Genomic DNA, 60469 nt, shown 5'->3' with positions numbered 1-60469 from the left:
TGATGGCTACACAGAGGCCGGCCAGTTCTGGGAGGGAGTCATATGACGTCGTCCCAGAACGTGCTCTCCTGCGCGCCCCCGGCGATCTCCGTGATCGCTGTGTCCTACGGACATAGCTGATCACATGATGTGGTAAAAAGGCAAATCACAGCGGCCTTTTACCACGTGATTAGCCATGTCCAATGACACGCTGATCACCAGGAAATGCAATTGCCGGTTCACGGCTGCACTTTCCTCACGCCGTCAGAGCGTGAGGAAACTACTGGCGAGAACCGGCAGTTGTCAGAGCAGGGATCGGCGCCAATCAGGGCACGGATGATCAGTGCCGTGATGATCGGTGCCCAGCAGTGCCACCCACCTGTGCCCACCTGTGCCGCCCAGCAGTGCTACCAGTCAGTGCCCAGCGGCTGTGCCAGTCAGTGCCACCTATCCGTGACACCTCATTAGTGCTGCCTAATCAACGCACATTAGTGGAGAAAAATTACCTGTTTGAAAAATTTATAATAGAAACAAAAAATTTTTTTAATTTTTTGCACTTTTTTTGTTTATAGCGCAAAGTAAAACCCCCAGCAGCGATTAAATACCACCAAAAGAAAGCTCTATTTGTGAGAAAAAAACTATAAAAATTTCATATGGGTACAATCTTGCATGACAGTCAAAGTGCGACAGCGCTGAAAGCTGAAAACTGGCCTGGTAAAGAAGGGGGTATAAGTGCCCGGTAGGCAAGTGGTTAAACAGAAAGGGTGCACTTTCAAGAGGGCTGGAAAGATTTTTTTTTTTGTTAAATAGATATTAGCAGCTCATAGAATAGGTGTAAGCTGAAAAAGGTAACCCATACTTCTCTTTTAAATAATTTTGGTCAAACAATTTGTCTTACCAACAGCACCCACTGTCAGCTCTCCGTTACAGTGTGGTTTTCCAGCAGTGGGATGGATACTTCTTCCACTGAAGAGAAAGATTTGTATTTTATGAATACAAGGCTTCCTCTGATTGGCTAAGGTGGAGAGGCAGACAAATTACCTTAAGATCTCCACCTCAGCCAAACAAAAGAAGCCATACTGGCATATTTCTGGTTATGGGTAGCATTTGATTCACACTACATGATGGTGATGGGAAACTCACCCAGTACAGTCACATGGGGGTGGGTAGAGTGCCAGTCTTGTGTGAGCTTCCACTGGTGAACCAAAGAGCTTAAAAGCCAACTTCATCTTTATGAGCATGTTATACCCATATTTAGGGTGTAACATGTTCCTAGTGACCCATCTCCCACCACTCCCAGCTTTGACAGCAAGCAGGGATCTTCTCCTTGCACCCACTTTCACAATTTGACCATGCAGGTCAATGCTCACATCATTTAATCAATTTCCTCTGAATGAATTAGAGTATAAGCACTGACTGCCACTGCAGCTGATGATTTGGAGTTCTCAATGAACTGTGAGGGTGCTGGTGAGTGCTCTTGCAGGTACAGGCAGACAGCTTACTGAGAGTCTGCAGGATACTGGCATTGCACCCACTTCTGTTGATCACAAGTGCAATGCTTTAAAGTCAGCAATGTAAAAAAAATAAAAATAAATGCACTTTACCTGCAATGAGATGTGTATTTATTTTTAACAAAAGTGAACTTGTCCTTTAACCAAAGCTAGTTTTATTTCTAGCAGTGAAATGAGTGGCAGAGAATGAAATGAAGGCAACTATATGCTGCTGGTGAGGAAGGCATTATGATGAACCTTTGCCATTACCTTCATGGAAAAAGTACAGCTTCACTTTTGGCCCCTTTCACACAGGACATCACTGCATATAAGCACAAGTACCAGTCCAGATAGCATTCAGCTGCATCATTATTTTGGAATTTCACAGGGTGGAGGCAGCATGGTTGGATAATGCACCAGTGGCTCCTGGGTGCACTAAAAGATGCCCTGTGTACAACATAAGGCTCAAGGGTCTGCTCTAGAAACAGCTGCCGCTTTTGTGGAATAAGTATCTAAACCCCCAAAACATGTAATGTATTGTCATTTGATATGGTTAGTGCATTAGTCTCTCCTTTATTCTCTTCCTGCTGATCCTACCAGTTGATTCCCAAAGTGACAACACTCTGCAGGTACAGTATGTATGAATGCATTGTATGTATAAAGGAAAAGCACTTTTCTGTGTCAGGACTATAGAACACCTCCTCTTCTCTTTAGAACATATGGAGGGGAGTTTCTGGAACACTTCTGTCAGCATCAGCAGGTGCCAATAATCTCTTTTAATGGCAGATTTACTAAACCAAAAAAGAGCAAATAAGAGGTTAAATGTTAGGTCTCGCTCACACCTGTTTTTTTTTTTTTTTTTGTTTGTTTGTTTTAAGTGTGGCACAGAAAAAAGTCCTGTGTGCTGCATCAAATCACACATTCTACAGCAATGCACCTAAAATGCACCTAAAGTACAACATGCCAAAAATGTACCACACAGATGTGAACTTGCCCTAGGGGTTTAAAGTAAAAGCAAAAAAAAAGAAAAAATATGGCTACTGCTACACAAGCTGTAGGATATATGTCACTTTCGAAAATGTATGTTATTGGCCTTTCCCAATCATTAATTTAATAAATTCAAAACAAATCCAAAAGATTACAAAAATATTTTATTAACACAATACAAAAAGAAGAATCTGTGTACAAAATGTATACATAAAGCAGTTCTAGTGTTTTCTGCAAATAAATTAAAGTCTATAGTCCTAAAAAGCATAAGTAAACGTTTACAAACACAATATTGGAGCCCCAAAAATATAAACATAGATATGACTATCTTTGTAAGGTAACATTTGAAAAATATTTTACAAAAGTACAATTCAAAATATATTTTTGTCTAGGCAACTGCAGGTAAAACTATTTCTAACACAGTTCTGAAAAGTTAGGGCACTTTTCTTCCAAGATACTGATGTATCAGACATACAGAACACAACCATGGTTTAAAGATACTGAACTAAGCAATGCTGGGTGTGGATGGGCCAGAGTTAAAGAAATGTAGATGCAATTATTGCATTGCACAAAGAACATCAATTTCCTTTCAGAATTGTATCCATTTATGTAATATATTGCAACTACCAATACTGTATTGATAAATTACACTGCCAATTACATGGGGAGTTTTTTTAATTTGTGCATTGTGTTCCAAAAGCCTCACCCAGTTGTGAAATTTAAAGGGTTCAGCCACAGGGCACTTGTGTCCTTTAGTTCTTATGGAAGTAGCCATTCCCTTGGATGGATCACATCTCAGTTGGTTAAAGCCAAATTACAATATATGTATGGGCAGGCTGGTTGTACACAAGTCAATCTATTGATCCACTTGTGTACAACTAGCCTGTTGGAAATTTTCCTCGCACTCAGCACTGCAAGCTATAGCTGGCTATGCAAATGAGTGTATTCTGACAGCCAGAAGTCTCCCTGCTGTCAGAATACAATAGCGTAGTGGGAGGGATTGCCCCATCCACATCAAGTGTGTGGATAGAGGAATTAAAAAATTCTATTTCTATCAACCTGGTTAATAAAAAAAAAAAAAAATCACCCTCCTGTATGGCCAGCCTTACTCATGTCACGTTAGGCTTTCACATGATCGAGTCCACCTGTCCTTTTTTCAGGCAAATCGGACTGGATTCTCTATGGAGCAGTAGATGCAAATGGACTTGTGTCCGCTTCCAGCTACATACATCCAATCTGATCCTGCCCGCAAAAAAACAAAACACCCCGCAAAAAACAACAAAACACACAACACGGAGGGGGATCTTTTTCCCGTCCATCGAGCAGACAGTCAGGTGTATATGGACAGCTAGTCCACTTGCATCCAACCACCCATAGAGCAGAGCAGATACATACTGGTCATTTGCTTGTCCTCAGCAGGGGATCAGTGGATAGATCCACTGAGTAAAGTGGATAAATAAAAACCAAAATTCCACCTTGTGTGAAAGGGGCGTTAGCTTTAGGATTGTGATTTGATCAATAGGTGTTGCTTCACTGCCTTAGACTTAATCAAAAGGTGTTTGCTTTGTGACAGATTCCCTTTAAATTGTTGAACTCCAGGCAAATCAAAATTTGAAAATGTATTTTATATACAGTGGTTCTACCTGCCAAAAGGATTTGTACTTCTGTCTATCCAGTCCTGGGATTTGCACAGCCCTGGCAGACAAAGCCAGGCTAGTGACCTGACTGTTCCCTGCTGCGGGTAACCAATACAGCCAGGTCACCTCCACCAGGTTTCTTCTTAAACTTTCTGCATGCAGCAAACCCTACCACTGCCAAATCACTTTTCATTTTCTACAGTTGAGAATTACAAGCAGCTGTTTTTTTTAATGAACACATTATAGCATTCTTCTGTTTTTTTTTTTTTTTTTTTTTTTAAAGCTGCCTGAAGTTCACCTTAACCCCTTTGCGCCGGCACCTCCTGGCCCTTTAAGTTTCAGAAGCCGGAGGGCGGGGTTGTAGGGTCATGTGACCGCCGTGATTCGCTGTCACGGTGGTCACATGATCGGAAAAGGTTCCATTTGCAATGGGAGAACGGGACCTTTCCGTGCATCATGGACATATGTACTACGAGCGCACGCTCTCAGCACATATGTATTTTCAAATAGTACGCAAATATATGGCCGCTGGGCGTCAAGGCCCAGACGCCGAGAGGCAGCATATTTGCGTGCGCTCGGTGTCTTGGGGTTAAAACAAAAAAAATTTGTTGCCAGTGCCCATCATTCGTCAAAAGCAAACAAGAGATGAGATTAGGTAATTCTATATTATGTCACAACAGTTTCCAAGGTCTGCTAGTAAGTGTTTTTAAGAAAAAATCCACACAGGCACACATTTATGCAGCATATTTCCCCTGGAGTTTTCCTTTTAATAACCAGTCCTTTGGTATTTAGGTGTCTTGTTTTTGGTGTGCATCTCAAAGTTTAAAAGACTTTGGGCATATTTATAAAGCAGTGACTGTCACCAATGTCAAACAATCACCAATAGTGAGTCACTCATTTAAAAAAACAAAAACACACAAGCACCTTAGAGACTCACCTGCAGTGAATGTTAAATTCACTGCTTTACTGTAGGTTCACACCTATGCGTTTCCCGCAGCGTTTTGCAGAAACGCACTACAGTCCATTTAACATACCCTAAGGGACACGTTCACATCTCAGTGTTTTTCGCCTGGTGTGTTTTTTGGAAAGGCGCAAGGACTTTCTTTGAACGCAAAAAGTTGCATTTTTGGTTCTATAGACTTCAATCGAAACGCTGCAGAAAAGCATTTACTTCTTTTTTGTTGCGTATTTGCAGCATTTTAAATCTTGTCTAGCAACCAGGGGAAAAAAAAAAAGGATCAAAAACGCAGCAAAAATACATCGAGAATGCAGGTGCAAAACAGAATGCAGAAAATGGTCAAATGCAAACTACATAGGTGTGAACCTAGCCTTATACATAGATCCCATTGCGGTATTCCAAATACTAAACATATTACTAAAGTTATGTGAATGTTACTTTTGGGTTTAGATTTTATTACCAAATACCCAAACATAAGAGCCCAAGTACAAAATATTTCTTCCCACAAATAAAAAGGTAGCTTTAAAAATCTGTAGACAATTGATATTTGCTTTGTTTGTATAGCAGCAAAGGCTAGAGTATAGTAGTAAATGTAAAACTTGGGTTTTGCTTTGCGGAAAAATGCTTACTCATTGCATGTCATCTTTAAAATGGGCATAAACTCCATGTTCTGGTTCCGTTAAAAAAATCCAAAAGAATTGGCTAAGTAAAGGTATTAGAAGGAGCAGATATTTTCCCATCTGTCATAGGAGATCCTGTAATATCCCAGTGCCTAGGATTAAATATGACCCAAACCCAGCATGACATGCAATTACTCAGCACTGCAGGTATGGAGATTAGCACCTACCCTTCACAGCTTAATATATAGACCAAGAACCAGAGCACTCGAGTCTCCTTGTTATGGCACAGATGTAGTTATACCAGCACCCCACCCATCCTTCATAATGCCTCTCCATTTAAAGCTGATCTATATTTAAATATAGGTTTGCTTTTACATATAAAAAGGTCACTTATTGATTATTGTGCATCCAACGATTGTTCAAAAACATAGTTTTCATAAACAAATAAGCACTTATAAAGTCGCCACCCCCCCAAAAAAACAAAAATGAAACCAGCCACATGCAGATCTCGGACTAAAAGGCACTTGAGTTCAAATTACAATGTTTTATATTGCTTATTAAAGGGGAAGGTTCACCTTTTGAATAAAACTGGCCTTTGCAGTGAAAGGACTGCAGTAGGTTAAAATACAGTGCACATTTCTGAGCCAACCTCTGCTCATGGCACCATTTAATCGTCTGTCAGGTCTGAAATTCTCAGATCTGTGACAGATTAATTGTTAAGTGAAACACTGCTTCTTCCCCACTTCCAAGCTGCTGCGAGTACTCTTCACTTGCTCCCTCGCAAGCCACTGTGGTTCCTCCTGTCAGCTCATACAAGCCAGGAGAAACCATAGCAGTCAGTGGAGGAAGCTAGTATTCAATTAATCTGTCAAATACTTGCAGCAACTGGGGAGATGCAGCAGCTCTTCAATATATAAGCCACTGGAAAGGCAAGTATGCACTCCCCTTACCTCCTGGTAACCTAGTGGCTAAAGGTGACCTTGTGATGACAGAAAAGAGCTATATAACAATGAACAAATGTGCAAGCAAAAGAATCATGTAAAACTTGCTCAAGGTAGGAGCCATTGTTTTTTTTCTTTCTTATGCAAACTCAAACTAACACTTACCTGCATAAATAATTTAGTACTTTAAAAAGCAAAAATCCCTATCAGCTGGGGTGCAATGCCCACTGGATAGAGTACCCATAGAAGCTGCTCCTCTCTAGTTGCCCTAAAGAAACTTGTATAAATGCAGAGTTCTCCAGGACTGAGGACAGCCATAGACTCTGTTTAGTATACCCACAAGTCATCATGCCAGACTTTGCCTAAAATACAAATCTTATTACTCCTGGCTAATATCTTCATTGCCTTTGCTATAACGTTAACCATAATATAGCTGCTGCCTCCAAGCCTTTGCTGTCCTCAAACACATCTTCCCAGGCATGTTACAGCATGGTACTTTCAAACTAGTTGAAAAACTGCAATAGCAAATTATTCTCCAATGATGGCCATCAGGATTTTATACGTTCATAAACAAGTTGGAGCCAGATACAAATTCCCAGAGAGAACAAGAGATTTGTAGCTGCTACGACATGGCTCTAGGACTACCTTAAGGAAAACTTTACAATCGGTTTCCTCAAACCAAAAAGTCTTCTTCCTTTTATTTTTTTGCTGCTACCAGACTGTTGTGGTACATGCCTCCCAGAAGCACACCTCTCTTTGGGACATTGGCTTACTCATAGTTAACTACAAAGCATCGTAACTGTAAGAAAAAAAAACATTTTGCAGTTTTCTAGATTCTTAACAAAACTATCATGGAAAAAAGGCCAAGTATTAATGTGGATAGCCTAATCTACTAATTTATTTATAGTTAATTTAAAGAGTACACTTTTTTCAGTTGGTTCTATTGATTATACTATGCTATATAGTCTTTAGTACTTGGAGGAATACATAAATCTCTACCTTCTACAATATTTGGAGAAAGCTTTTACAGAACTCTAAAAGGCACATCCATATAGGGAAAAAACAAAAAAAACCAAAAAAGTTATTTTTGTAGATTATTCACATCCTGCTCTACCATCATGCTGCACACAGTGTGCTCTCAGTTCCTTCCCAATATCAGAAACAAAGTGTATTCAAGCAATATGATTACATGAGGCTAAAAAGTAGCAAGTAATTGATGGGTTTAGTAGGTGAAAATTACAAGGTAGGTTCAAAATGACCTGCTACTACACATTCAAGCTTGCAGGTGAAATTACAGCTGTCTCTTCTACAGTCTATGTTGTAGATACATTTCTATAGTTGTAAAGAATCCAAAGAGACATGACCCATTTGCTGCATTAAAGAGACACTGTCACTAACTTAAAGATTACAGATAAAAGCAAGAAAAAGTAAAATATTTTAAAATTCTTACTTGCAGTGTTCCTCCTTTCCATTTATTCCTTTGCAATGTGCTTTGAACTTGCTGGAAGAATGGACTTTCCTTAGGAGTCAATTCCCTAGCACAACCCCCTCCCTCTACTCACATCATAGCCCTTTCCTATAGAGTGTCACATGAGCGATTGTTCTGAATCTGCTGAGGTTTATGACAACACATGCAAGATGGCAGAGCCCAGCAGCAGTCTAAAGGATTTTGGATGTCTATACTAGGGATGCTTTTACAGGTAAAGTAACATGCCCAAAATATGTTACATGCATATATAATCTTATGTGATTTTTATTTATTTTTTTTAAATTAGGGGTCTGGTGACAGGGTCTTCTTAATTGTAAAACTGATAAAATCAGCAACCTAAAAATACTAAATATAAAACTTTTCATGCAGGTTTGCCCTATGCAGAGAGCCACATACATTTGCCTGGAATGTCAAATTGCATGATTCTCCATCCACACATCTTTACTGAATGTGCAGGCAAATTAAAAAAAACGGTCATTAACCTATTCTCCTAATTCTAGAATCAGTGAACTGGAAACATGTTCTGTTGCATTTGTGTCTGATAAAAAATTCAAACTAGAAATCTAAACTACCATCACTCATAAATTCAATGACTCTGCAGATTAGACAGATGCACAAAACCTGGTTCATCTGCTTTGCAAACGTTTTTACTTATTCCTACCAATTAGCGGATTGGGAGCAGTTTTCTCATAGAAGATAAAGATAAGTCACAGCAATCCTGAGTAGGTTTTAATTGAATTGCTCTTGATTGTCATTACAGGTGGAACAGCAGGGTTTGTAAAGTATGCATACCCTGTTAGACCCTAAAGCAACCTGTTGCATTTTATTTTTTAATTTTAAAGCCCTCTTACCTTTCCTGTGTTCACTCCACCAAACTCTTTTGACATGACTAGAACTGGTCCAACAAAGACATGAACAGGAGTGACAACCTCATTCAACTGATCAGAGTTCAGCAGGACAGACGTCAGGATGATAAGTAGTTTTGGTATATATTTGCAGGAACCAAAAAAAAAGCTTTATATCTGGGACTAAGGCTGGCCATACATTATACAATTATCTGGAGATTTTTGGTTTAGATTTACCAAAAACCATATAATAGGAGGACAAACCTAAACAACACTTTCAGTTGTATCCAATTAGGCAGGCCCTTGCACTACATAGTTGAAGGTAAATCTAAAGGAAATTAGGCAGAAAATTGGAAGATAATTTTATAATGTATGGCCAGCCTAAGGCTCCATGTACACTGCAGCTTGTAAACTCACATTTAGGGGCTTTTCTGCATTTTTTTCAGCAGCCCCTGAACTCTCCCTAATGTTTTCCTGTGTCCACGTACACCATGTCGTTTACAGACAGTTGAGTTTACAGTCATTTTTTTGAACGCACCAAACTTGCATTCAGAAGTAGATTTTATCAGCGTTTCAAACGCCAAACACTTGTAAACGCGTTTATAAGCGTTTGGAAATTTTTTTTAACTCTTCTATTTCCAGATGCTGTCCAGAGCCTTTTTTTCATCATGAAAAATGCATGCAAAGCGTTTTCCCGGAACTCAAATGGACCTGGTAAACCATACTTTGAGGTTTCGCATGAAAGAAAAGGTTAAAAACACTGCTGCAATAATTTCTGCACAGAAATGAACTGAAACACATCCAAAACACCACAAAAACAACAAATACTGCTCTCTCTGCTTCTGCTCTATTTCTCTCAGTGTCTGAAATAGTTAATTTTTTTTACTGTTTTTCAGTGCATTCTGGGCATTTTGGAAGGTCTCCTGAGGTTATCTTTAAAAACGCTTCTAAACGCAAACACTCATAAATGCAGTATGCAAATGTGGCTAAACAGATGTTTTTTAACCTACGTTTTCCAGCAGTCAGTTTTCATCGTTCAGAAGTGCCCCGTGTACATGGAGCCTAATTCTACCATGCTTAAAACTATTCTTTTCTAACTATATCACTTGTGAAACTGGAAAGCGCTAATTGTTTCCTTAAAATGTTTTTTAGCTTTTACAATATCTGGAAAAGGAACATTTTTCAAACAATGCTGCTAAAATAAAAACCAATTAAAAAAAAAATTATTCCCTAACTCACAAGTAGTTATTGACAATTTCATGAAGGGGGTTCTGGTGCTCAGATGATTAAACTGAACCTATGCTCAAAATTTAAAGCTGTTTTAACAGTTTGAGATGAATAAACAGAAGAGAGGCTGAAAGAAAGTGGAGCTCCACCCATAAGGGGAAGTTCTGCTTTAAGGACTCCTCCCCAGCTCGTTTGTGAAATGGAGCTTTTGAGGAGGAGCGAGTACCTGATTTTGACAGGTATCCACTCCAACCACCTAAATGATTGGAGGAGGAAGCTCTCCCCCCCCCCCCCTCCATCTTCTGTCAGACCACTCACAGTGCGCAGCGGGCTGTGAAGCCGCAAGCTGTCACATCTGGGTGCTCATGGTAAAGATGCTGGCACCGGGAAGAGAAACACAAGTGGGTACCCAAATTTGACAGGTACCTGCTCCCACTTGCGCTGCCTATCGCCTAGGCAATCAGAAATGGAAATTGTCCTCCCCCCTCCCTGTAGTGTTCTGAGACACTTGACAGGAAGACTATGCAGCAGCGCCTCTCACGCAAGCACAGTGGGCACCCGGCTGTGAAGCCGCAAACTGTCACAGCCAGGTGCCCACACTGAAGATGCTGGGCGCCAGGCAGAGAAGACAGCCAGTGAAACGAGCCATGGTGTGGATACCGCTGGACTGAGGGACAGGTAAGTGTCTGTATTTTAAAAGTCAGCAGCTACAGTTTTTGTAGCTGCTATTTTTTTTCTTCTTCTTCAGGTGGAACTCTGCTTTAAGAGACAGTCACCAAATTTTAAAAAGATCCAGGTAAAAGCACAATAAAAGTACTTTACATGCTTACAGTATTTTCTACAAAACAATTGTTTTACTAACTTGCAAAGTTCCTCTGAACTTACTAGCAAATGCTGATTTAATTTCTTCAGTAAGAGTTAAAGTAGTTCTCCTGCACAACATAGTCCTTTCCTCTGGATGTAGAATTACTGTCTGTGCTGGCCCAGTCCCCCCCCCCCTCCTTTTTAGAAGCACAGGAGAATACTACAGTGTCAAGATGGCAGCATCCAGCAGCAGTCTCAAGGCTTTTGGATGTCTACACAAGGGAAGCTTTCATAGGTAAATAACATACATAAAATATGTTATTGCATATATAATCTTATGGGAAAATTGTTGCCAAAATTGAATGGTCTGGTGATGGGATTTCTTTAAGTGCAGAAACTTGCATGCAGGAAGTCCTAACAAAATTTCTGAACTAGAACTGTTCTACAAGGAAATATGAAAAATCCCCAATTCAAGAACGGTGTGTTAGTAGGCTACAAAAGTTTAGAGGCTGCAACTTCTGCCAATAGGGGGGTTACCAAGTATAGATTGACAAGGCACCTAAACTTTGGCAATGCAAGATTGTATGCCCTTCTCACTAATGGTAAACTAAAACTCTTTAAAAACTGGCAGAATTACATTTAAACTTATTGATAGATCAAATAATCATTAAACAGGGGACCACATTTTGATTAGAACTGCATACATATAACATGTACAAAAAAAAAACAAAAAAAAAAAACACTAGAAGTCTTAAATATAAAACGTGCTAAAGCTAGGAAAGCACAGCTGGTATGCAAATATCCTGACCTTCATTGGATCAATAAGGGAATAGTGTTTAAAGCAGAACTCCAGAGAAAAAAAAAGCAAAAACAAAAAAAAGTTTACTCATGGAGGTGCATGCCACTTTTAGATTGCTGCCTCTTTACTAGAACACAAGGCATTCTAGGAATGGACAAGGAAAGAGGAGGGGGAAGATAAAATGTCAGTATGGCTTCTGTGTATGACAGTTTCAGTTCTCATAGTGGTAGTGCTGCAAGGATACTATCTGGCAAAAATTAAATTATAAATCAAAGAAAGGGCAACAATCCTAAAAAGCAGCATACACCTTATGTACGCAGATTAAGGGGGGGGGGGGGGGGGGGTTTGCCTGAAGTTATTCTTTAACAGAATATATATTCTAGGCTCCTAAGACACTCAAATTGATAACTTGGTTTATGCCTACCATTATGCTGTTCTATTTTGTTTTAGAAAACACTGCAAACCGTAATCATGAGTCAATACTCTACAGTATTTTAAGGCTAAATCAATATGTACAGGGCTAAATAGTTGTACGTTGATCCAATTTGCCTCTTGGATACGAAAAGTGCTGTAGGTGTAAGGCAACCCAAGCATTAAGCACCTAAAACGGTTAAGGTGCTTGCCATTCTTCACTTGTGTTAGGGCTGGTCAAATCCTTGGTGCTAGGTAACTACTACAGTAACTAAAAAAAAAAAATGCATTTCCTGGCTTCTGAATACTGCATACATTTGCCAATCCAAATCACCTAAAACGGTTCTGCTGGTATCTTGATTAATATTGTGCTCACTGATAGAAATAACACATATTCAAAAAACTGACCTTGGTTAGCTTTAAGTTTTGTTTCATTAAGTAATTAGTTGAAGTTAATAGAGCTGTTTAGCCATTTTAAAAAAGGAATTGCTCTAAGTCAAATGTCCCATAAAGAAGTTAAAACGGGGAGAAAAAAAAAAAAAAAAAAAAAAAAAAAGACACAGCTAGACCTTTAAAATGGCAATTTGGCTATATGCTCTTATCACTTAAACATCACTCAAAATGGCCGCATATTAAAGAAGCCAACACTAGTAGGGGACTCCTTTACAGTTACTGTGATCAGGTTGGCAGTGACATCTGTCACAAAAACATGCTCAAGCAGGCTGCGGGTTGGTTTCCAATCTTGACCAGCCTGGACAGACATATCCTGGCTGGATAGTGATGAATCATGATCAGAGTCCAAGCTGCTGTCATCTCCAGTACTCAACTCTGCCAGCTCTCTGTGAGCCTCTGCCTGCTGCCCTTTATCCGAAGTAGTCCGTGTGACATCCTTTATGGGTCCTGAGAGTCCAGATCTTACGGGCCCTACACCTCCCACTTTTCTTCCACCTTTAACAGCCTTGCTGCCTGTAGTCCCAGTATGTGTGGGAGGAAGGCTTTTTTTCTGAGGAGTATGTACAGATGAGTTACTCCCAATCAATCCAATGCTTTGCGTACCATGAAGCTTATTCTGTACAGTCGAGATGTTCTCTCTGTTGGACGCAACTCCAGTTAACAAGGGCTGACTTATTTGGGAATCGATTGGTTCTTCTGAGTCAAGAAGCTTCACAGTTTTAACTGGAGGTGGTCCAATGTCCATCTGTGGTTTAGAGATGGTTTTCGTATCAGATGCCTGACTGTTTCTCTTTGAAGCAAAAGCGGTATTGACTGGCCGCTTACCTGGCTGAGAGCTGTTCTGTGCTATTCGGTTCATATAATGCACAATAGAGCTTTGCCAGCTAAGGCTACGGGGTGAACTACCATTAGGATGATTAGGGGAGCTTTTTGCAAAGTTTGAGATAACCTCAGAAGACATACCACCTTGATGGTTGTTGCTGGACACTGGTACATCTTTAGTGTGTGATTTAAGAGCAGAGAATCCCGGTAATCTGTGCCCAGACTGGACCTTTTCTGCTCCACTTTTAGGTCCAGGTTTCGCTCCCTTTGTCCGTCTAGGGACCTTTTGTTCAGGGGGTAGTGGTTTCCTCCCTCTTTTCTTACGCAACTGTTCCTTTAATTCTGGCCTCACCACCACAGCTTGAGCTTTCTTTTGTGGTACAGGATGGGAATCTCGAGGTCTGGCATTTCGCTGTGTCTCTGCATCACTGTCATCTGACGAGGAAGAAGATGAAGAGGATGAGGATGATGAAGACGATGAAGAGGAGGAAGAGCTGCTTGATTTGGCTTTTGGTGGAACTTCTGACTCCTTTGGAGATAAAGAAAAAAAAACCACAAGGTTTTACTACATTAAATATACACGGATAGGACTGTTCAATGTACCCACTTTGAGTCTTGTTCCCCTAAATCCCCTTGAGTCCCACAATGTTTAACAGTGGTTCCCACCCCTTATCCCCATTAGGTTATGACTCAGTTCCAGACACTATACATAGTCTAGCTGGAAAAAAAAACCCAAAAAACCACACAGCAAAACATCATCACATTTGCTCCTGCAGGGGAAAAAATTCCTTCCTGATCCCCCGAGAGGCAGTAGCATATTCCCAGGATCAATTTTACCTGTTAATGTTTGTATCCAGTTATATTATGTGCATCTAGGAAAGAATCCAGGCCTTTTTTTTACAACAATCCACTAAGCTGGCCAGAACCAACTCTTGAGGGAGTCTATTTCACATTTTCACAGCTCTTACAGTGAAGAAACCTTTCCATATTTGGAGATTAAATCTCTTTTCCTTCAGATGAAGATTGCCCTCTTGTCCTTTATGATGACCTACACTGAGTTCACTATATGAACCACTGCGATTATATCTATCTATCTTATATCCCCCCTTAATCTCCTCTTCTCAAGAGAGAATAGATTCAATTGCTCTAATCTTTCCTCATATCGGAGCTCCTCCATGCCTCTTATCAGTTTGGTTGCCCTTCTCTGAACATTTCTCCAGTTACCCAATTCTTTTTTTTTTTTTGTGAATCAGTGGCCAAAACTGAACTGCATATTCCAGATGAGGTCTTACTAATAATTTGTACAGGGGTAAAATTAGATTTCTTTTAGTGTGTGTGGGGGGGGGGGGGGGGGATTTGGTGGTGTTGGGCGCACACAGGGCTTTTATTTACAAACTTGCATTCTTATTTTTCTGTTTTTGGTTTTTTTTTAATTAGGAATAGTAATATAGTAAGAAATAAAAAGACAATTTTGGTTTACCTCAAACACCTTTCTTGGACTACATCAGCTGACAAACCATATCTTTGTATCCATGATGATAGGGATGTGTCCAAGCACTGAATATGATGGGTGGGCAACAAGCCTAAAGACCCCAAAATAACTAAACCAGATCAGTTCAGAACCTCACGCAGCAGCCTGTAAGACTCACCCACCAAAGGTAGCTAGGTAAAGATTCTTAAAAGTATGAACTGAAGCCATGTAGAAGATTTACAAAACGTAAGCTACTGAAGACTGTTATCAAACAGCCCAGGAAGCACCAACACTTTTAGTAGAATAAAGAAGTCATTGAGAGAGGGAAAAAAAAACCTGTGCTCCAAACCTCACACAAGGCAAAATAAAACTTCCAAGTCCAAGGGTAAATCTGCACTGAAGTCCCCTCAAAGGAATAAAACCATTGTTCACAGTCATATGTCCAATGTAAAGTAAGGAAAAAGTGGGTGGTATAGCCCAAATGTGTGAATGTGGGCAATAAAATTGGCTTACTGCTGAGGAAATGGCACATCCGGACCACGGTGTGGGAGGCGGTGGGGAGGAATCCTGTGAGCTGCTCGCCAACTGTGAGAAGGTACCACTCACAGAACAGAGGGCTGCCTTGGAGGTCCCCGGAACCCGCACACCGGAAAGTATGTCGGCGCGCACTGGAAGTGCCATCAGTGAAGCGCAGAAACTGGCAGATGGACGCTGATGGACAGAGAAGCCAGAGTGCCTGGGGCGGACAACAATACCTGGTTGCTATGACGACACATTTTGCACAGCTACGTGCTTTGTCAAAGTCAACTATTGCTTTGTCACTATTTGGCTCTATACCAATAGCGCTCAGTATCAGCTACTGTTCTATTAACATATGCCTCCTATGGTTTATTGAGCAGCTGTGGTTATAGCCTTCACAAGATACAATACCTAATTTTTGGTTACCAGTGCCCAAGAAGTTTGTCAATTTTTTGAAGTCCGCTTCCTAGCTTTTAGCAGGCTAGGAATGATCAAATCATAATCTCCCGTCTCTCAGGACTCTGGCTTCACCAGCCACGCCACTAATGCCGGCGACTATAAAGGAGGATGGAAGATCGGAGCTTGCAACAGAAGGTTGGGTCCAAGGGTCATCAGCCAACATGTTAACAGTGTTGTAGTACCAGGTTCTCCTGGGCCAGGCTGGAATGATCAGAATTACTAGAATTCCTTCCACTCAAATCTTGCAAGGAATGAATAATGAAGAACTGGTCCCCAGAGAATCCATCGCCACAACTTGGAGAATCCCTGGAGATTAACCTGTCCTGCTTCGTATTGAACCTGGATGCCAGAGTATCCACACCTGGGGTTTCAAACCATTGGCAGAGCTCCTTGAACATCTCTGAGTGAAGAACCCACTTCCCCGTTATTGACGGATTAGAAATTCTGCCCGGCAAATTTTCCATGCCTGAAATGTGGACAGCAGACAGTGCAGGAACAAAGTTCCTCCTAAGACAGGATGAGATCCATTTCATCTGGAGCAACCAAACATCTTTGCCTCCATTGCAAGGATTATTTGTTACCAGGCTTAGAGGGCTTCGGGTGCATGGCTTTCTATGGAACTGGGATTGGCACTTGGAGCCCAAGACCTGAGACTGGCAAAACGACAGCTTTTTGGAAGTAGGAGCGGGTAGTTTTTGAACTGTAGGCTTTGACTTTTTAAGCGGCATCAGGGTACTCTTGTCCAGTCACTTTCTGGATGTAGTCCATCCAAAGCAGGACCAAACAATTGTTGCCCTTGAAAACATTCCATGTGTTTTGCAGGGTAACTCCACTGATCAACACTCAGCAATAGGAGTGTGTATGCAACGTTTGGTGGAGGGGGGATTATGGCGTGAGGTTGTTTTCCAGGGGTTGGGCTTGGCCCCTTAGTTCAAGTAAAGGAAACTCAGCATACCAAGACATTTTGGACAATTTCATGCTCCCAATTTTGTGAGAACAGTTTGGGGGTGGCCCCTTTCTGTTCCAACAAGACTGCGCTCCAGTGCACAAAGCAAGGCCCATAAAGACACTGATGAGCAAGTTTGGGGTGGAGGAACATGACTGGCCTGCACCTCAACTCGATAGAACACCTTTGAGATGAATTAAGAGTGGAGACTGAAAGCCAGGCCTTCTCGTCCAACATCAGTGCCTGACCTCACAAATGTGCTTCTGGCAGAATGGTCAAACATTCCCATAGACACACTCCTAAACCTTGTGGACAGCCTTCCCAGAAGAATTGAAGCTGTTACAGCTGCAAAGGGTGAGCCAACTCAACATTGAACCCTACGGACTAAGACTGGGATGACATTAAAATTTATGTGCGTGTAAAGGCAGGCATCCCAATACTTTTGGCAATATAGTATATAGTGTGTATATATATATATATATATATATATATATATATATATATAAATAAAATATGTTTAGGGGTTCTGAGTAATTTTTCAGCAAATAAATGATTTTTACATGAAGGAGAAAAATGGCAAAATTGGCATGGGCGGAAAGTAAAAGGGGTTGTGTGTTTACGGTTATAAATTTGTGTATCCATTTGCCTACCCTGTCTAGGCATGGAATGTCTCTCTCTCACATTGTGTAATTTCCCCATTTGGTCCATTGTAGGTGTAAATGTCCATTGTTAATTGAGTAACCTATTGTTTCGTATTGTTTTTACTGCTCATGTGGGGAATGCCCCTATTTTTGAAATGTATAAAAACCTGCATTTCTGTTCAATAAAGTTATTTCTTTGTTTTTTACCTCAACATCTTGGCGGTGTGCGATGCTTGGGGTAAAGAACTGCTATTTGCTATCGGTCTGCTCTAAGGGTTTGGAGGGCAGGAGGCACTGTTTGGCAGGGTTGCCAGGTGGTCTGCCACAATCGGTTGGCAGTAGCACGATGCTTCCTGCAGTCTGGGACATCCAAACCACCACTGGGATCTGAGGTTCAGTTAGCAGAAGAGGAGATATAGATACCAGCCGCCATGTAGGAGAAATTTGAAGGAAGCTGCAAGAGATGTGGATGCAGCACAGGGAACCAGTGGCAGTGCAGGTCCTGCTGGGATATGATTTCATCCACCAGTAATTCTGGAAGGAGGTGCTAGACTGCAAACAGCACCGCCAGCGAAATATTCTCCCCTCCATCCAGGAAAGGTATTGGTTGCTGTACAAAGTGAGGATGATGCTATTGGGGAAACTGTGACAAAACGCAGTGCCCGACTCCTGCCCTTCTCACTAACTTGGGACAAAGGACTGGCCAAGCTCGCATTGCGCCGTCACTTATGTAACAATGCCACTCTCAGCTGTACTCTGCATAAATATTTTCCAGCTTGCGGGACCACAATCTAGATGCCAGCAGCCTGAGAGCGACTGCCACTGTGTTAATTAGCAATTAACTCTTTAAGCTGCCACCACTCCCTTTTGAATGAGAGGGAGAAACTAATAATCTTAGCAATAAACTATGATTTTAGCATAAACGTCTAACCAGGGGCGGACTGACAACTCATGGGGCCCCCCGGGCAATAGGGGATCATGGGGCCCGTGTCCTTTCCCAAACTCAAAAAAGTCTATGAAAAAAAGGTACCGGGGCATCTCATGGGGCCCCCTACTGACCCCGGGCCCTCGGGCAGTGCCCGAGTTTCCAAATGGTCAGTCTGCCCCTGCGTCTAACACACACAGGTTATTCAGAGATTTATCATACAGTAGCACTCTTCAAGAGACAGTGGTTCTTTCAGATTGTAAGGTAAGGAAGGATCCGCATGACCATGGATGCTCTTTAGATGCTTGTATTTATCTGAAGACCACAGTATAAATTGCAGATGCATAAAAGTCAACGCGTTTCAGCCTATACAGCCTTAGTCGTTACCAATATTATAAAACACAAAAATAGAGTTAAAAACATGCACTCCGCCTGATGATCCGCCCACCAATTAATGATAAAGGAGAGATAGCTGGAATAACAGCCGTAGTGTGCTTGTATATACCACTATTCAAAACCAGAAACACCCAAACAGTCACTGCTTGACTAAGACATTAAAATAAATAAATATTTTTAAACAATGAATGTATGACCAAATGGTTGTATAGTCAAAAAGGGGGGAGAACACATATCAGAAAGAAAAAGGGAGAGGGATAAATCAGTCGCAGCGTAGATCTAAATCCCATTTCAAATTTAACCCTTGAGGGGATCTTGTATTAAATCTAAAACTCCACCATGCTTCTCTCTCTAAAAGTCTTCTAGCCCCATCACCCCCTTCTTGGTGAATGTGAGCCTTTCTATGCCAGTGAGTCTAAGAGGAGGAGAGATCACCAGGAGTGACCATCTCTAAAATGTAGAGATACATTTGAAATATGTTTAGCATTATAGTTGTTTGTGTTGCAATAGTGCTCTCCAATTCTGGTTCTCAAACTTTGTGTGGTACACCCAACATGCAAATTGCATGAAATGCAGATGATCAAACATATTACAACGTTGGTGCCACAATATATTGCTGGATGGAGGTGGTTTCCCCAGTTGACCAGATCACCTTCTTCCACGTTTGCCATGTCCCTAACATGGCTTCTTGCAAACTGGAAACGGGACCTCTTATGGCTTTCTTTCAACACTGACTTTCTATTTGCCACTCTTCCATAAAGGCCAGATTTGTGGAGTGCACAACTAATAGTTGTCCGGTGGACAGATTCTCCCACCTGAGCGGTGGATACCTGCAGCTCCTCCAGAGTTACCATGGACCTCTTTGGCTGCTTCTCTGATTAATGCTCTCCTTGCCCGGCCTGTCAGTTTAGGTGGACGGCCATGTCTTGGTAGGTTGGCAGTTGTGGCATACTATTTCCATTTTCAGATGAAGTGAACAGTGCTCCGTGACATTTTCAAACCTTGGGATATTTTCTTTTTATAACCTAACCCTGCTTTAAACTTCTCCCCAACTTTATCCCTGGCCTGTCTGGTGTGTTCATTGGCCTTCATGATGCTTTTGTTCACTAATGTTCTCTAACAAACCTCTGAGGGCTTCACAGAACAGCTGTATTTATATGGTGATTAAATTACACACATTATTTACTAGTTAGGTGAAGGCAATTGGTTCCACTAGATTTTAGTTAGGCGTATCAGAGTAAAGAGGGCTGAATACAAATGCATGCCAAACTTTAAACATATTTGTAAAAAAATAAATAAATTGAAAATCATTTACCATTTTCCTTTCATTTCACAATTATGCGCTACTTTGTGTTGGTCCATCACATAAAATACATTTACGGTTTTGGCTGTAACATGAAAAAAATGTGGAACATTTCCAGGGGTATGAATACTCGCAAAGCACTGTACAACTATCTAAAGAGCATCCATTGTCGTGTGGATCCTTCCATACCTTACTATTGTATGCAGTTGAGCAACTGTGGATCGGGCACCTTTGGCTTTTCTTCATCTAAGATATATGGGTAGTAGCACTGTTGTGTGTATTTCAAGATTCTTTTGGTTTGCATTAAAAGCTATTTCAAACACTTTTACAAATAGGTTTTAATATGGAAAAGGTCAAAACAGTGCAAAATAAATTATATAAAATCTCGTCTCTCATAACTTGGACAGATGTTCCTTCATTGATGGTAAAACGAGAGCTGAGAAATCTGCTTGCAACCTCAGCTGACATCAAGGGGGGTGTTGGCAGAGGCCATCTGCACAATTACATAGCTGGGGAGGGACCCTGGGATGCCACTCATTTATGACCAAGTCCCCGATATAGTTTTCTAAAATTTGTATTATCTCTGAATATCCACAGGGTAGTCCGCTACCTGCCATATTATTGTCCAGCATGCAAAGAGTTTAAAAATGGATTTAAAATATGGAAGGTCTTGGATATCTATTTCTCATAGGAGGGGTGTGGAGGCCTAATTCACTCTGGAACCTCCTAACATAGGGATGTTTGGGTTCAAAATGCTACCCAATAATTGATGAACGTGAATATGACTTTCAGAATAGAAAACAGTGCAACGCTAAAACATTACATAGTGTAAACTGAAGAACTATTGAATAATAAATTATTAATGATATTAATAAATCAATATTAAATAGTGATAACAAATATAAGTGTATGAAGTACTATGATGGGCGCAATAAAGTGCAACTGTGAAAGTCTTATAACAAAAAGTGTTCATAGAGTAGTGAAGGCTTGACACAATCAGGTCAGCATACAGTTCAAACGGGTCCTAACGCACAAGTGGTATCCAATAATTCCGTGTGGCTTTATCCGTGCGGAAGATTGAAAAAATGTGCACTCACCAGATGCGCATAATTAAAGCGCAATATGTTGAACAAGAATCTGCAGGAAGCCCCCTTTAAATGGATCTGACAGATAGCATGGAACCAGGATCCCTCCTCTGGATACAAGCCTCCTCTGCAGTCACACTTCCACTGGGGTCCTGGAAATCATTAGCTCCTTGCTGCAGTGCTGTTCCTGATCCCTTTCACATGTGTTTGTCTGTGCTCAGAGACATACAAAGCAGTGTGCTAACAGTTGAAAGCGCACATACAGCTTACTGTGAAACAGCACACAATTAACCCTTTGATTGCCCCACATGTTAACCCGTTCCTGCCCAGTGCCATTAGTACAGTGACAGTGCTTTTTAGCACTGGCCACTGTATTGGTGTCACTGGGGATGTCAGTGGCAGTTTGTCAGTTCCTCCCAGTGTCAGAATGCCCGCCACAGTCCTGCTATAAGTCACTGATTGTCGCCATTACTATAACAAAAAAAAAAAAAAAGTAAAATAAAAAAAAAAAAATTCCAGTATATATACCGCCAGTTGTAAACACTAACTTTCACGTAAACCAATTAATTTACAATTTTTTTTCTAGCAAAGACATGTATGTAGCAGAATACATTTTGGCCTAAATTTATAACAAAATTTGATTTTTACATTTTTTTTTTATTGAACAGGTTTAATAGCAAAGTCAAAAATAGTTTCTCTCAAAATTGTCGGTCTTTTTTGTTTATGGTGCAAAAAATAGAAACCGCTCAGGCGATCAAATACCACCGAAAGAAAGCTCTATTTGTGTGGAAAAAAAAAAAAAAAGGACATAAATTTCAATTGGGTGCAGCTTTGCATGATCGCGCAAATGTCAAAGTAACGCAGCGGCGTAACGCAAAAAATGGCCGGTCAGGAAGGGGGTAAATCCTCTGGAGGGCAAGTGGTTAATGCATTCTTTGCATTAAGGTAAAAAATGTTTAGGCATCAGTACCGCCCCTCACCCCCCTCCCTTTTTACTTACCCGAGCCCGCATTCGGACCAGAGCTGTGGCCGTGTGCAGCTCTTCTCTTTCCTCACTTCCTGGTCTTGCTGGCTTGGCTATCAATCAATGAAGGCCAGCAATGAGGGAGCAGGGCTCAGTCTGGCTGTCTGTCTATAGGCACAGGCAGTGGGGCTAAGGATTAAGCCTGCATGATTGCCCCCCCTAGAAAGCGGTTTTTAATGAGGGCACACTCCAGTGAAGAGGAGCCAGATGTGCCAACAGTGGGCCCCAGAAGATGAGGTTCAGGGCAACTGTTCAAACCCATTGCACAGAGCAGGTAAGTATAAACCTGTTTGTTGCTTTAAAAATAAATAAAAAGCATTCACAAATCACTTTTCACTAATTTTGGATAGAGCAAAGAAAAAAGGCTGGGTTGTTCATCATCGCTGTTTTGGACACCTGTGCAAAAAACTCACCACATTTTTACGTGGTCTTCCTCGAGGTCGTTTTCCTCTCTTTCTGTTCCGTAGTTCTCTCTCTTGTTCTCTGTTTGTAGACATATCATGACATTAATGAAGTACCTCAACAGGAATTAGAGTTTGACCAATGAATTATGCAAATTAACAGATGGTCAGATAAACCTCCTTTCTTCCTCAGCACCAAGTCTATGTGACAACCCTTGTAATGAGGGGTGTGGTTATTACTCAAAGCCAGCATGGAGCAGGCAAGAAATAAGCACATTTGCAAAAAGACATTCTTAAAAATTAAAGCAGATCTCCCCTTCCACACTTTTTTTCTTTAACCCCTGCTTACCTGGTTGGGGGTCCTGCACATTTAACCACTTCAATACTGGGCACTTTCACCCCTTTACTGCCCACGCCAATTTTCACCTTTAACGCTGTCACACTTTAATTGTGCACTTATGCAACACTGTACCCAAACAATTTGTATTTTTTTTGAGACAGATCTATCTTTTGGTGGTATTTAATCACCACTGGGTTTTTATTGTTTGTTTTCAAAATTTCCAGTTTTTTTTTTTTTTCATTTTAAGCAAAACGTTCTTAATTTTGGTTATAAAATAATGCAAACAAGTAATTTTTCTCCTTTACTGATGTGTGCTGACGAGGCTGCACTTGATCAGTTCCATGCCTAGTTCCATGTTCCGAGTACTGTGGGAGACCAGATATAGTGAATGCAGGGTCCTGGGTTCAGTAACACTTTAAAGGAACTCACGCTCCCAGCAGATCCAGCACTGTCCTGCATCTTTTTTGCCCCCAGCTCAATCCCAATTCCACCATCATCATCTTCGGTCATGTCATCAGGAATTTCGGCTCTTTCAGGGTATATGTACATATTCCAAAGGGCACAGAGAGCTAAGCATATGTCATTAGGCTAGGCCAGAGGGTTTTCATATATATATATATATATATATATATATATATATATATATATATATATATATATATATATATATATATATAAAGTTTAGGGGAGGGAACTTCCTGCTGGGAGTGAAGATCTGCTTTAAATATTTAAATTAAATAACCTACAATGGTTCAAGACTATGAAGGGAATGTTCATTTTAAAGTTCAGATGTATTCTTACCAAATTAGTAATTTTAAAAATTCAAGGTCAAAATCCTGCCTAAGGCTAGTTTCACATCTATGCAGATTGCGGTTGATGAATTTTGTGGGTTTTTTTCCCCCACACCCTATTGTTTTGCATGACTTTACTGGTTAAGGAGCAGGCAGTATCCTACGTCCTTAACCAGTAAACAACATGGTCATTAATGAGCGGGACGCAGCTGTCAGAGTAACATTACAAAGAAAATATATAATAAATAAAATTTAATTTAACACCAGTTAAAAGATGAAAGTAAATGTGTAAAATATTTTCTTCATTTCTTTATTTCAAAAAATTATGACTCTTAAATACCTTAGACGGTCTACATTTCAAAAAAGGGGGATATCTGTACTGTCCTGACATCGCTTGCTCCCCCCCTTTCCTGACTTGCCAGACTGCATGCTCTGATATAGATCTAGTATGAATTTTGGGGGGGGGACCCCACACATTTTTGCTGAAAAGAAGTCCCTGACCCTTTCAAAAATCTGCAACGGCTCAAAACGCAGATATGAACTAGATCCATGAGAAATCATGTTAGATAAACTGTAGTGCGTTTCTGCAAACCGCACTGAATTCTGCATAAGTGTGAACTGAGCATAAAAGCAGATAAAGTAAGTATTTTGAGGTATTGCATCTCATCTCAAATCAATCATTCTATTCCAACACAGATGTACATTTCGCAAACTTGGGTGGTCTTTATTAACAACCTACCTCTTCTGGAATGCCTGAAGAAGTCGTGGATCCAAAATATTTTCCTCTGGTTCCCAGCTATTGTGCCTGCAAATGAAGCAAGGTATGTAATTATAGTGATCCTAATCAGAAGTACACAAAAATTGTTCTACATGTGCGATACTTTCTGCTTTGGATAAAACAGATAATTAGCACATCTGTCAGGTTTTTATCGGTGTCTGTGTCCTAAGCATTATAAATTGGTATTTGTCCTAATGACCACTGTTCTCAGGGATAACAGTAAAGGGAAACCTGAAGTGCTGAGTTGTAACCAAGTATAGCGGGAGCTTGTTCCAATGACAATGGTCTTTAACTGCTTCCCAGCTGACCACTGCACTTAACCCAGGTGAGAGCTTTGCCTTTCTGAGGGGACATTCCTGAACGCCCCTCAGAACTTGGGCACGTGTGTGCCTGCGTCCCCAGGAATCACAGCCATCATGAATATAAACAGCTACCTGTCAGTTAATCGGCTCTGCTTCTCACACAGCCAGCGAGGAGAAGCAGAGTCAATCTGTGAGCCAGAGAGTTCACACACACATCACAATGTACTAGCGGTCATCCACACTTGTACCAGTGCTCCATATCGGTCATAGTGTACCAGTGCTCCACAACATCTATCATAGCGTACCAGTGATCAACATCGGCATCATACATAATAGGGGGGTACAACTGGGGGAATCAATGGTGGAGAAGGATCTGGGAGTTCTGGTAGATCACAAGCTTAATAATGGCATGTAATGCTAAGCTGCGGTTTCTAGAGCGAGCAAAATCCTCTCTTGTATTAAAAGAGGTATAGACTCCAGAGAGATATCATTTTACAAATCATTAGTAATACCTCATCTGGAATATGCAGTTCAATTTTGGGCACCAATTCAAAAAAGAACATTGGAGAACTGGAGAAAGTACAGAGAAGGGCAATCAAACTGATAAGGAGGCATGGAGGAGCTCAGCTATGAGGAAAGATTAGAGGAACTGAATTTATTCTCTCTTGAGAAGAGGAGATTAAAGGGGGATATGATCAACATGTATATATACATCAATGGTTCATATAGTGAACTCGGTGTAGAGTTATTCACCCTGAGGTCATCACAGAGGACAAGGGGGCACTCTTTACATCTGGAGGAAAAGAAATTTAATCTCCAAAACACAGAAAGGTTTCTTCACAGTGAGCTGTGAAAATGTGGAATAGACTCCCTCAAGAGTTGGTTCTGACCAGCTCAGTGGATTGCTTCAAAAAAGGCCTGGATTCTTTCTTAGATAAACAGACTAACTGGCTACTAACATTTATAGGTAAAGTTGATCCAGGGAATGTCCGACTGCCTCTCGAAGGATCAGGAAGGAATTTTTTTTCCCAGCAGGAGCAAATTGGATCATGCTTTGCTGGGGTTTTTTTGCCTTCCTCTGGATCAACTGTGGGTATAGGATTGTAACTTTTTTTTTTTCCTATGGTTGAACTGGATGGACTTTTGTCTTTTTTCAGCCAGAATAACCACGTAACTATGTAAGACAACAGGGGTTTCACGTATTTGAGTCTCCAAAATAGTTTTTCCAAGTGGAGAAAAAGTTTTTGGCTTTCTCCAGGTTTTGTAATTCTTGGACCAGAGATTTGGGTGAGAAGAAGCCTATACCCATGTCCAGGTCTTACCTGACCGAGTCCCTAAGCCTGATGTGTTTCTGCCTGCTAGCATCTGACCCTAGCCCGTTAATCATTCCTCTGCCTACCACCTGAACTGACCACGCCACTGCCTGCTAATGGACCATGTTCCTGTCTACTGCCAGGACCAATACTTTAGCTGTGCTGATCATGTCTCTACCTGCTGCCTGGTCCAATGCTTTGGCTGTGCTGGCAATCTCTCTGCCAATACTGACTATTGACAGTATTCCTGCCTGCTGCCTGGGAAATTCCTTTTGTTGTCACTAACCATGTCCCTGCCTGCTGCCTGGACCAATGCTCTCCTCTGTGGACAACTGCACTACTAAAACCACAGGTAATTTTACCCTTTGCTCAGCAGAATGTATATTGGGGTGTAAGTCTTTGTATGTACATGCTATGTGTTGGAAACTTGAAGCTGCTACTTGGATGTTGGGCCTCTGGATGTGGGCAAGTTGTGGAAAGGTCTTGCCATAGTCCGGAGGGGTAGCAGAATGTATTTTGGGGTGTTATGTACATGCTGTGTGTTAGAAATATCTTATAAAAAAGGGACAACTTTGTGTAAAATAAATATTAGTTGTCATTTTGTTCCCACAAGTCTTCAGAAAATATGGAAAGAAAAGTAAAAGTTGAAAAAAATTCATTATGCCTCATAGAATATACATTTGGGTGTTCGCGTTGCAAAATAGGGTCATTTTGTGGGTAATTTCATTATCCTGGTGCTCCAGGACCTTCAAAAAATGTAATATGTAGTCAGGAAATTAAATGTGTAATTTATGCCCCTAGAACACCTGATGGCACTCCTTGCATGCTGGACTTCTCTATGTGGCTAGGCTGTGAAAAAGTCTCACATGTGCCATATACCCATATTCAGGAGGCGTAACAGAATGTGTTTTGGGTTGTGAAAGAAATAACCTATTAATATGACAATTGTATGAAAAGAAAAAAAAAAAAAAAAAAAACACAACATTTACCGTATTTTTCGCTCCATAAGACGCACTTTTTTCCCCCCAAAAAAGGGGGGAAAACGTCAGTACGTCTTATGGAGCGAATGTAAAGCGGCCGGTCCGGTATTTCTGCCGCCACCATGTCAGAATATCAGGCCGGCTGCTCAGCTCTTCTCTCCTGCAGGACCCTACCCGTTCCTCGGTCCAGCGCTGCAGTCTTCCCGCGGCGGCTTCTGTGACAGCCGGGTGCCCACTGCGCATGTGCGAGAAGCGCCACGCTTTGTGAATGGTCCGGTGTCTTCTGGGACACATGATAGGTCCCAGAAGGCTCCGGGCCATTCACAAAGCGCAGCGCTTCTCGCGCATGCGCAGTGGGCACCCGGCTGCCAAAGAAGCCGCCGCGGGAAGAAGAAGAAAGGACAACTCCGCGGAAGTGGGAGCAAGTACCTGTCAAATTCGGGTACCCGCTCCCCCTCCCTCCCCAAAGGTCCAGTCTCCCCCTCCCTCCCTGTGTCCGCAGTCACTGGTCATCCCCCGTACTGTGTCCGCAGTCACTGGTCATCCCCCGTACTGTGTCTGCAGTCCATTGGTTCAGAATATTTTTTTTCTTGTTTTTCTCCTCTAAAACCTAGGCGTGTCTTATGGTCAGGTGCGTCTTATGGAGCGAAAAATACGGTACTTTCTTTTTTCCAAAAAAATAGGAGGGAAAAAATGACAGCTTAAAAACCGCACCATGCCTCTTACTAAATACCTTGGAATTACTACTTTCCAAAAAAAAGGTCAATTTGTGGGTATCTGTACTGTCCTGGCTTTTTAGTGTCAAGAAATGAGATAGGCCATCAGAACATTATGTGATCAATTTTCAGTGATTGGTACCATAGCTTGTAGACTCCATAATTTTCACAAAGACCAAATAATATACATGGATTTGGGTTCTTTTTACCAAAGTAATGTAGCAGTAAAATAATTATTTATTTGCAAAATTTTATAATAAACAAGGAAAATACGCTTTTTTCAAAAAAATTTTAATTTATTGCACAAAAAATAAAAAGCCCAGTGCTGATTAAATACCTTCAAAAGAATGCTCCATTTGTGTGGGAAAATTTTTTTTTTTAATTTGGGTACAATGACTGAGTACTTAAAGCTGAAATTTGGTCTGGGAAGAAGGGGGTAAAAGTGCCCTTTACTGAGGTTGTTAAGAACTGTTCTTTTTAACTCCTTTAAGAGGTTTTAAAATGCCAGAAGGTGGGTATTCCGATCACGTGACCACTGATTGGCAGTCACATGATCGGAAATCTCCCAATCACAAGTAGACATCGAGAGCTTTCCAGCAACTGTGCTGGTAGCATGCATGCTCTCAGCACAGAAATGTTTACATTAGTGACGCATATTTGCAGCTTCTCAGCGTTTCACCCGCCGAGAGGCAGCATATATGCATATGGCCAATGGGAACAGGTTAAGAGATTATTTTACTTCCAACTGTATTTTGCAACCAAAAGTAAAGGAAAATCTGTAATTGTGTGCAGCACATTTTGTAAGCTGGGCACTCCTGCCACACAGCACAACGACATTAACGAAATCCACTCCAGTAGCGAAATATTGGTCAAAGCAAACCCTCTGGCTGGCGATTGTACAATGAACGGTAAACAGCACACTGAAGAGGTCATACCTCTGCTCAATATAAGCAAATGTGCTCTAATTTTTTATATTACAGCAGCTCTGATCACCATTGGGAGTAATGTGTAAATAAATCTAGAAGCTAAATTCAGAGCGCTACTGATAAATGGCCAAAAGATGGTACTGGTATGAATAAACTCCTTATCCGACCAACATTCAGTATTCCAAAAGTTCAACACCATTTAAAATCCATAAAACATCACATGATATGACCAGTGACAAGCTGGTATAATAGCAATCAGTATTGTCTACGAACCATGCTGGTGGCAGATAATAAAACCAGCTTACTTTGAATAAGGAATTCATCGGTGGAATGCCTGAAGGTGAAGGGGTCATGGTGATTTGGGGGGGGGTTCAGCAGTTGACAGGAGATGGCGTGTGCCACAAAGGACCAGCGAATCCCCCCCCCGGTTTTGCCAGGTTAATCAGGCTAATCAATGTGTAAGCAGCCCTATCACACGGGTCATGGTGATCAGAACCAGTAGGCTAATCTATCAGGCCAATTGCTGTGTAATCTCTGTTACATGAGTCATAGCAGTTAGTACCTGTGGATAAATGTCTTTATGCTGTATCTTGTCTCCTCGTACGAGTAAATAAACTCCTTAACTTGATCCTGAGTGTGCTCTAAGGTGGATTTCCCTCACAGGAACCTATTCCCAAAACCCCATACAGAGAATGCAGGGAAAAGAACAGACGTTGTTGCCCTCTGCGGCAAAAAGGTCCATTTCCGGCATGCGCCATTCCTGGGTGATGCCCTTGGAAACTCCCTGATTGAGCAACCACTCGTCCTGCTGGACCTGATGCAGGCTGAGAAAATCTGCTAGAGAATTTTGCACGCCCTTTAAGTGGATGGCCAGTATTGAGGCCAGATTCTGCTTGGCGCACAAGAAAATATTGTCTGCAATTAAATGGTGGGATGGGCTCTTCGTCCCCCCTTGCTTATTGATGTAAGCCACAGCCAGTACGTTGTTCAAGCGAATGTGGAGGTAGTGACTCACCAAGAGCGTTTGGAAGGTACCACCAACCCCTGGATTGCCACCAACTCCTGATTCAAAGCCAATCTGGCTTCCCTTGGAGACCAGTATCCCTGGGCCAGCCGAAAGAACTTGTCATGATGGTCAGTGGGCTTGGTGTGGCTCACAGCAGACCCCTGCAAAGATTTTGGTGGGCTTGCCATCTCCAAATCAATCTCTTGACCCTGGTAGTAAGGTGGATTGGGAGATCCAGCGCCTCCTGACTCCCGTTTCAGCACTGTAGAAGACAGATGGAACCTTGCCCATGGCACTACTGGGAAACAAGATGTTATAAGGACGACCACCTTCATGACCTCCCTGACTGAGACAAAAGGTTGGTCTGTAAATGTGCCACCGACTGATCCATCTTCTGAATCTTCTCTTCCGAAAGAAATATCTTCCTCTCCACTGAGGAAATTATGCAACTTTGTGCGGGGACAAAATGAGAAGCCACCTGAGAGAGCTCAGGAAATCCTGCACAAACTAAACATCTTCCGCAAGCTGCTGATAGGTGCTGGCAATGAACAGAAAATCGTCCAGATATGGGACGACCGCAATGGCCCGCATTCTTAGCAGAGCTAGAGCCTCTTCCAGAACTTTTGTGAAGATCGGTGATGAAGCTAGACCAAATGTGAGAGCCGAACACCGGAAGTGGTGAATTTCCAAACTGATTACGACCACCAACCTCAGGTACCTTTGGAAGCATAGGTGTATAGGGATATGAGGTACACAGCCCTCAGATCCACAGTCTCCATAAAGCAGCCTGGAAAAAGGACGCTTGTCACTGAAAAGATCGACTCCATCCTGCTTGTACCTCAGAAATCTGTTGAGTGGGCGAAGGTTTAGAATCAGGCACAAATTTCCCTGATGGTCTTTTTAATACAAATACGTGGGAATAAAACCCCTGCTCCTGCTCGCATTGGGGTACCCAAATGAGAACCTGCTGATCCAACAAATCTCCCATCAGGAGACAAAGAGCTTCCACTTTCTCCTGATCCTGCAGCAAAGAGGTCACTAGGAATTCAGAGGGGAGACTGAAGTCGAACTCCAACCTGTAGCCATTCCTCATTATACCCAGGATGTACAGACTTGAGGTAACTGAAGCCCACTGTAGGAGAAAGGTCCCCAGTCTTCCCTCCACTGGGACACAGGAGTCATTGGGACTTTGCAGGGGTTTGAGGAAGATTAGAAAGGATGCCTCCTCTCCTCTGGCCTTTGCACCCCAACCAGTGCTTCTTAGAGCGGCTATCCATTTCCTGCTAGACCTGCTGCTTGTGGCCACAGAAAAACCTTTCTGGTACCACATGTTCTCTTACTCTCCGGGAATGCTTTCTTCCTATCCTGGGTGCTCTCAAGGGCTTCCTGCAGCCCTGGCCCAAGCAAATTATCTCCCAAAAAGGGCAAACCGCAAAGTCTAAACTTGGATGCAGAATCGCCTATCCACCTCTTCAACCACAAGGCTCTCCTTGCAGAAGATTCGGCTGCCACCTTAAGTATCTGTTAGGAATTCAACTGCTTTGAGGAGCAACAGAAAAGATCTCAGAATCTGCTGTCTAGGTGTGCCCACTGAGACATGTGTCTTGCGTTTAACTGCATCAACCAGCAATCTAAATTCCCGGCTACACAGGTGGCTGTTAGTGCCGGCTTCAGACTAGTGGAAGTTGAATCCCATGCTCCACGAAATAACACTTCCCCTCTCTTGTCCATGGAATCCCTAACAGACCGCATGTCGAAGGCAAGGCCCGTCTTCTTAGAAACCTTTGAGAGAGGCGCATCAAGTTTTACTCAAAAGGGAACCATTTCTTAAGGCCGCTCAAGAAAGAAAAAGTTCTTTCAGGGTTCACCCACCCCAATATAAAAGTATCCACCGAGGAACTACATACTGCAAACACCTTGATCTTCTTACCATTCAGCCCCTGGTACATGAGGTCATGCTTGGACAAATGTACCTTCTATTCAATTTCTAGGGTGTCAGATAACCTAAAGAAGGTCATCCACATCATCCAGCATCAGTCTATACCTAGACCCCCCTGGAGGAGTCACCCCCTTTTTCTTCCTCTGAACCTGAGAGGAGGTATGTGACATGGTATCCTCTTCTGTGTCCTCGCTTCAACCTACCTGGCTGGGCTCTGACAGAGCTAATACACTGGAGGCCCGGGAAAGTGTTGCGGGAGGACTCCTATCTACCGAGCCCTTAAATAACTGGAAGGTAGATGAAATCTAATTTTTAACTGAAGTGAAAATCTTGTGACAAGTTGTCACTGACTTGTCTTTAATCAGGCTATTAATACACCCAGTGCAAAGGGGCTTTTCCTTAGACGAGCCTAACATTGCCGCACATACTGCACACTTCCTTCTGGTAGCCTGTGCTCTAACCTAAAAGCCAAACAGATCTCATAAAAGTCAGGCTACTGCACACCAGACCACCACTATGCTGGGCTAAAAGGAGGATAGTGCCCTCCTCATCACTTGTGGCTAAACCCAGAGACTAGGAAACAAAGAACTACATAGGGATAGCAAGCAGGAAACATCCCTGCACTTACCCGAGAAGTGCCGGTGCCCTAGGAACCCGAGTCCACTGCCTGGGAAGGCGCAGTGCTCTCCATCCTTGTTCCAGAGTGATCCGTCAAGGCCTCTGCCAGGTTCTCCACTCGGCGCAGGGATGCCTGAACTGGCCCCACTGCCACGCTCTTACGAGACCGGAACCATCGCCCTTTGTTTAGGTCACTTCCACAGTAAGCTTGCCCCTGCAACAGCCAGAACCAGTGTGGAACGCTACCAACCCCGGAAACAGCAAGCTGACCTTTCCCACCCGATCAGGAGGGCGAAGCTGAGCTAACGAGCAGCAAGGCGGGTGTGCTACTTCACAGAGGTCCTCTCTCTCCCCAAGCACAGACAGTGCCAGGGAGTGCAGCCCCACTCCACCAGCTGTAGGGATCGCGCCAGGCAAGAAGGTAAACCTGGGACGTTACCACCACAGGACAACCCTGAGACATGGAGCTTCCCAAGCAGGTTCCTAATATGCTTCTTTCCCATCCGAAGGAGAAACAGACTGAAGGGGAAACCTGGAGGGCCACCTCTTAAGGGGTTTTTGGCTAATGGTTATCCTGTCCCAGAGGGAGGAGCTCAATGTCTCACAGGTTGTCCTGGATAAAAAAAAAAATGCCTTTTTGCCTGGAAAGCATTGCACCAGCAGATTGCAGGTGTAATGAAGGACTCCAGTGCATACTGTCAGTGTAATCTGTCTGCCTGTACATCATATGGGCAGGCAGTTTCACACTGACAGGAAGAACCATTGAACTACCAGAGCTCTCAACAGCGCTGTGGTAGTTCACTGAGAACCGCAGGCCAACATTCGCAAAAGGAGGTTGGTACATGTAGTTGATTAATTTACAGAAATCGGTGAATGAAAGAGGCAGCAGTGTGTGCAGAGCCCCACTCTTTACAAAAAGGGACACCTGGTACAGGGAATTTCTCCCCGTACTGCTGTCACACAGAGGGCTTGGACTGCCATACAGCTGCAGAAGCGGGAACATGTTACACCCTATTACTTATTCTCCCTGGAGAAGAGATGCTTGACAGGAGATGACAGCAATATACAAATACCTCAATGGTGATTCTAGCATAAAAGAATAATACTTTCTCAGCATGTGTGGAACCAATCATGCAGCGGCACAGCCACCCATATGCTTCCACCTGACAAGCACTGCTGCTTAAGACTTGCTGCATTTTACCTCTAGGGCTGCATTTAACGATTACTTTCATAATCGATTAGTTGGGCGATTGTTTCAATTAATCTGATAGCCTCATATAAAGTTTGGTATATAATTTAATGTGTAAAAGTTTAAAAAAAGTCAATTTATTCTTGAATATCTATATGCAGTGGTAAATGCAAAAAAACAGATATAAGGTTAGGGAACAAAATATCTAGTCCACTCTCAGAATAACAGACAGAAGAGATATACAGGGGTTAGAAAACAAAAAAATGGAAAATAGAAACGCTGCAATAGTAACTGCAGAGCTCAATCTCAGTCTTCACGGGACTGAGATTGAGCTTTGCAGTCACTTTAACAGCAGTTGTTTTCTTATTCCAGGTTACAATCATGTGCAATATCCTTTTGATCTTTAGGTCAGTTGACCACGTCAACCACGCTTATGCTTATCAGATGACAGTTTCCTGGTAACTGTATATGCCGCCATAACCTTTCATACTGTACCTCACAACACGGCAAATACATTGGCAACTTCAGTCACAGAGGGACCAGCTAAGCAGCACTAACAATTTGCCCTCTTTGAGGGTCAGTAAATTCTTACATGACTCCGTGTTATTAGCAGCGCACACAGTGAATGAAGATGAGGCTTCCCACCTTTTAGCTAGGTGTCTCATCATACAGTGGAAACAAAAGAATGTTACATCACTTCCACCAGGAAACATGTTGTCACTTTCACACCTGCAAATCATATAGTGTTTCCATATTTGTATCTAATCCCTGTATACTAGTGGTTGAACCTGGTACATATCAGAATTAGAGCTCAAAATTTTAAATTTAAAAAGAAAAAAAATTAAAAAAAACAAAAACACACCAAAAAAAACAAACAAAAACAAAACCTAAAAACAGTGTTATTCAGATTTTCAGACAGGATTGTAATATATTATGCAGGACATATTCTCTTGTCATTAGGTAGATATCTTGACACAAGCTACCTGTGCCTGCTGTAACTTGCTGGCCATACACGAATACATTTTTCCTTCAAAAATGTTATTTTTAAGAACATTCGTTCAAATTTTCCCGTCACTGTGGTAAAAAAACCAGACATCAATCTGACCCAGTTAACAAGTAGAAAATTGAAAGAGTAGAATAGAAAACCTCTCTCAATCAAATTAATTTTCAGATAGTATATGTGAGTTTTTGTTTAGAATTTACATTCGTTTTAACCACTTGCCCCCCTGAGGATTTTCCCCCTTCCTGACCAGACCATTTTTTGCGTTACGGCGCTGTGTTACTTTAACTGACAATTGCTCAGTCATGCAACGCTGCACCCAAATGAAATTTACGACCTTTTTACGATCTGTGCGGTTTTTATTTTTTGCGCTATGTAAAAAAAATAAAAAGACTGACAATTTTGAGAAAAACAATATTATTGACTTTTAGCTATTAAACGTGTCCAGTTAAAAAAAAAAAAAAAAAAAAAAAATTATATATATATATATATATATATATATATATATATATATATATATATATATATATATATATATATATATATATATATATATATATATATCACATTTCGTCATAAACTTAGGCCAAAATGTATTCTGCTACATGTCTTTGCTAACAAAAATCCAAATACGTGTAAATGATTTGGGTTACGTGAAAATTATAGTGTTTACAAATGGTGGTATAAATACACAGAAATTTATTTGTTACTAGCAACGGCGGCGATCAGCGACTTATAGCGGAACTGCGGTGGGCATTCTGTCAACGGGGGGAAATAACTTGGTGTCACTGACATCCCCAGTGACACCAATTCAGTGATCACTGTAAAAAAAAGCACTCTACTAAAGACACTGGGCATGAAGGGGTTAACATGAGGGAGTGATCAAAGGGTTAACTGTGTGCTGGGAGTGTATTACTTGGGGGCGGTGTGATGGTGGTTTAGTGTAAGCACACTACTCTGGATGACTGTGCATCCAGAGCAGTGTGCCCGAGTTGGATAATGCCCTTGCTATAGAGGTGTAGGCCATTTACATCTGTCCTGAAGCCTGACTGAAAAATTTCCACAGATCGCATCACCCCATCCTTTCCGTGTTGCTAGGATCTAAGGCCTACCTGCTACTGTTTGCCTTCACCGATCAAAGGAGGGAGCTCTTTCTCGAATTCAAATCCCCTCACTTTTGCCCTATCCCCCCAATGCAGTAGCTCTTAGCAACATCCTAAGAATTTAGGCTTCAAGAGGTACGTCAATGGCTTACACCTATAGCAATGGCATTATTCAATTAAAGTCAAAGCTTCGCAGCTTGTTTTTATCTAGCCACTTAACCCCTTGATGCCGACCGAAAGCAAATTAGCGGCCTCACAGAACTGGACTTTTTTCCATGGGACCTCTAATTTGCATACTTGTCTTTCTGCTGAAAGCATGCCGCACGATGTGCTCCCAGCACAAAGACCAGGGTGTTTCACCAAGAGCCCCAGGTCCTGTTCCAACGATCGGGAACTCCCAATTCCGGGTCACCTGATCGCCTCTGATTGGCTATAACAGTGCCCAGTCACTGTGAAGCCCGCCCCCCTTGTTTTCTCTCTCTGAATGGACAAGAGAGATACACTATCTCTGTCTATCCTTTCAGAGAGAAAAACAACCAAAAACAAGTGCGTAAAAAATAAAGATACCTAGATCAAGGTTTGATCTAGGTAAAACAAATCTTAACGTCTAAGCACAATTTTGTGACGTGTTAGCAAAACCGTACATATCAACACAACTACTTTATGCATCCAGGGGATAATTTGGGCCAGTCTTTCTTTGGTAATGAAAATAAATAAATCAGGAGATATCCATTACCATTTACCACCAAATGAAAACCCAATTTATCCTAAACCCCCCCCACAACAACAAGGTATTGTTCACCAGGATGATAATATGTATGGTTTTACCAACACGTCACAAAATTGTGCTTGGGCGTTAAGATTTGTTTTACCCTCAGGATCGAAAGGGTTCAGGACCAAGCTTTTTCCTTTTCCTTTTTGTTCACATGTAACAATCAGGTTTTTTTTTTTGCTAGAAAATTACTGTAATTCTCGCTCCATAAGACGCACTTTTTCCCCCCCAAAAAAAGGGGGGAAAATGTCAGTGCGTCTTATGGAGCAAATATGGAGCGGTCGGTCTGGTATTTCCACCGCTGCGTCAGAATACAGGGCCGGCCGCTCAGCCCTGCAGCGGGACCTTACCTGTTCCTCTATGCAGTGCCGCGCTGTCTTTCTGGCTTCTGTAGTGTGGGCGTTTGGCTTGACAGCCGGGTGCTCAGTGCACATGAAGCGGTGCGCTTTGTGAATGGTAAGGCAGCACCTGGGACACATGACAGGTCCCAGAAGTCGCCGAACCAATCACAAAGCGCAGCGCTTCTCGATCATGCGCATTGGGCACCGGGCTGTCAAGCCCAGCGCCCACACTACAGAAGCCAGGAAGACAGCGCGGCGCTGGATAGAGGAACAGGTAAGGTCCCACTGCAGAGCGGACACTAACCAAAGAACTCCGCAGAAGAGCGGGTACCTGTCAAATTCAGGTACCCGCTCCCCCCCTCCCCAAAGGTCAGCAGTCATCTCCTGTACTGTGTCCGCAGTCTCTGGTCATCTCCTGTACTGCGTCCGCAGTCCATTGGTTTAGAATATTTTTTTTCCTGTTTTCAGCCTCTAAAACCTAGGTGCGTCTTATGGAGGGAAAAATACGGTACCTGGAACCCTTTCAAACATTATTATTTTTTTTTTTTAAAGCAGAGGCCCTAGAGAATACATTGCTAGGTTTTGAAATTTTGTATGCAACACTTTTTCAAATACTTTTTTTTGGAAAAAATACACTGAGCAAAAAAAAAACCACAATAACCAAAAAGATTATGTTTCGCAAAGTAAATTGATAAACATGTCACACTTTAAAATTGCATCCACCCATGCAACGGCAACAATGTAAATTTTACTATCCATAGGTGAAAATTTAACCACTTGCCCTCCAGGGAATCGATGCAACCCCCCCCCCCCCCCCCGACCAGGGTATTTTTTGCAATACAACGCTGCATTACTTTAACTGACAATTGCACGGTCATGCAACGCTGCACCTAAATGAAATTATGTCCTTTATGCCCACAAATAAGGCTCTTTCGGTGGTATGAGTGCCTGTGTTTTTTTTGTTTCTTGCACTATAAACAAAAAATGACCGACAATTTTGAGAAAAAAATATTTTTTATGTTTTGCTATTAAACATATCCAGTAAAAATGTTTTTAAAAAAATCAAATTTCATCAAATTTAGGCCAAAATGTATTCTGCTACATGTCTTTGCTAAAAATAAAATCCCAATACGTGTAAATTAATTGGTTTACGTGAAAGTTATAGCGTTTACAAATGGCGGTATAAAAACTGGAATTTTTTTTGTTAAATACTAGTAATGGCGGCGATTAGCGACTTATTACAGGACTGAGGCGATCAAAGGGTTAACTGTGTGCGTGTTTCACTGTGTCAGCACATTGCTTTGTATTGCTCTGCTATGCAGCTGACAGAGGAGATCCATACTGTTTACATAAAGTCCTCTCCCCAGTCAGGGATACTCGGAGATCGACAGCTGAGGCCACCAATGCAGGTAGAATGTGTGCACCCCCTACCCAGAAATGCAAAATCGTGTGCGTGTGTATACATATACGTATATATATATACACACACACACACATATGTGATTATGCGCAGCCCTGCCGCAGTATTTCTGCTATAGGGTGACGGGAAAGCAGTTAAAAGCCTTTACAGGTTACTTTAAATTTATAGAGGAGGTCTGGTGCTAGAATCACTGTCCATGATCTGACGTTCAGTGATACCTCACGTGTGACCATCGTTATTTGCGTGCGCTTGCCTTTGCGAGCGAGCACGGGAGAACAGGGGTACTTTAATAATTTTTTTTTCTATTTTATTTTTTTTCGACTGTTGCTTTAATTTTTTTTTATCACTTTTATTGCTTTCAAAAAGGATAGTAAACATCCTTGTGACAGCATTAGGCACGACAGGTAAGGTACTCTTTATGGAGGGATCTGGGGGTCTACAAGACCCCAAATCCTTCCACTGCACTTATAAGCATTCAAAACATCAAGATTGGCGTTTTCGAATGCTTGAATTTTGGGTAACCTGGAAGTGATATCAGGTCATCGCTTACAGGTTACCATAGCAGAGAGCCAATCAAAGCCAATACCAGCTTTGTTCAGCTGTCCGGCCAGCCAGAGAGTATGAAGTGGGGCGTCACTTGTTAGGCCACTCCCCCGATGTCAGATCTGACCAAACGGGGCCACCGGATGTGACGACGTTACACTGATCGAAACCCAGGAGTGGAGTTGTGCACGGCATGAGTGGAGGAGGAAATCTATCGTGAAGATTGTATGATCACTGCTTGGTTATCTATCGCTCTTATGAGTAGTTACTCTTGTGAGTAGTTTTATTTTTAATAAACTGTGAGGTTTTATATTTACTACACTATGAGAGTCCCTGGTGTTTCTATCTTTGATACCTTTGAGATGCTATGCCAGGAGGAACCATGCTATTGCAACATAAGTATATCCTGAGCGCGGATTGATTTGAAGCCTTTCTGACCATACCTTAACCGGTGGTGGCATCATTTGGTCATGGTCCATCTTATGCACAGTGGTGGATTGGTGGAAGTGTCTAGCTTTTTTGCCTTTCACATTGATTTGGAGATTTTTTTCCTCTTCTCTTCTGAGGACGGCACTGAACTTGCACTTTTTGTTTATATTATACTGGTTTGCATATGAGATTGCATGGTTTTATATTATTATAAGCATTGTACTTATTTACACATCTGTGCATGTGTAGCAGACATCCTGTCCATTCACACCGCTCCAGACTTTGAAATTGTGCGACTTACAGTGAAGTTGCACGATTTCAAAGTTGGATGACATGCCGGTTTGAGGTGCGATTTGTAAGACATCTGACACAGATATCTATGCAAATCACATCAAAAGTAGTGCATGAGCTTTGGCACTATGACCCCTGTAATTGAGGACAATAGGGTGCGACTTTCCATATGATTTGCAAGTCGTAGGGCATACAAATCGCACTCAGTGTGACCAAGGACTGAAGGTGAAGCTGGTTGCGGTGCGTGTGTGCTCCTGCGCTTTGTGGTTTCTACTGGTGTTAATAGAAATGAGAGGAGAAGAGCCTGCTACAATGGAGAGCTGTCCTCCATGTTGCCACAATACAGGTGATGATCATAAACACAGTGCTGGCTGAGTCACACACTGACAGACCGATCACCACACAATATGGCGGAGTGTCCGGACCCCTGGGGGGAGGGGGGATAGGGGGCGCACCTCACACACAGGCCTATCTGTGCACTCACTTGGAGGACCATCCTCGCCACTTCACCAGGTACTCAGCCGTTCCCTGCGAAAGAGACAAGAAAACACAGGGTGACTTGTTGTTCCAGGGGGCGGGGTCAGGGAATGGATGGCGGCTGTAAGGACGGGGACACGGCCTTACCTTCCGCAGCCTCTTACTGAGGATACACTCAGCCGCGAACACCTGCTCCCCGACCGCGCTCAGTTCCTCCATGGTTTCCCCGTAGAGGTACCCTTCGGCGGTGGCCGCTACAACTCCACGAGTCCCTCACAAGCACACAAAGCCAACACGAGAGCGAGCAGAGGCGCGCGCCTCTTCTTCGCGGCCGTCCAATGGGAGAGCGAGGCATAGCGAGAGCTTCCGGGGGCGGTGAGAAGGTTGTTTTCAGAAGGTGGTGCACGCGACGCTTCATTTGCATAGCCCTACCCACATTCCACATGTGAACCAAGGTTCGGTGGGGAGCCCTGGTCTACAAAAGTGCTGGTGTGGAGCGGGCGGGCCGGCCCTGGTGCACTAATGTGATGTTGAGGAGTGGGCGGGACCCTGGTACACTTATGTGAAGTTGCAGTTGAGAAGTGGGCGGGATCCTGGTAAACCGATGTGATGTTGAGGAGTGGGCGGGGCCCTGGTAAACTAATATGATGTTGAGGAGTGGGCGGGGCCCTGGTAAACTAATATGATGTTGAGGAGTGGGCGGGCTTCGGTAGATGTTGCAGTGTATTGGGGGATAAGCGGTAAAACATCTGATTTACCACTCAGCTAGTCATTGAAAGCGAAGATCATATCTAAAGATTCCCGGGTGTGATGAATGCAGGCCTAACTTTCTCCTGTAATAACCAGTGCTCTCCAAACTATGGCCCTGGGGCAATTGCAGCCCTTGGCTTGCTTTTATCCGACCCTTGGGTCATTATTACCCCCACTGTCAGCAGCAGTGGGCCATAGTTCGTGCCACTAACACCGAGGCACTATTCCTTTCACTTAACACCAATGATAGAGCACTAAACAGCCAGGTGGGAGCTAAGCCATTAGGAGTGGACATTCCTGAATGTCCCTCAGAACATGTGCCTCATGGGTTTGCAGCTGCGCGCTTTTGGAGTGCCTGTGTCCACTGGACACAACGCAATGCCGCTCGGCCGAACGGCTCTCTGATTGGCCCTTCTGATCACATGACGGCTGTGTCCAATCACAGCCATCCTGTGATGTCAACAAAGCCGCCATTCAGTAGAACGGCTCTGCCTCTCATCACACAAAGGTGTCCGTTTATGAACCAGCGGTAATAGATCGCTGCTCAGTTCTCCGGCATTCTCGGAGCACACAGTTCTCCTGTGAATGCAGTTTATGAAGCAGTTCTCCGAACGAAGGGAGAACTGTCTCCAAACGCTGGAGAACGGTCTACAAACTCTGGAAAACGGCTGATTTTACTATAATCTCGAGAGATTACAGTAAAAGATCAGTTTACTAAACAGAGGTAAATTATCTCTGCTTAGTTTGCGGTCCCTCTGATTCTCCAGCTCTGGGCTGGAGAATCTGGAGGGAGAACACAGATCTCCAGTGAAGGGCTGACATGATCTCCTGAGTGTCATAAATTGTGAATGACCAGAGAATAGCTGAGATCCGTTGAATCGCAGCTATTCTCTGTGTCATAAAAGGACACCAAAGCCCGCTAGTGAGGAGAAGCAGAGCCGATCTGTGAGACAAACACTGAAGAAGGGGATACGTCCCAAAATGCGTCAGCAGGCCGACCGTACCACCGGTCAGACACCCTGTCATCATTGTAGGCCATCATTGTGACATTCAGGCTTTTACATTTTCTTCATTTTGTGAGTATGTTTTTTGTCTTTTTTTCTTTTATAATAAACCTTGGATAATACGCTAGGTGTTTACGCCACCTGTGTGCTTCCTTTCCAGTTTTGATGAAACACATATCACCTACACATCATGCTGTCACAGCGCCAGTGATCCACATCTGTCACTGTGCCAGTGATCCACATCGGTCACTGCGCCAGTGGTCATCCACATCTGTCATAGAGTACCAGTGTAAATTCCACATCTGTTCCAGTGATCCACATCTTTCACAGCGTACCAGTGTAAAATCCACATCTGTATCAGTGATCCACGTCTTTCACAGCGTACCAGTGTAAATTCCACATCTGTTCCAGTGATCCACATCTTTCACAGCGTACCAGTGTAAAATCCACATCTGTATCAGTGATCCACGTCTTTCACAGCGTACCAGTGTAAAATCCACATCTGTACCAGTGATCCACATCTTTCACAGCTTACCAGTGTAAATTCCACATCTGTTCCAGTGATCCACATCTTTTACAGCGTACCAGTGTAAAATCCACATCTGTACCAGTGATCCATATTTTTTTTGTTTACAAACGTTAATATTTTTAAGAAATAGTCTGCAAAATTACATTACAGCTTCAAGTAGAATATACAACAGAAACAAGGCACATCTGTAGTATTCATTTCAAAAGGTACAATCATGTAAGGTAACAAAAGAGAAAAGAAATTAAGTACATGAGCAAAATAGGTAGAGGTAGGCAGAGCTATATTGCTACCAACAGAGTAACTCAATCAATCAAATCATGAGTGGTCATTAGTCATATAGTATATGCCTATGAGTTTTCCAAATTTCCCATTTTCTGTCAAATAAGTGCATCTTATCCAATAATGTGTAATGAATTTTTTCCATGAGCACCACCACATTAACTCTATGTAAAACTGTGGCCAATGGTACCGTGAGGGATTTCCAGTGTAGGGCAATAGCCCATAGGATGGATATACAGATGGTATGAATTAGCCTCATAACCTCAGCCTGTACTCCCGGGATATGGGCTCCCAGTAGGCAGGACTGCATAGACAGATGAACTGGGGCATCTGCCACAGCAGAGGCCACTTCAGAGATCTTGCGCCATACCAATGAGAGGCTTGGGCAGGCCCAAAATATATGCACTAGGGCAGTGGTGGGTAACCTTTTTTTTCAACTGAGCCAAATCTCGCCAAAACCACGATTGAAATTTATTTTTTAAAACTGAAAATACATCCCCCATATAGTAATTCATCCCCCATAGAGTAATTCATCCCCCCATATAGTAATTCATCCCCCCATATAGTAATTCATCCCCCCTATAGTAATTCATTCCCCATATTGTGTCAGTCACTTACCTTTGCTCCGCGCGTTCCTCTCGCCGTGTTCCCGCGCCGTTCCGGTCTTCAGGGCGGACTGTGAGAGGAGAGGAGTTTGTCACGCTGCCCCGCCTACATCCTGACAGCCAATGTTTGCCACGCTCCGCGGGCCGGATTAAAAGGTCCGCCGGGCCGTAGTTTGCCCATTGCTGGGCTAGCTGCAGAGTCCTGACTTTTGGGGCGGCCGCCCGAGAGGAGGGAGGGGAGCAGGCGCCCGGCACACAGAAGAGCCGCATTAAAGAGTGTAAAGAGCCGCATGTGGCTCGCGAGACGCGGCTTGCCGACCACTGCACTAGGGTACCAGCAAGGCCACAGTCCTGGAAACAAAGATGGGACATCCCTGGAAATATGACATGTAGTCTAGATGGGGTATAATACCATCAGGTTAATACTTTGAGGGCCGTCTCACGGACAGAAAGAGATCTAGAGCTCTTACATATATTATCCACCATGGGATCCAAATTCTCATCAGAAAAAGTGATACCACTATCCGCCTCCTATTTCTGTCTATAAAGGGGGGTGAGGGAAAGGTAGTAACTGAAAATTGGCTATACAATCCTGAAATAAGACCCCTGCCCCTAATACGTTCGAAAAATGAGATCGGCGATGAAGGTGTCAGATCAAAATGTGAATTGAAAAAATGTCTAATCTGCCGATAATGATAATATTCACAAAGAGGTATATCGAAAACTATGCGTAGCATCTCAAAAGTGATATAAAATCATCCTCTTTGAAAATCAGATAAACTGATAAAGGATCGATAATACCACTAACGGAATGCCTGTGGAGATGAGAATGCTGTAATAAAATTTGGATTACCAAAAAATGATGAACCCGGTGAGATAGAGACAAGATTTAGTTTAACCACTTACAGTTCGGACACTTTTACCCCCTTCCTGTCCAGGCCAATTTTCAGCTTTCAGTGCTATCACACTTTGAATGACAATTGCGTGGTCATGAAACACTGTACCCATATGATTTTTTTAGCATTCTTTTGAGACAGATAAAGCTTTATTTTGGTGGTATTTATTCACCACTGGGATTTTTATTTTTTTTGCTATATAAATGAAAAAGTCCAAAAAGTTTGAAAAAAAAAGTGTTTCTTATAAAATTTTGCAAATAAATAATATTTCATCATAAATCTTGGCCAAAATGTATTCAGTTATATTTTTAGTAAAAATAAAAAATAAAATAAAAAAAAAATAACCCAAATTAGTTTATAACAAAAAATTAAATTTTTTTTTTACATTTTTATAATATTATTTGTTTTTTTCTACATACTGTCACCCTAGCAGTACAGTGTCACCATGGTGACACTGTACTACTTGTGGGGGGTGATGAAGATTTTTTTTTTTACACTGATTGCTTTTACAGCCTTTATGGGTGTAAAAGCAATCATTTCTCCTTCTCTCTGGCTGAAGCCATTGAGAACTACTGTGTGAGTTGTGATTGGTCACAGCTTGTCACATGGTACAAGGCTGTTGTGAATAGTCTTGTACCATGTGACCTCTGATCATTCACAGATTTCACACGTAGTAAGCAATGATGTCAGAAGTGACATCTTGCTTACTACTCTGCATGTGATCACTGGCCAATCAGTGATCACATGATCAGGACCTCGCACAGAGGTCCCGTACGATGTTCCACATGGAGCGCGCACAGTCCATAATGGCAGGTGCCGTTTATGAACCGCAACCCGCCCCTGGACTGCTACCGTCCGGCCGGTTTATATATATATATATATATATATATATATATGTGTGTATATACAACAGCCGGACGGCAAGGGCAAGTGGTTAAGTTTGTATCAGGACCAAAGCATCAATGATTGGGCAACAAAGGAATTATAGGTCAATAACGAGTGGGGGGGGGGGATTTTTGTCCATATTATGTCTAGTAGATAGAACAGACGTATAGACTGAGATTCAAATCTGATCCAAGGGACCTGGGAATTAATAGTTGCCCATTGTGATAGCTCTGCGAAGCGGGCCGACAGGTAATAAAACCAGAAATTTGGGAGTCCGAGGCCACCCTCCCGTTGTGACCGGTATAGGACGGATGAAGTAAAATAAGGGCATTTGTTACATCAAATAAAATTATTAATCATCTGTTGAAAGTGATCTAGGAACGTTTTCGAGACAGGGATTGGGAGTGCTCAGAATAAGTAAAGTAATTTAGGCAAGACATTCATTTTTACTGCCGTGACTCTGCCCAAAAATTAGATAGGGTATCCATGCCAGATCTTCAACAGAGTAGAGAGGCGTGATACACATGGTGGGTAATTAACTGCAAATAGTTTTGAGTAGCTGGGAGTGAGGTAGATACCTAGGTATGAGATCCGGTCTGTGGCCCAACGAAATGGAAAAGAATTGCAGAGAGATGCACTCAGGGAATTAGTAACATTAATAGGCATAACTACTGATTTGGTAAAATTTACAGTAAGACCCGTTACAGTTGCAAAGTCATTCAATAATGTCCATAAATTATGCAATGACACTAACGGGTTAGCAAGGAAAAGCTTAACATCATCTGCATACATGCATAATTTAAATTGTGAGACCAATAATGGATATCCAGAAATGTCTGAGTATGATCTTATTGCAATGGCCAAGGGTCCCAAAACAAGCGCAAATAGTAAGGGCGACAGTGGACAGCCCTGATGGGTACTCCTGCCCAGTGTAAAAAAAAAATCAGAATTGCAGCCTGGGAGTCTAATTCTTGTTTGGGGGGAGGTGTACAAAGCATGTACACCAGACAGAAATTTGTCATTGAAGCCTATCTTCTGCAGTAGTGAAAATAAATAGGACCAGAGGACACTATCAAAGGCCTTGTTAATGTACAGGCTTTGTAACAAAACTTTAGAATGTAAATTGGCATCCTGAATAACATTTAGTGTGACATGTATGTTGTCTGTGATAAGTCTGTCCGGGATAAATCCCGATTTGTCTGGTGAGACCAAAGAGGAGATAATAGGGGCCAACCTATCTGCCAGAATATTGTTCATCACTGAGATTGGTGTATAGTTTTGAGGTAGATGATGATCTTTTAGGGGTTTAGGTAATAGAGACATGTTAGCCAACAGCATCTCCTCAAGAAACCTGCCGCCCTGCAAAACATCATTGAATAACGACATCAAAAAAGAACCCAATGTAGGAGCAAAATGTTTATATTAACTAGCCATGAACCCATCTGGGCCCGGTGCTGTGGAAGTTCTTAGTGGGATAATCACACGGGTTATTTCCTCCAAGGTACATGGAGTGTTGATGGAGGATATCTGAGAGGGCGTGAGAACAGGGAGGGGTAGAGAAACAAGCCATAAGCCGTTTGGGGGAGTGAAAGTTGGTTGTAGGGGAGCTAATAGGGTGGAATAACATTTTTCAAAAATACCCAGGACTTCATGAGGTGGAGAGGAGATGTTGCCGTTTTTAGTTCTTAACTTATAGATATGTGGGGGTCGTATAGAATGGTTTAATTTCCATGCGATCATAGTAGACACTGAGTTGCTATGTAATAAAAAAAGAGGCCTTCGACCAGCGTAGAGCTTTTTCAGTTTTTTGGGATAGTAAAGTGTTCAGTTCCAGACACTTTTGCGATATCATCGTTTTGTTCAGGAGAGATGGAATGCCAACATGAGCTCTATAATGTTTTTCTAATTCTCGGGTAAGTTTCTGAATTTGTTTCAAACGTTCCCTATTCCTAGTTGAAGCCATAGAGATAAGGCGGCCTCGCAGCACCGCCTTATGCGTTACCCACAAAGTAGCTGGAGAGATATCAGGAGTTGTGTTCAGCTGAAAGTATTCCTGAATAGAAGTAACTACTTCTTGGCGGGAGTTAATATCCGTAAGCATAGAGTCATTAAGTCGCCAGGAGTAGGGAGTGGGTGCTAGACAGTGCCATTATATTATGATCCGACCAGGGACTTAAATGTATGCATGCCTTCCTAGAGTTAGCTAGCAGAATGGGGGAGCAATAGATATATTCTAGCCTAGCATAAGAGTCGTGGGTGGGAGAAAAATTAATTATCCCTAGTTCCTACATTGTGTGCCCTCCAGGAGTCTACCAGTTTAAGTGTTTCTAATTTTTTGGTAAGGGATTTGGGAAGGCCTGGGAGGAGGGTGAGAATGAGCTTCTGTCTAGGAGGGGGTTAGCTACCAAATTAAAATCACCTCCCACCAATAAATGAGGGGACAGAAACCTATCAAGAACTTTGAAGAAATGGGAAAAGAAGGATGCTTTCACCGAATTTGGTGCATTAGCGATTGTGAGTTCACGACCCGAAAGGGTACCTTTAATAATGATAAATCTGCTCTTATGATCATGATGGACATGTTGAATATCAAAGGGGAACGAGTTGTATAGAAAAATTGCCACGCCTCTGCTTTTAGTAGAATGTAAGGTGTAAAACCCCTGTTTGTAAGATCTGTGAAAATATGTTGGGTGTTTAACGACTGCAAAATTAGTTTCCTGTAATAAAATAATTTTTGTCCCTAGTCGTTCATACTGGAGGAAGGCAATTTTATGCTTATTTGGAGAGTTGAAACCCTGGACATTGTGTGAGATGCAGTGGATAACCATGGCAAAAAAGATAGCATCAGTCAGCATTATTGTATCCATCTGAAAAGTATCAAAAATAGTTTGTCTACTCAGTGGAACATCCGGATCTACATCGTATAAGGTGAAATCTGTCAGTATCATTTTATGGAGCATCCAAGTCCCAAAGTCGCGGCCTGGACGTCCACAAAATTGTGTATGAACAGCATCATGTACCAAAATTGTCAAAAAAAAGCACAATAACTATGGATCAGGTAGGCTAGCTGCCATTCCTGAAAAGAAAGAAAAACTTATCAAAGGGCCAACCGGGCCCAAACCCCGCCACCTTAAAACACAGGAAGTGGAGCGGCTACTCCACGTCTGGGCAGTGACATCTCCCGCCATGTTTGGTAGCAGGGTGGGGTCATGTATCAAAGAGTCCTATAGCATACGGGCGGTAAAGTAAAGATCCGAAGACCCATGCTAAGCTTTTGCACGTCCAGGTATGTAAAGAATAAATCAAAAGTAACAGACATATGAATATGTAAAATTGGCAGCATTTCTCAAAGGCCTATCAAAACAGTGTATGATATGCAAATGAGCAAAATCATTTCATCCTGGCTCTGGTCTGACTCTCCTCCTTTCCCTTTGTGGAGATGGAGTATGCCAAATGGGAGATACCCGAGGGGTGGAAGGTGGACGTTGAGGTGAGGGAGTGTCCGCCAGGCCTAATTTAGCCAGGATGTCTCGGCCTTCGGGAAGAGATGTGGCTATGTATGTGCTACCATTGTGTGGAACTATCAACTTAAAGGGAAAGCCCCATTTGTAGAGGATACGAGATGGAAAAAGGGCAGATGTGATTTCCTTCATTTTTCTGCGCTTTTCCAACATAGCCGGAGAAGCATCTGGAAATATTTGCAAAGCTGATCCTTCAAAAGTGATTGTTGGGGTATTATGAGCAGCCCTGATTATGTCTTCTTTTGGTTAGGAAACTTTCATATACAGAACAATTTCCCGAGGTGTTTTATCATTAGGGGGTTTTGGACGTAGAGCTCTATGGATGCAGTCACAAGCAAAGGACCTAGGATCGTGGTCTGGAAGGAGAGACTTGAATAATTTGGTTGTGGCTTGTGAAAGGTCAGTCACAGTCTCTGGGACTCCCCGAACTCGCAGATTATTCCTGCGGTTGCGATTGTCAAGATCCTCAATCTGTGCCTGCAACTGCTTAAAGGCCGTTTGTAGATGATCGTGATCTCTGGATCATAAGCTAAGCTGAGCTCATTATGTTTTGTTTCTAAACGATCTGTTCTAGAGCCCAACACAGCGATTTCCTGAGAGAGGACATTTGTGCTCTTGTCAGGAATGGACTCGCCAATGGTGGTGGGACTCACCTGCCTTGTGGGCTGCAATACCAAGGCTGGCCAGCGGGTGCTCTCAGCAGCCAGAATCTCACTCCTGCAATCAGGCCATCACCTGAGGCTGATTGCAGGTGTATTTAAGCAGGACCAGGCCTGTGATCAGTCCCTTGGTGTATGTTTCCCATGAGCCCCTGTACCTGCATCCTGTCTGCTTCCTGCCTGATCCTGCTTTGATCCTGACTCTGAACGAACTCCAGCTGTCCTGACCTCGGCTATTCCTGACCACTCTTCCACTCGCTCCTGGTACCCTGTTTGCCCGTTTGCTACCGACCTGGCCTGCCCAACTATGTTTGATTTGTATATATGGTTATCTGTTGGAGGTTGGGTTGTTTGCACTGTGTTATGTTTACCTTGCACTGCGTTTGTGTTTAGTCTTTTAATAAATTGTCTTGTTTACTCTATACCTGAAGCCTGCATTTCCCTGTGTCAGTACACACACCTCTGGTCATACCCGGAGCCCTGACATTACACCAAGGCCATTCCTGACCAGAAGTGACTGCACAGGGGAGCCATCTTGGCTTGTTGTTGTGAAGGATGCATCCGGAGGAGGTTATATACTTGTATCTGCTAGTCTTAGATGACAGAGAATATGCCTATCAGACTTTGCAGGAGTATGCCAGGGATCAGCTGCTAGAGTGCATACGGGTCGCGCATTCCCTAGTAGATCAGGGCACAGTTCTCTGAGGTGCAACCATTGATTCAGGCTTGTGTTGAGTTGGCTTCATCTAATACCCCTGAAAGCAGGAATGACTTTCTTCCACCATTCAGCAGATCAAATAGAATCACTGGTATGGTTGTTGGAGGATGATCCGGATTGCTTCTGGGAGCATTATTCAGCATGTTCATCACATTTGCTAGTGGACTGTATAAACGCAGTGCAGTCTTTGGTCAGACAGGCTATGTGTAAGCTGAGTTTTGTTCAACCAATACTACAGTCCTGGTCAGACTTGTTAGACCCAGCCTCAGGCAGCTTGCAAAAAACCAGTCCTGCTTCCAATCATTCCTCTGCTCAAAGCTCTACTCCTGTATTCCCGACAGCACCCCCAGTGACAGCCCAATATACCCTGTTATCTACCACATGTCAGTACCCTGTTCCCACTCGCTGCACCTATCCTGCCTTTAACCCTGTAAAAAAGGCCACTGTAGCAACTATTCCCTCCTCTGTTCCATCCTCCAGCTCTTCTCTGTCTCCAGCTACTCCCTCCATTTACAGACCTGCATTTACTTGCAGTGCCCCAGTAACTAAACCCAAGAAGAAGCGAAAATTCTTTCCAACCAGTACCATCCTACCAGTATCCAAACCGGTCAGCCTGCTGTTTGTGAACCTGCCTTCCGTTGTTCAGCCTGATGTCCTGATGCCTGATGACCCAGTGTACGCTACCCAACCTGATGACCCGATCCAGCCTGATGATCCTACCCAGCCTGATGATCCTACCCAGCCTGATGATCCTACCCAGCCTGATGATCCTATCCAGCTTGATGATCTGGTGCCCGCTACCCAGCCTGATGACCCGATCCAGCCTGATGGCCCGATCCAGCCTGATGATCCTACCCAGCCTGATGATCCTACTCAGCTTGATGATCTGGTGCCCGCTACCCGGCCTGATGGCTCTATCTGGCCTGATGACCCGATCCGACCTGATGACCCAATCCGGATTGATGATCTGGTGTACGCTACCCAGCCTGATAACCCTACCCAGCCTGATGACCCGATCCAGCCTGATGATCCTGTCCAGCCTGATGATCTGGTGCCCGCTACCCAGCCTGATGGCCCGATCCGACCTGATGGCCCAATCCGGCCTGATGACCCGGTGCCTGCTGTCGTGCCAGGTGACTCGGTGCCCGCTGTCGTGCCAGGTGACTCGGTGCCCGCTGTCGCACATGGTGACTCGGTGCCCGCTGTCGAGCATGGTGACTCGGTGCCCGCTGTCGTGCCAGATGACTCGGTGCCCGCTGTCGTGCCAGATGACTCGGTGCCCGCTGTCGAGCATGGTGACTCGGTGCCCGCTGTCGAGCATGGTGACTCGGTGCCCGCTGTCGAGCATGGTGACTCGGTGCCCGCTGTCGTGCCAGATGACTCGGTGCCCGCTGCTCCGCCTGATGTGCCTCCGTCCGCTGCCCAGCCTGATGTGCCTCCGCCCGCTGCGCAGGCTGATGTGCCTCCGCCCGCTGCGCAGCCTGATGTGCCTCCGCCCGCTGCGCAGCCTGATGTGCCTCCGCCCGCTGCGCAGCCTGATGTGCCTCCGCCCGCTGCCCAGCCTGATGTGCCAGCCCCTGATATCCAGCCAGTTACCTGACCCGGGTGGTGGAACATTTTGCCCACTAAGGACTGTTTGGAGCGTCCTGAGGCCGCTCCTTGAGGGGGGGGGTACTGTCAGGAATGGACTCGCCAATGGTGGTGGGACTCACCTGCCTTGTGGGCTGCAGTACCAAGGCTGGCCAGCAGGTGCTCTCAGCAGCCAGAATCTCACTCCTGCAATCAGGCCATCACCTGAGGCTGATTGCAGGTGTATTTAAGCAGGACCAGGCCTGTGATCAGTCCCTTGGTGTATGTTTGCCATGAGCCCCTGTACCTGCATCCTGTCTGCTTCCTGCCTGATCCTGCTTTGATCCTGACTCTGAACGAACTCCGCCTGTCCTGACCTCGGCTATTCCTGACCACTCTTCCGCTCGCTCCTGGTACCGTTTGCCCGTTTGCTACCGACCCGGCCTGCCCGACTATGTTTGATTTGTATATACAGTATGGTTATCTAATGGAGGTTGGGTTGTTTGCACTGTGTTATGTTTACCTTGCACTGCGTTTTGTGTTTAGTCTTTTAATAAATTGTCTTGTTTACTCTATACCTGAAGCCTGCGTTTCCCTGTGTCAGTCCACACACCTCTGGTCATACCCGGAGCCCTGACAGCTCTTGTGGAGTTCTGATTGGGATTTAGCAGCTAACTTGGCGGACATAGTCTCCAGACAAGATTCCAAGTCCCCCTTTGTAGGTTGCTGTGTATACTCACTGTCCTGTGCAGATGGCTGAGCTGCGGTATCCTGCGTGAGACAGGATGGGGATGCTCTTTCTGTATTATTTTGAGACATGCTGCAAATCTCCTTTGTCTTCCGTAAATATGTTGTAAAGGATTTTTGAGCATTACCCCTACTTTTCTTCTTGGTGGACGGCATGCAGGAAATCTCCTGGGGGTGATCGACTGAAATTTGTATAGCCAAGGATGATAACCCCAGGGGACCTATAAAGCCCAGTACAGGTGTAAGGTTATAGCTATATAGGTGCGATCAGGCGTCCCAACATAATCTGTATATTGTAAAAATGATTATCAACGTGTGGAGGGGAGGAGTGGATATAAGCTGTGGTAAGTACTCTCAATAGGGGCCAGAGACCTAGATGCAGGTCCCAACCCCTGTTATAGGGTCAGATAGGGCACAAGAGCCTATGTATAGAACCCCCGGGATGCTAACTTCAGATCCCACTAGAGGGGGTGTAGGGAGCCCAGGTTGCTCACTCTCAGGTAGCTGCAGGGCTCCAGGCCCAGTAGGGGACGCATTTATAAAAGGAAGGGCCTCCGGGCCTGCAAATGCAAGCCACAGTCTCCAGAGCACTGATGGGGGACCCGATGGTCGTCAACTGCCCTACCCCCCGGCAGGCTGTACTCACAATGCGGCCCGGATGGTGCCCAAATCGGAGTCGGGCTATGTCGCGGTAGGCCTCAATAGGTCGCGGACGTCCATTGCCACAGAGAGGGATCAAAGCCCCTCTCCCAGGTGCAAGTAGGGCTGGAAGGTCCTCTGGTGCCCTCCACGGGTCTGCTGCTGCCCGTATGGCAGCGGATTAGGTGATAAGGCACCGGAGCTCTGGATTATGCAGCTGCTCCGGTCGCCATCTTGGACACGCCCCCCCAGTCACAATTGCGGCGGCAGACCCCAGACCTTCTCACCAAACTCGTGACCGAAGGACTAGCCAATCTAAAACCACGAGGTCACGTGCGTAACAATGCGACACCCAGCTGCACCCTGCACAACGATTTTTCAGCTAATTGGACCACAATGGATGTACCGGCAGCCTGAGCGATTGTTACTGGGTCAGGTTAATTTTTCAATTGCCACCACCTCCTTTTTGTACAGAGAAAGAGGAAACTCGGCAATATCAGCTAAAATACTATAATGGTTGAGATAATAGTCTGCATAATACGGTCACCGCAGGCCATTTATGCAGAGAGTTAAACAAACACAGTAACGTTCTCTTTAGAGGCAGGAATTCTTAAATTGCAATAAAGCGCTATAAAAAATAGTTCAACACCTTTGGAAGGAAAGATTTATTACTAAAAAGGTCAAACGGGTGTAATAAAAATATTTACAGAAAAGATTTAACTAAGATATATAAACATACAGAGACCAACAGCACAGCAAAGAGATATCAGAGAGAGGTGAAAGGGTTAAGGTACTTGCCAAAGTCCTGGGTTAGCAGATCCAAGTTTCAGAGCAAAAGGGCACGGGTCTCCCCAGGTGGTATTGATGTTAAAATGGGAGACGTCTTCAACTTACACTCTTAAGTAAGTAATAGACAGGGAGGCCCCGGCTCCCTTGGGGAGCTTTATAGCTCCTCTGACCCTCCTGTGACATTCCCAACTCACACACATACTGGCCAAATGTCGCTGGGCCTCTCTAAGGAGGGAGGGGGGAGACTGAGGGAGAAATATATTTGTCAGGATGGTGAATCCCTTTGCCAAGATGGAGGTTGAAGCCAAAATGGTTGAACCGCATCCATCTCTGGGTATATGCTGTTACACCCAGTGATCCACATTTACCAGTGTAATATTCACATCTGTCACAGTGCACTAGTGATCCACATCGGTACAAGCGATCCACATTTGTCACGGCATACCAGTGATCCACATCTGTACCAGTGATCCTCATCTGTCACAGCATACCAGTGTAAAATTCACATCTGTACCAGTGACCCACATTTACCAGTGTAAGATACACATCTGTCACAGTGTACCAGTGATCCACATCTGTCACGGCGTACCAGTGTAAAATTCATATCTGTACCAGTGATCCACATCTGTCATGGTGTACCAGTGTAAATTCCACATCTGTACCAGTGATCCACATTTATCACGTCTTACCAGTGATCCACATCTGTACCAGTGATCCACATCTGTCACGGTGTACCAGTGACCCACATCTGTACCAGTGATCCACGTCTGTTACGGCATACCAGTGTAAAATTCACATCTGTACCAGTGATCCACATCTGTCACGGCGTACCAGTGACCCACATCTGTACCAGTGATCCACATCTGTCACGGCGTACCAGTGACCCACATCTGTACCAGTGATCCACATCTGTTACAGTGTACCAGTGTAAAATTCACATCTGTACCAGTGATCCACATCTGTACCAGTGATCCACATCTGTTATTGCGTACCAGTGTAAAATTCACATCTGTTACAGTTTACCAGTGCTCAATAACTGTCATACAGTACTAGTGTAAAATCCACATCAGTACCAAGGATCCACATCTGTCACAGTGTATCAGAGTAAAATCCACACCTGTACCAGAGATCAATATCTGTTACAGTGTACCAGTGTCAAATCCACGTCTGTACCAGTGATCAATATCTGTCACAGAGTACCAGTCTCAAATCCACATCAGTACTAGTGACCAATATGTGTCACAGAGTATAAGTGTCAAATCCATATCAGTACCAGTGAACATCAAAATGTCTAAAACAGTTATACACCAGCGAGGAGGCTTTCCAGATACTGAGTATGATGGATGAGAGTAGCAGGGAACTCTCTGTCAGACTCAGATTCTAAGTATGAGCCAGTTTAAAGCAGTGGGTCAGCAATGGATTCTGAAGAGAGAGTCCAAACAAAGAGTTTCAGGAGATCTGAGGAGGAGCAGGCATCCACCAGTAGCACAGTGGTGAGTACAAACAGTGCAGCACACCCAGAAGATAGGCAGGCATCCACCAATAGCGCTACAAATCCTGGTCCCGTGGCGAGTACAAGTAGGGCTGCATTCCCAGATGATAGGCCAGGCACTAGTAGCAGGGTTTCCTGTCCACAACGAGGTAGGGCCCATACTAGACTCCCAGATGTACTTTTATATCCCACGTGGCTGCCTGCTAATTCAGCAGAACTTACAATTCCCCCTTTTACAGCACAGCCAGGCCCTCAAATACAAGCAGAAAATGATACCCCAGTTTGTTTTTTTCATTATTTTTTACTAATGATCTTCTAATTTACATTGTGGAACAGTGTAACCTGTATGCCAGTCAATATATAGCCAGCAATCCCAATTCATCATATGCTTGCCCATTTGTGTGGAAACCCCTCACTGTGGAGGAATTTAAAATTTTACTTGCACTTATTTTGAACATGGGACTGACAACAAAAAATGAAGTCCATGCCTACTGGTCTACCCAACCTGTACATCATATGCCAGTCTATTCACCTTGAGGTTTTTTCATTTCAATAATAATACCCAGTGCCCTCCTCGAAATCATCTTGATTATGATAAGCTATTCAAAATTCGGCCACTAATCAACTTTATTTTCCGTACCTTCAAGGAAATGTTTACCCCTGACAAAAATATTTGTGTGGATGAATCCCTAGTCCACTTTACTGGAAGGCTTGGCATCAAACAGTACATCCCCAGTAAATGGGCCAAATATGGAGTAAAATTCTACAAGGCATGTGACAGGGCCATGGGATATACCTACAACTTCAAGATTTATGAGGGAAAGGACAGCCAGCTAGATCCCCCTGGATGCCCCACTTATATAGGGACAAGTGGCAAAATTGGCAGCTTATAGAACCGCTGTTTGAGAAGGGTTACCATTTGTATGTAGATAATTTCTACACAAGTCTCCCATTATTCTGCCATCTCTATTTGAAGAAAACTGTGGCCTGTGGGACAGCACGGGCCAACCACAAAGGCTTCTCACAACGATTGAACACTACAAAATTAAAACAGGGTGAAAAAGTCAGTTTGCAGAATGAAGACATCCTAGCCCTAAAGAGGAAAGATAAAAAACATGTCTATATCCTTTCCTCAATTTATGAGGACACCTCGGTAGAACTTCAAACAAGACAAGGACCGGTCCAGAAACCAAGATGTATACACAACTATAACCAGTTCATGGGGGGGTGGATATGAATGACCAGATATTACAGCCATATTTAGCCACCAGGAGATCAATCTATTGGTATAAAAAGGTTGGCATCTACTTATTTCAGTTAGCCCTGTACAATTCATATGTCATCTTTTCTAAGCGCACACAAAAGATTCCTAACCTACCTGAAGTATCAAGAGGATATTGTTACAGCCCTTCTCTATCTGCATGGCCATGCCCCTGAACAAATTCGCTCTGATTCATTGACCAGACTCCACGAGAGGCATTTCCCTGATATCCTCCCTCTTACCCAAACAGGCCGCAACCCCCCCCCAAAAATTTTGTATGTTCCAGTAACCAAATTTGCCGTGACACCCAATACTACTGTCCCCAATGTTTTTCCCAGCCAGAACTCTGTATTGGAGAGTGCTTCCAGATCTATCACACATCACTACACTATTAGTCAAGATTTTTTTCCGGGGTCCACTATCTGCTATTTCCCTGTATGACCTGGACTGTTTATCAACAATCAGGATCTCATGTAAAAAATTTAGAAGTAGAAATTATGAGGCTTTCAGAGGAGGGCCTCGGAGGCAGTGGGTGGATCTGAGGAGTGGCTGGCTGCACTCTAGAGGGACCTCAGCCAATCCCAAACAGAAGGCTTGGCAAGGGTCTGGAACTCCCTTAAAAGTGTATGAGTCTGCTCAGTTGGAGGAGAGTGTGGTAGTGGGAGAGGTGTAGAGAGTTGGAGGAAGATGTGAAGCTGTAGGAGGAAGGCTGCCAGGAGGCCTAGTTAGATGGGGCCTGCCTGCAAGCTTGGAGATGGAAAGGAGGAAAGCTCATGCCTCACTATCCCCCTGAGAGAGGACCACCTGTATGGCAGGAAAGGAGCAGCCCAGCTGACGGGCCTAGTAGCAGCAACCATCCCGTAAGAGGTACAGGAGAGGATCTGAGTGAGTACACCTGCACCGCCTGGGTGAAGAGGAGTTCATCTAAGGTCTGGGGTTGTACAAATAGAAGATGCTGACTAGCACTCCAGCAGAGACTACATCAGAGAAGAGAAGCTTATGAATAGTTTCAGGTTTGTCCTCAGTTATCGGTTCCCTTGGGCATCCCCCTTACGCTATCCAGGTTCTAATCCCCTCAATAAATAACAAAACCAAAGCTCAAGGACTGGTTTCTGTCTCTGAAGGCAAGCTTACATGGAAAATTCTGAATGACTGGCTGTGAAAGACTATAGAAGGACCCAATTCATCAGCAATCCCTAAGGGGGTAGTGGTACATAATCATACTGTTCACAATCAGTCTCACCAAAGTATTAATATAGACAAAAGGTAAAAAAAGGGAAGTTTGAAAAAGCATACTAGTTTAGGTATTTAAAACTGACAGAAAGGGGAGACAGACATGAAAACAAAGAGATAAAAATAATGCTCTATTTTCCACACAAGAACTAATATTCACCCAAACGTTCAGACTTTCCTCACACAAGGGACATGTTTGTTTTGGCAATTTTTATCACCTCATTCGCTTGCTGATAAATATAATAAGTGAACACTTTTTTCTTATACTGGAATAACATGAAAATCAAATTTATTTACACAGAATAGAAGTTTGCTATTAACAAGAAACAGAGGGTGCACCAACCTAATGCAGTACTAATGTTAAAAAGAGTAGATGTATACTCACAAACAACACAAAATGAAAGGCATATCAAACTCTATAATGAACATGAGAACGTCTGGTCTCTTGGACAGATCCCAAGTACGTGAAGATAATCCAAAAAATGCTGACATGTTTCGAGGTGTGATGCACTTTTCATCAAAGCCAGTTTTTGGATACTGCATAACAAATCTTTAAATAGTACCTGAATAGGGTTACATGATCTTTTATCAAAGCTCCTCCCATTTGTGGGAGGGTGTATTAAACACATACGTCCCACCTTTCATTTCAATACTTAGTTTTTCACAGTCGATGCACATCTCCCAAGTGCAGGGTATTATTTTTCTTAACTTTCTGCTTCCAGAAGTTTGCTATTTACCGAAATATAACAAAATATAAAATAGCTGATATAACTTTAAAAGCAATGATGTTTACATATTAAAGTACTGAATGGTACCAATACATAGAGGCACTTACAGGAAAAGAAAGTTACAGACAAAAAAAAATAGTGGAGTTACATCCTTACCTTTCCATTGTGCAGCCAGCGAAGAGAGAGAGGGGGGTCTGTGCCTTGCTTTTTATGCCAGCTCTATACCCACCCACCTTTCACATATCTTAAGACTTTGTCATTTTCAGTCAATGGGTGGCACTATGGTCACAGTTTCAAAGCACTGGTCTGCTGTAGGTCACCAGCTAGTAAGTTCCATTTCCATTCCCACCTCAACTGAACCCTTTGAAGTGGCATTCCCCCACAGAATTATTTGTGACATACCCCTTTAGGGCTATTTAACATGACAGATTACACTACCAGGTGGCTAGAGAATTCCAGAACTGGTTTATGATATCCTTTTCTGACCCCTGTTCTCAGAAAAACAATCAAGCAATGTTCTGAAAATTTAGAATCATACTGGATTTCTCTATAATCTGAAGGTAAAATGAATTGTAGGCCCATATTGCCAGCTCAACACAACTCTGAATGTGGCACTGTGTGCTGGTCTTGGAGCTAGTTTAGATTTAGCAATTATAAAGCATACATGACACTGCCCATTACTATCTATGACCTTGAGATATGCTACAGCTGCTTTTGCACAGTAGAGGTATTAGAAAAGACACATACTTATCTTTGCACTGTATATGTTAGTGACACTGGCACATAGGGTCTGGAAATACTGGGATCTTGAAGATGAATCAAGTCTTCTGCCCATGTTCTCCACGAGTTTCTCTTTCTGGCAATAGTGGGAAGTCCCAGTCACATTGATCTATTGAGAGTTCTCTAACTAAGGTCTTGCCTTACATAGCTGTCGGGGCTGCAAACCCGAGTGGATCATAAAGACGGTTTACTGTGGTTAGGATACCTCTCTGTGTGTGTGGGTTCACCTCTCTTTGATACTTGAAAGGTAAAACTGTTGGTCTGGAGATTTCAACATACTCCTTAACTCCATTGAAGGGGCACAGGATCAACACCTAGAATAAGGTCTTTTAACTCTTTAGCTCTGTCATCTGCAGGAAATGATTCCATTACCGAGCTTCTATTGGACTCCACCTTGTGCAGCATAAGATTAGATCCTGCAAGCATATCCCTAGCTCTCTGCAGGAGACCGATCATTTCGGCTTCTGCAGGCACAGATTTAAGTCTATCATCTATGTAGAAATTTCTTAAGATGAACTGTTTTACGTGTTCTCCATGCTCACTTGCTCCCTGCTTAGCTATTTGTCCTAGACCAGAAATGGCTATGGATGGCGAATAACTATTTCCAAAGACATGTAGTTTCATCCTGAACTCTGTAATTTCTTTGTTGAGGTCATTATTTTGAAACCAAAGGAACCTCAAGTATCAAGTAGTTGGTGATGTTCTCTAACCACGAAACAGTAAAACAATTGCTGCACATCATTATTAATTGCAACTTGCTCTTTGTGGAAACGTACAAGGATACCTACCAGCGTGCTATTCAAATAAGGGTCACTAAGAAGTACGTCATTCCATGAAATGGCGGCATACTGAGCACTAGAATCACAAACTACTCTGATCTGCTCTGTTTTTTGAGGGTGATAGATGCCAAAGATTGGTAGGTACCAGCTCTGTTCACCCAGTTTCAGTACTGGAGCAGGTTCTGCTTGGTCATGGTCAAAGATCTTTTGCATAAAGTTAACAAAATGTTCTTTCATTTCAGGTTTCTTGCAAAGGAGTACTGTAGAAAAAGGAGTCTCTTCTGTGCTTGCTCCCTGATGTTTGGCAGTCTAAGGTGTGGTGAGCAAAATGGTAGGTTTGCTTCATCCACAAACATCTCCTTTTCAACTACATTAAGGAACATATGATCTTCAACATACATAGCAGGTCTTTCATCATTTAGAGTTCTACTGAACTCCTCCTCACCTAAACTGTCCATGCTGTGAGCTATGATCCCTTTGAAGTGGCAAAGGCATAATCAGAAAGTGCATGGCTGTAGTTTGCAAGCATTAAAGGTCTCCTTTATTTGCATATAGTTTGTGTATGGACGGAATAGAGAAGGGCGTCCATTAGGGAGCATGTTTGTCTTAAATTAGTTCATATCTGCTGGTATGTGAGCCCCACTTAAGCATACTTCTACAACTATGACCCAACCTAGATCTAAACGTTGTACATAAGGAG

General features: G+C 43.1%; 1 protein-coding gene across 1 annotated transcript; it reads right to left on the bottom strand.

Annotated features, from left to right (window-relative positions):
• Window positions 1-2603: 2603 nt before the first annotated feature.
• On the bottom strand, window positions 2604-40231 carry CBX2 (chromobox 2). The gene is made up of 5 exons (XM_089668717.1): window positions 40054-40231; window positions 39914-39957; window positions 24503-24568; window positions 22645-22714; window positions 2604-13991 (listed from the first exon to the last, which is right to left on the bottom strand). Exons 1-5 carry the CDS (start codon window positions 40123-40125, stop codon window positions 12804-12806), a joined length of 1440 nt encoding a protein of 479 aa, XP_089524843.1. The 5' UTR covers window positions 40126-40231; the 3' UTR covers window positions 2604-12803.
• Window positions 40232-60469: the final 20238 nt, after the last annotated feature.

The sequence above is a fragment of the Staurois parvus genome, unplaced genomic scaffold, assembly GCF_062004578.1.
Source record: "Staurois parvus isolate SC_StPar_1 unplaced genomic scaffold, SC_StPar_1.0 ptg000008l, whole genome shotgun sequence".
Taxonomy (NCBI): domain Eukaryota; kingdom Metazoa; phylum Chordata; class Amphibia; order Anura; family Ranidae; genus Staurois; species Staurois parvus.
Note: the sequence above shows the minus strand (reverse complement) of the source record. Positions and strands in the feature narration are given on the sequence as shown.

Coding starts and splice junctions, on each gene's coding strand:
- CBX2 (XM_089668717.1), bottom strand. CDS start 40,125: ATGGAGGAACTGAGCGCGGTCGGGGAGCAGGTGTTCGCGGCTGAGTGT. Junction 24,569..39,913: donor TGGCGAGGATGGTCCTCCAA/GTGAGTGCACAG, acceptor CTTCATTTGCAG/GCACAATAGCTGGGAACCAG. Junction 13,992..22,644: donor GAAGACCACGTAAAAATGTG/GTGAGTTTTTTG, acceptor TTATCTCCAAAG/GAGTCAGAAGTTCCACCAAA.